The 72,089-nt window shown below is 38.4% G+C and overlaps 2 protein-coding genes across 6 annotated transcripts; both read right to left on the bottom strand.

The window, feature by feature from the left end:
* Positions 1-568: 568 nt before the first annotated feature.
* Positions 569-7,305, bottom strand: ISCA1 (iron-sulfur cluster assembly 1). The gene is made up of 4 exons (XM_081318412.1): positions 7,102-7,305; positions 4,734-4,787; positions 3,247-3,352; positions 569-2,521 (listed from the first exon to the last, which is right to left on the bottom strand). Exons 1-4 carry the CDS (start codon positions 7,180-7,182, stop codon positions 2,373-2,375), a joined length of 390 nt encoding a protein of 129 aa, XP_081174538.1. The 5' UTR covers positions 7,183-7,305; the 3' UTR covers positions 569-2,372.
* A 7,410-nt stretch (positions 7,306-14,715) lies between these two features.
* TUT7 (terminal uridylyl transferase 7) lies at positions 14,716-53,546 on the bottom strand. 5 transcript variants are annotated; one of them, XM_081317856.1, is made up of 29 exons: positions 53,205-53,517; positions 49,463-49,989; positions 47,985-48,160; positions 46,923-47,039; positions 45,269-45,446; positions 44,457-44,545; positions 43,521-43,572; positions 41,465-41,534; positions 37,648-37,774; positions 36,005-36,124; positions 34,119-34,250; positions 29,449-29,629; positions 27,201-28,291; positions 26,324-26,474; positions 25,854-25,940; positions 25,527-25,627; positions 24,472-24,529; positions 23,481-23,584; positions 22,919-23,008; positions 22,727-22,840; positions 22,547-22,624; positions 21,985-22,162; positions 20,424-20,471; positions 20,232-20,323; positions 19,378-19,493; positions 18,487-18,812; positions 17,247-17,320; positions 16,996-17,059; positions 14,716-15,861 (listed from the first exon to the last, which is right to left on the bottom strand). In XM_081317856.1, exons 1-29 carry the CDS (start codon positions 53,468-53,470, stop codon positions 15,794-15,796), a joined length of 4,875 nt encoding a protein of 1,624 aa, XP_081173982.1. In that variant the 5' UTR covers positions 53,471-53,517; the 3' UTR covers positions 14,716-15,793. The 5 variants fall into 5 exon arrangements, with proteins under 5 accessions (XP_081173982.1, XP_081173983.1, XP_081173984.1 ...); XM_081317859.1 differs by having other exon boundaries at positions 14,718-15,861; positions 49,463-49,969; positions 53,205-53,366; XM_081317857.1 differs by lacking the exon at positions 22,919-23,008 and having other exon boundaries at positions 53,205-53,516.
* Between the last annotated feature and the right edge of the window lie 18,543 nt (positions 53,547-72,089).

The following is a 72,089-nucleotide window of genomic DNA, read 5'->3' as shown; positions in this document are numbered from 1 at the left end:
ACCCGCGGCTCCGGAGCCGCATGCGGCTCTTTCAGCCGTCTCTTGCGGCTCCCAGTCCTCTACCATGTGCAGTTCAAAAAAAAAAAGTGGGACTAAAAAAGTTCAACCAATCAATTCAAATATGCAGGATAGGTGCATATCTCGCCTTGGCTCCACTCTTCAGTCAAACCCTGTTCTGTGCATGTGCGCATGTATGCGCATGTGCACACATTTTTTGCGGCTCCCAGTTTTTCCTTTTGTGAGGGAACCGGTTCTGAGTGGCTCTTTCACTGTTTCAGGTTGCTGACCCCTGATCTAGCTAAATTACAATGATCCAAATAGCAATGTTAGGGTAGGACTTCAATGGGAGACCACTAGGTAATCTCCGAACTGTAAGCTGGACTGGGAAATTGAAAAATATCCCACAAGGAAGCAACAAGGAAACTGCATGTACAGGGCAATTGGAAGACAAGCTTGACCTATGGAAAGCTTGTCTTTTTAATGTAATAATCAATTTTGCAGTTAGGAAGGTATAGTAGAATTTTCATTTATGGTTTGTTTAGGAATTGCTACAAATATATATACCACGTTCACCAAAAGATAATTTATTACATTTTTTAATTACATTATTGTACACATAACAGATGATCAATAAAAACACATTCATAAATTATTACTAGTATAAATGTACTTCATAATTGTGCGTTAGGTATTCAATGATAGTGTGTTGTATTTTCGTAACTGGGAGTTTCATTCACATAGCTTATGAATAAAAAAAATGCTTCTAAGAAAAAAAAATCTGTACGTTTCTTACATGGTGTTAGTTACATTCAAGTCCTTTTCATAACCATTAATCACATAGCATAGCTGTTTTCAGCATGGAATACTGAAATACACCATTTTTGCAAAGTGAAAACAATATTATGCATATTAATGATTATATTCTTAGAGATGTTATCAATAACTATAACCCAGGCAACCCATGTTTGTAGGAGCTGAAAATTCAGCATGCCAAACTCTGTCCAGACTAAGCTGATTTTTCTTCTTGTACTCAAACATATTATAAGAAGCAGCATGTCAAATTGCCATGCAAAGCATTTTACACCTTACCAAAACAGTTTGTTCCAGCTGTTGAACTGTTTTCAAATGGATTTGTTCCCCAGTGTTTCACTTAAGTGCAAGTATCTGAAAAACAGAGCTGTGGCAACTGATAACTTACTGGAGTAGTAATCTTGTGCTGTAACATGTAACATGTTCATATAACACGTTCCTCCTTCTCCCATCCTAAGGCTAGTGTGAATGTCTGACCATATAAGATAATTGCTATCTTACCATGAGAGTGTTTTGGAAACATTTACTTGATTGGGAAAAAAAACCCAGTAAGTAAAAAAAACACAAAAACACTAAACTGTAAAACCGAGTTCTTGAAACATAAAATCATGCAGATGAGTCTTAATTTCATCCAAGATTATTACATGATACACGATATATTTGTAAAATTACTAAGTTGTCAGCACAATTCAAGCTTTTTCTCAAGCAAAATGAGTTCTTACTCAGTTTTTAACAAAGTTAGTCGAATCATAAATTGCCATTAGTTAACAAAATTGTGGTGCTCAATAATTTAATTTTGCTGCATGATAATAGAATTATTTACTCCACTAGAGAAAATGTATTCTCTATGAATTAGTAAATGTAGAATTTACTTTCAATTGCTTTCATGATGATTTTTTTTTCCCCAAACAGAATTCTCCGTTACTACTGTTTGCTACATTCAAAGTACAAGATTGTTGAAAACACTGTTCGCTTTTCTGGTTAAAAAAAAAACTGCTTAAAGGGGACTAATCACTTCAAGTTATATAATCTCATGAGCCTATCAGAATTCAAATTAATTTTTCCAAGATTTATAAAACATTTAAACAGGGAACACTGAACATTTTTGCTCTGTGATTGCCTTTTGCTTTAAAGTATAATGAACAATATTTAGATCCTATAATACACAGAGAAGTATAATTTTTTTCTGTTCAAAATATAATAAGTGGAAATCTGAGTCTATGCAACTTTTTTCAGAAACATCTAATTTTGTGGAGAATTAACACGACTGCTAAGAGTGAATTCCTAAAAAACAGAATTTGGTATAAACCAAATTATGAATTTTTATGCAATACTGTAGACTTTTTGCAATCAAACCACTTTTCATTTTATCCCACTTTAAGTTTTAGTAAAGGGGGGGGAGGGAACTGAACACAGAGATTATATTTTCAAAATGCAGCAGTTTTATTTTGTGTCAAGCCCACTATCTTACAAAGTCTATATATTTGAAAAACACAAGAAAACTGGTTGGTTTTAGAAAGCAGTTTTACATTGCTAAAAGTCATGGAATTAGTCCTGGTCACTTAAATATTGAAGCTTTCTCCACAGCCACACGTTCCTTTGATGTTTGGGTTATTGAAAACAAATTCACTGGACAGTTTGTCTTCTATGTAGTCCATTTCAGTTCCTAAAAGTGTAAGTTGGGCTTTTTTTTCAATAAACACTCTGACACCTTTTTAAAAAGAAAAGAGATTTGAAAGATTTAGCATACAACAGGCTTTTTTTCAACTAAACAAAATATTGCTACAATATAGTTCATATATTTCACTACAGGCCAACAAATATTTGATAGGTTATAGATATTCCTTAAATATTACTTGTTTTGCACTTATTCAGTGATGTACTCTGCAAGCTACACTGATAATGTTTTGGTATTTTCCCAAATGTGTATGAGGCTAAACATTCAAAAGTAGGCAGTCATAAAAATAAATAAGTAAATTACTGGACCTTTGGTCAGTCATTGATTTCATGGTAAAAGCACCATGTTCACTTAAAGGAGAGAATCCACCTCTGTCAATATTCTACAGAAAGGCGGGATATAAATAAAAAATATTCTTATTGATAGGGCTATTCAGCATGTCGGATTTAAAAGCAAAAGGGATGTTCTTTGGTGAGAGCATGAGGTCACAAATCTAGCACTTGTTGGCAGCAACACCTAAAGCTAAATGTGTCTTTTCCCTGGACAGCTGCAGAAGGCACACCTGGCAACAAAGGCACGGCTGATTAAAGAGCTGCTTTGCCCATCCCTATGTGCTCTGAAGCACCTTTTGGCCTTTGAATCTGAAGTGCTACACACATTCAATTCAGTCAATTCTATTTTACACACTGCAAATAGATTTAGTTAGAAGTTAGAATTTGCAATGACTTTTGCAGTCTTACTGTCCCAAGTACACTTACCATCTTGTACTACTTCTTCGTCAGAATCTCCTTTTGATTTTGTATATTCTAGTGTATAGGACAGGCCATTACAACCTCTTGTGCGCACACCGACTTTAACTCCTACCTGAAATATAAACATTAAATTATTAGAAACATTTTTTGCATGAAGCCAGCAATTCTCAAGTGCCAGAATTACTCTTCCAATGCTTTTATCCTAATTTGAATAGTATAAAGTTTTAGGGCAAATCAGCCATACACACAGATTCTGAGTCCTTTCAATCTAAGTGTCATTTATTTTTGAGCAGTGTTGTGCAAAACTGTACTGTAAGTCTCATGGAAATCAATTGCCCAAATGGGGCATGACTAGAATCTGTTCACCTAAATAAAGTCAATTTTGGCCACATTTTAGGATATTAGGATCAGTGACTTCAATCAGGACTATTTTGATTTGTACACAGAATGAAATTGGGATTTTTTTATTCACATAAAAGAGGTTTGGGGAGCAAGAGAGGATGGAGCAAACCTGCTAGGAAGATGGAGCAGGCAGATTTGGTTGAATAAATACATGGGAGATGTGAGCAACTAGAAGAAACTGGGAAAGATATGGGAAGGTTGAGGTGGGCTGACTAGTTTCCTCCTGTCTGAGGTTTTGACTGTTGTGAGCATTTCTGTTGAGGATTGGCAGCAGGGGTGGGGGCTGTTTGGTTTTTATCCCCCCCACCCAATCTGCTGGGTGGTTGCAGCAGGTTTTGGTCACTTCACATGACCTTGGGACACTGTGACCGTCATAAATATGAATCAGTTGCCAAGCATCTGAATGTAAATCACAAGACCCTGGAGATGCTGCAACATTCCAGCTGATCGGCGCTTCTTCAGGGCTCAGCAGAAGCACCAGGAACAGTGCCAAGCTCCAACTGGAACCGGGCGCTGATCCTGGCGCTTCCACTGAGCCCTGGCAGCCCTGCAGCTCCAGCCATCTCTCGGTTAGCCTTGTGCGGGGCTGCCACCGGTTCAGCTCATTCCCCTCCCCTGCTACCACTTTTCTAGGATGATTGCATACCACCTGCCAGGTACCAATGTACCACAGGTGGTACCGGTACCACTGGTTGAAAAGCCCTGGACTAGTGGGACCAGCCAGCATTAGTGAATGAGAGAAGAGGGCTGGTAAGGTGGGTTGCAGCCCACATCAGGCTAGAAGTGCTGAGGAGAAAGGGGCGGGTCTCTTTCCATAGTTGCTTGCCCAGATGTTTTGTTCGAGAAATGCAAAATCAGTGTGTTCTGAGGATTGGTTTTGCAGAACCTTTGCAAGTTCAAAATGATCTGGCCCAACTTCCAGATTGCAATGGTTTGTTCTGGATTTGAAACAAAAAGTTTTCCTGTTTCAACCACATTCCCATCAACTACTATAATATACTGGTGACTGGCTACAGCAATACCCATTAGCAGATTGTGATGCACTCCTTAACATCAAATAATGCCTGGAATACCATCTAGCACTTACTTACGTGGTCAGGTTTGTCTTTTAGCAATTGTTTTATCTTATTCACTGCAGATGGAGTCTGAAAGATAGTAAGAAATCTGTGTTACATGACTCATCAATTGCACTTATTTAAAGTAAATTTATTAAGTGACCAAAAAGATAAAATACAAATAAAAAAAAAGAAAAAAAGATTAAAAGAACAAGAAAAAAAGGGGGGGAAATATATAAAAATAATGATTTCTAACTTTCTTCAGATGTAATAAAATAACCTCTTAATTAAAACAAAGATGTTATAGACTGTACAAATATTAGATTGTATGTTTTATTTTTGTCCTTTTTATTCATAGAAAACTACAAGTAATGAGACAATAATTACACATGAATGTTTAGGGGAGAATGGAATCAAGAGTATTTCTTTTAATTTTAATTGTTTTGGTGAACTAAAAATGATATTAACATTTCTCAGCTGCTATTATTCATCTTTATGCAGCACACTAATCTAATAATCTTTTGGCAGAATATGAATTCAGCCCTGTTTTTCAGCTTCTCATTATCTTTGGCAAGGGTTTTTTAGAGATACACCTATTATTCCAACCTGCGAGAGGAAATAATAATTATAGTATAATAATAATATATATATATAGTTGCATGTGCAGTTTGTCATTAATGTAATGTGGTGGAGGTGGAGAGACAGGTCTATGGGAAGAGTCCCATTTTGCAATCAAACTTTGATTTGACCACCTAATGAGAAGGAAGGACTCACTGGAGAAGAGCCTAATGCTGGGAAAGATTGAGGGCAAGAGAAGAAGGGGACGACAGAGAATGAGGTGGCTGGATGGAGTCACTGAAGCAGTAGGCGTGAGCCTAAATGGACTCCAGAAGATGGTAGAGGATAGGAAGGCCTGGAGGAACGTTGTCCATGGGGTTGCGATGGGTCGGACACAACTTCGCAACAACAACAATATTGATTTGACACATTGGAAAAACCTCTTACAAGGTTTATAACTCAGAAATAACTACAAGTCCATCTAACAGCTATTTGGGCATGCTAATATTATGGTTTTTTGTTCATTATAATTTTATACATGATTGGATGACTTTGGGCCACTCATACTTTCTTAGCGCAATCCACCTCACAGGGTTGTTGTGGGAAAAATAGGAGGAGGAAGGCTCAACACCTGGAGTTATCTTTAAAAATAGTAAAGACTCGTTAAAAAATAAAATAAAAAATTATATTCCTTTTAATAATTTAAAAACATAAAGGAAGTGCTCTTGGATGGTCAATATTTATAATATTTTCAGAAAATATTGCCTAAGATTATGCATGGCTATCATATTTACAGAAAACACAGTGGCATAAAAGGTATTTTCCAGCTCTATAATCTTTCAATATTGGGGAATCTCAGTTGAGATACAATAAACTGACAAGCCTTGGTTTACAGCCGAACAGCAGAAAAAAACTATCACTACAAAAGCTTCCAATGCTACACTTCTCCCTCTCATAACCTCTGGTAACAAAATAGTGGAAAGTTGTGAAGCTCATCTCCCACCAGCTGCACGATGACAACCACTCACTATAGAAGCAATACTGTACAGGTAATCCTCGACTTACAACAGTTTACTTAGTGACTGTTCAAAGTTACAACGGCACTGATAAAAGTGACCTGTGACCATTTTTCACACTTACGACTGTTGCTGCATCCCTGTGGTCACGTGATCCCCTTTCGTAACCACCTGACAAGCAAAGTCAATGGAGAAACCAGATTCACTTAACCACCATGGTACCAACTTAATAACTGCAGCAATTCACTTAACAAACGTGGCAAGAATAGTTGCAAAACTTTCTTAACAAATTTCTCACTCAGCAACATAAATTTGGGGCTCAACTGTGGTCGTAAGTTGAGGACTACCTGTACTGCGTCTGGAAACACTTTTTACCTAGCGAATGTTTTTTGCCTGTGGTGGAAAAGCAGACGAGGCACATATATATATATATAAAGCAGAGGTCTTCAAACTTGGCCCTTTTATGACTTGTGGACTTCAACTCCCAGAATTCCTCAGCCAGCGTGCCTGGCTGAGGAACTCTGGGAGTTGAAGTCCACAAGTCATAAAAGGGCCAAGTTTGAAGACCCCTGATATAAAGGAACAAAAAAAAGGCGGGGGGGGGGAGGGAAGGCAGATGGAACAAAAAGGGGGGGGGCTTCCGGAAAAGCGACTGCAGCAATCCCCGCCAGACCATCCCTGTGGACCCTCCGCCCGCTCCAACGGCACGCCTGCGCAGCACGCTTGTTTACCAACCGGTAGCCCTCCCCCCGCCCCCCCCCCCGAGCCTCAAGCCCGCTCTGCAGCGAGCGACAGAAAGGCTGCCCGGTGCGACTCCCCCGAACACTGACCAGCGTGAGGGCTGCTCGGGTGGCCTGAATCTTCCTCTTGCTCACAGCCCGGACGGTGGCTCGGACCATGGAGGAGGCCATGACCCCGGCCCGCCTCAGCTGCGCCCTCCAATGTGCTCCATGCAACCCAGCGGTCGAAGCAACGCAAAGCCAGGCGCCTTGGTGGCGTCAGCCAGGGCGAGGGGAGGCGGTTGTTGTTCGAGAGCTTTCGCCGCTATTGGGTGTATCGCGCGCCACTCGGTGTTCTGGGTGGGCGGCTCAGTTGCTGAAGGGGTTGGGTCTCTCCGCCCTTTTCTGCGGGCCAGCCAATCGCGAGAGTCGAGCCGACCGTGGGCGGAACCGTTCTCTTTTGTCGTGGGTGGGTTCGGGAAGAACGCTGGGAAACTGAGGGGGCTCCCGGTGGAAGGTCAGCTGGACGTAGAGCGAACCTTTTTATGTTAAGGCAGGGGTCTTCAAACTTGGCCCTTTTATGACTTCTGGACTTCAACTCCCAGAATTCTTCAGCCAGCATGCCTGGCTGTGGAATTCTGGGAGTTGAAGTCCACAAGTCATAAAAGGGCCAAGTTTGAAGACCCCCGTGTTAAGGGAATGTGATAGCTAAAAAAAACAAAACCCGAAAAGAGAACAACCTGTTTCTCGCGCCTGTTTAAATGAAGTTCTCCTATTTCTTTCGAAATGAACTTCGTCCGATATATGGATATAATCCAGCTCGCTTGGGACTGCCCTGGGAACACATTTCTTTGTAATCGGCAGACTAGGCTAGCTAGGCAACCCAACCCCCAGCGGAATGAGCTCCGGAAATGTCGAGATTAGGATTCCCACGCTCGCAGAAACAGCGAGGCTCCTGGTCATAATCTGGGAACCACATTCACGAAAAATTTGCTCGGCGGTTTTAAGAAAGGCGTCGCAACTGTAACTTGGAATTGAATTCATTCAGTTTAATCATTTAACTTTAAATCTTGTATCCTGTATTCTTATTTTTGTTGCCCTGTACACCGCCCTGAGTCCTTCGGGAGAAGGGCGGTATATAAATCAAATAAATAAATAAATAAATAAATAAATAAATAAATAAATAAATAAATAATCTTGTAATGGCCTCACTTTCCGGCTGTAAATAAAATCCAGGAGTGCCACCCGAAGGTGGGTTTTAAGAACCCTTTTTCCCCCACTGAGAAACATAATACGGAGAATTGACATGTAAGGCAGATAGCTCTTCCCCCCCCCCCCCCTGCTCTAGGATATGTTTTTCCTCTGCTGCTTTTTTGTTGGCATTCAAAACAATCCTATCCGGTGAAATAGGATCTGATTGCTTGCAGTCTCAAGCACTTCCCATGCTAGAGGACCACAGGTCAAGCATAACTCTTTATGTATTTTTCCTGGGCTTGAAGCAACCGCTTTGTATTTATCACAGCTTTCATTAACATACAACATTTATACATTTATATTTAATAAAGAACTCCTCAAAATTTCCTCTATTTTTGTTACATTGATCTTATTGTTGCTTCTTACAATCCTGAGAGGAATAATCCCTAGTTACCAAATCCTGTATAACCTTCTAAGAGGCCATGAAGGGGGTCTGTATTCCAAAGGGACAATTGAGTCACTGTTTACAACTGAACCATCAAGGTCCTACTGAGAGGCACAGATTGGAAGGCCAACTGTTTGTGCTGGAAGGGTCATTTCTAATTCCAGGAGAGGGGATGATCCAAGATTTCAGGAAACGTGCATTAAATAGGGAGTGACTGGCTGACTCCTGCCTGCAATCTTTACATTACTAGCTGGCTTGTAACCACAGTTAAATAGTAGGAAAGTCTCCCCTTTGTAACTTGGAAAGAGGTAGTAGGTTGGAAGCCAGAATGCAGATTTCGTATAAAAGCTCACAACTGCACCACTATAATGGAAACATTTTAATTCATGGTAAATTTCCAGCATATAATTGCATATTATCAGGCATATTGGTTTATTTCAAACACTGCTTCCTTGTCCCTGATCTTCTTCCAAAAGCTAGCTTTTTCTTGTTTCACAGCCTTTCTGAATGTTGTCTTTAACCAACTGGAGTATTATGTTGTCTTATTTGGGAAAGAGAACATGCACAGCCATCCAAATTTTATGTTAGAGCTTTATTTAGACTTCATAAATGTTTCTTTCTCTTCAGTTCACTCGATTGTAAACTGATCCAAACCCTGAACATTTGAGGTATTCTTTAATCTGCAGCGTTGCGTTTGGTGATGGAATAACTGATTGCAGTGCTAGTGGTTTTTAAGTTTCTTCCACCTGTAGACTTCATTATAGTGTCTGTTATGTATGCAGGCACCTGCATAGCAACAGCCACCAGGGGGCGTTGGCCTGAACAGTTTTGGCGGGAAACCTAGGGCCAACCCCATTGACTGTCAGCTTACCTGGCCAGGTATTTAAGGAGGCCAGGTAACCCTGATTCCCCAGTTCACTACCCCCTTCAATAAAGAGCTGAACTCACATACCGGCTGGCATCTCTTCCTTGCGTCGGACCCACTACACAATAGTGGCAACGAAGGTGGGATTGCTGCCGACCAAGAGCTGAAGTCACTGGGGGAAAACGCTCCGTGAGCTGAAGGGAAAGGCATTTCCCTTCCTTCTTCCCCACGACCGCCAGCCGACCGGACCTGCCGGCCGGACCGCGCCAGTCACCGCATCCGCAACCAAGACCGCACACCGCACCGTGACCGAGGCCGAACCGTCCGCCATGGCAAGAGCCGGACAACCCCGCGAGTTTGACACCCGCCACCCCGAGACCTGGACCCATTACCTGGCTCACGTTGAACTGTACATGTGGTTCAACGAGATATCGGAGGACAGGGCGAAGGCGGCAGCACTGCTTTGCCTCGGGGGGGCAGCGCTGTTGGAGATCGCTGCAAACCTGTTTCCCCAGGAGGCCATCAACACCGTCGCATACCGGGACCTCGTGGCCAGACTCAACGCCCATTTCAAGCCCTGGCGCTCCAAGGTGGACACGCGGTCACAATTCGAAAAAAGGGACCAGCGCCCCGACGAGACCGGTGCCGATTTCCTCGCTGCCCTTCGAGAAGCCGCCGTCGCCTGCAGGTTCTCGAACTTGGAGGAGCGGCTACGGGACCGGCTGATCTGCGGCCTACGAGACAGGCGGCTGCAAGATCTCCTGTTCGAGAGAGAGGATGTTTCGCTCCAGGAAGCTGAGGACGCCATCCTAGCCCACGAAGCGGCCTGCGGGGCCGTCCAAGCCTGCCAGGAAAATTGGCCCGGCGACCAGCGTCCACCGGCAAGGTGCCACAGAGGAGGACGACCAGAGCATCGACCTCCCCCAGCGGAAGTCGACCCCCGACCAGCGAGCCAGATGCCCAGACAAGCCCAGGCTTTCCAACAATGCCACCAACCCTCAGAGGTGTGCAGGGTGTGGTGGGAACCACGTGCGCAGCCTCTGAAAGTTCCGGGCCGCCACGTGTCGGGCCTGCAAGAAAACAGGCCACATAGCCGCAATCTGCCATAGCCGCCGCCCCCGCAAAGAGATCCACGAGCTGCAGCCGGAGGAACCGCCGTTCGAAGGTACAGGGGCCCCGACCAAAACGCGAATTGGATACGTTGAGAGCTGGCTGGCCATTAACCACATGGGTAGCCGCCGGCTGCTCAAACCCAAAATTAGATTAACAATCCGCTTGCAAGGCGTCCCTTGCAGCATGGAGCTTGACTCCGGATCAGCGGTCTCGATCATTTCAGACGAGACCCTTAACTACATAACTAGCCGGAGCAAGCAGCGGATTAAATTACGGCCTACAAAATTAACCCTGACCGATTTTCAGAATTCACCGGTCAAGGTAAAGGGGGAGGCTACCGTTTCGGTGGGGTTTAAGGGTCACGAAGGGCACCTGGACGTTGTAGTGGTAGAGGGCCGCAGAGCCAGTCTGGTCGGGCTAGACTGGTTTGAGGCCCTGGGGATCACAGTCTCTAGGATCCATTGGATCCAGGGGAACTCTGTCGAGGCCGTCTGCTGGGAGTTCACAGACGTTTTTGACGGGTCGTTGGGCAAGTACACAGGGCCCCCCATATCGTTCAAGCTTAACTCGAATGTTTCCCCCATTAGGGTCCGGCCGCGGCAAGTCCCTTTTGCGCTCAAACACAAAATCAAGCGCGAGCTGGATAAGCTGGTGGCCCAGGGAATCCTAGAGCCCGTCGATGGGGGGGAGTGGGAAACCGCTATCGTAACCCCCCTCAAATCCAACGGGGAAATAAGGATCTGCACCGACTATAAGTGCTCGGCAAACCGCGCCCTGAACCCGCACGCTTAGCCGGTCCCCACAGTCAGCCACGTTCTCACTTCCCCTCCAAGGTGGCGCCATCTTTGCAAGAGTCGATCTTGCGCAGGTGTACCAGCAACTCACGGTTACTAGGGCAACAGCTGACATTCAAACCATAGTAACACACAGGGGGGCGTTCCGGGTGAACAGGCTGCAGTTTGGAGTCAGTGTTGCTCCTGGCATCTTCCAGGAAGTAATGGAGAAGACCCTCAAGGGCATTCCAGGAGTCTGCCCTTATTTTGATGACATCCTGATTGCAGGAGCATCAGCAGAGGAACTGGCAGGTAGGCTCAGGGAGGTGCTGTCCAGACTGCGCACAGCTGGTCTCAAACTCAAAAGGGAGAAATGCAGCATAGGTGTTCCTTCCACAGAATTCCTGGGGTTTAGAGTAGATGCCAGGGGAATCCACCCCACAGAATCCAAGGTGAGGGCCATCAAACTAGCACCCACACCCAAGAACAAGGCAGAGCTTCAGGCATTCCTAGGTCTGTTGAATTTTTATCATACATTCCTCCCACACAAGGCAGCCATCGCAGAACCACTCCACAGGCTATTAGACAAGCAGGCAGCATGGGTCTGGACTCCCACCCACGACCAGAGTTTCAGGGCCTTGAAAGCATTACTGTCGGATAAATCCACAGTAACCCATTTCATCGAGTCCAAGCCCATTTGTATCGCATGTGATGCATCCCCTTACGGGGTGGGCGCAGTTCTCAGCCACCTTGAGCCCAACGGGGCACAAATCCCCATAGCCTACTATTCCAGGACGCTGTCTGGAGCAGAAAGAAACTACGCCCAAATTGACAAAGAAGCCCTGGCAATCGTGGCAGGAATCAAGAAATTCCACGATTACTTATATGGCAGGGAGTTCACTGTCTACACGGACCACAAGCCACTCCTGGGCCTGTTCACAACGGACAGGCAGACCCCGCAAATTCTGTCCCCCAGAATGCTCCGGTGGTCCATCTTCCTTGCAGCTGGTGCACAAGCCAGGGAAGGAGATGGGCCACGCAGACGGTCTAAGTAGGCTTCCCTTAGACACCCTGGATCCAGCCCCAGCCCCAGCCACACAGATCCTAGCCCTGCAGGAACTACCAGAGTGTCCCGTTCATGCCAAGGACATTGCCAGCCACATAGCCACAGACAATATCATGGGCAGGGTGCACTCATGGGTTTGCACGGGGTGGCAGGACAAATCCCCGGGGCCGGAGTTCCAGGCTTACTTCACCAGACGTGACGAGATCTCCACACACAAGGGTTGCCTCCTCTGGGGTAGGAGGGTAATCATCCCCACCGCACTACGGGACAGGGTATTGGACTCCTTACACGAGGGACACCCGGGGTGGTCAGGATGAAGGCTCTGGCCAGAAGCTACCTCTGGTGGCCAGGGTTGGACAAGGACATTGAGGATCGGGTCAAGGCCTGTTACACGTGCCAGAGATCCAGGCCAGAAATGCCACACGCCCCAGTGCATCGGTGGGAGGCCACACACACACCCTGGTCCCGCATCCACATTGACTATGCGGGGCCATTCCAGGGCCAACTGTTTTTGGTAGTGGTGGACAGTCACTCCAAGTGGTTAGAGGTAGTCCCTGTTCCCAACATGACCTCGGGGAGGACGATCCAGGTGCTCAGAGCTCTCTTTGCCACACATGGCCTCCCCGAGGCCTGATAACGGGCCTCAGTTTACCGCTAATGATTTCCAGGCATTCTTGAAGGCGAACTGGATTAGGCACGCCACCTCCACGCCCTTCCATCAACCAATGGGCAAGCCGAATGGATGGTAAGGACGACCAAAGACGCACTACGGCGCATCATCAGTGGGGACTGGCATCACAGGCTGGCGAAATTCCTACTCGCCCAACACACGACACCATGCGTGGCTACCGGGAAGAGCCCAGCAGAACTGCGATGGGGACAGCGCCTCATCACCAAGCTGGACCATTTACACCCAGACCAGGTAGCTGCCGAGACCGTAAGGCCACCACCACCACCACCATTGCCCTCATCACCGGCACTCAGGGTCCTCAACGTAGGTGACCTGGTCTGGGCAAGGAACTACGGGGCTGGACATCCATGGGTTCCGGGGACTGTGGTTGAGAAAACAGGACCTCTCTCTTACATCGTGGGGGTGGAGGGGGACAGACGTATAAGGCGACACATCGACCAGCTCAGAGGAAGGGTCCCTGAGCGCATCACACATGCCCAAGAGGAGAGCCACACCCCAGGAGAGGTCAACCCAGCCAGAGACTGCACAGAGCAGGAACCAGAGGAGGGCCTATTGATCCCAGCTCCTTGCAACCCTGCACAGAGGCCTCAAGAACCCACGGCCTGAGCCCAGGGCCAAACCACACCCAGACGGTCCACCCGGCCACACAGGACACCTGCCTATCTGTCGGACTATGTGTGCAAGTGATCCCCCCCCACAGGGCATCGTTGTGTTTGTTTTCTTTTATTAGGTCGACTCTCTGTATATAGTTGTAGTTAGTTACAAGTTGTTATTGTTATATGGTTCTTCTCTAAGGGGGGAGGGGTGTTATGTATGCAGGCACCTGCATAGCAACAGCCACCAGGGGGCGTTGGCCTGAACGGTTTCGGCGGGAAACCCAGTTTCGGCAGGAAACCTAGGGCCAACCCCATTGGCTGTCCGCTTACCTGGCCAGGTATTTAAGGAGGCCAGGTAACCCTGATACCCCAGTTCACTACCCCCTTCAATAAAGAGCTGAACTCACACACCGGCTGGCGTCTCTTCCTTGCGTCGGACCCACTACACAATAGTGTCCGTTCTTGGACCTGGGATAAGTTACTTTTAAGATGATATGCAAAGCAGCACGTATTTTCCAGCCTCTTGTTTTTGATCTTGCAATCATTATGATCAGGTCCCTGATGGTACTGTTTATTTGCTACAGTGTTTCAATAAATCATTGTAGATATCCTGGGGTGTCTTTATCTCCCCTGGTAAGCGAAATCCAATTTTGCCTTTGGCTTATCCAACGGTATTTTCTTTTAGTTAAAGTCCTTGAGAAAATGGCATTTTATTGAAATCATCATTACACCCAAGTGATCATTTGAAAATGAATAAAAATAATTGATGTTTTTATCCTCTTTGCTTTTATGTGCATTTTAATCTTCTACATGCACCTGAGACTTATTTCAAATTCTGATGTGTCAAATTAATTTATCTATGCAAAGTGTACTTACATGGATTTTTTTAAAAGAACAGAAGCTTTTCTTTTGAGAGTTCTTATTAGAACAGGATTTCAACAAAGCTGTATGCCAACTTTAATGTTATTTTATTCTGTATATTTAAAATTTGTATCATTTTTTTTTAAAAAAAACTCTTTGTTAGATAGCTTGAGTAAACTTCTGAATGAAAAATGGATGAAAAGTTTGTATGCACATATAAAATTCTGTACAGTAGTTAGATAACCCAATTGTGCAACACAAAAAATGTAGAAATTTAAAGTTTTTTTTTGACTGTTTTATTTCCAAGGTCATAAATAACAGTGTCTTATGTTTTTGCTGTATATTTTCTCCTGGAAAGGCTGTACTGCATCATCTGAAAAAAATTCTGACATAAAACTTTGATGGTGAGGATGATGATGGTGGTGATGATGATATAAAAGTAAATCCTTGCCCAGCACACAATGTTTAGTTTTCAATAAAGCAGAAATGTGTTCCTTTGTTTTAATTCCCTTTGTTTCCTCAGAGGAATTTTTTCAAGTTGTGGACAATGGGAAATAATCATAGCAGCAGCAAACATTTGCTTCTCACTCTCTGTACAGAAAGGACAGCAGCATAGCAATCATAATAAAATAGAAGGGAAAAATTCACTCATTAGCACTGCTTTCCACAAAGATTTTTACATAAAAATTTACTTAATGTCCATGTTTTAGTTGTCCGCAGTTTAAAATATTTGCAAATATGGCAGTAGCAGTCCAGAAATATTCCAAACACTTTTACACAAGGAATCAATGTTCAACATTAATAAATACCCTTTTTACTCTTCAAAAATAATATTTTGAAGGTGACATATTTGGCTTGCACATCATTTAAGTGCACTCAAACATTCACACTGAATGTAGAGTCTTAGAAGTGATTTGGGTGAAGGATTTCCCTGATCTACATGTTTTACCTAGTAAATACAAACATGATTTTCTATTAAAATGCTCAAACCTATTTAGAGCAAGGATTCATGGTATGAACAAACATTAAAATTCATTGCCTTTGTAACTTTAGCAATTTAATTAAAATAAAAGGTGTTTTCTCTAGATTTATGTCAAAGACAGTTTTTGCTGCTGTTTTGTGAACCCAACACCTATAAAAGAAACTCTTCTGAAGGGAATTGATGGTCTGTATTGCAACTGAAAGATTGCTTCAGTTTCTCAAGAATCTTGTTGGGGTCTCTTCTGTGAAGCTTTTCCCTGAGTCATGTATTTACTGGAAAGGCTGCCTATATATGGAGACAAAAAGATCAAAATGAAGACATCAAGAATAAAGTTATCAACTTTAAAAATTTTTTTCCCAAGGGTAAGCCAGTTCTTCATAACTCAGGACCAATGGAACATTGGTAAAACTTAAGTAAGCCTTACAAGAAGCAACCACAATTGCTGCATTCTGGATCAACTGATGGTCTACTCTAGATGATCTTTAAGGGCAGCTTAAAGTTCTGCTAAGGCTCCCCTGGCCACACCTACCACTTGCTCTTTGAGCAGGAGCTGTAAGTCCAAGAGAATTGTCAGGTTGCGTATCAAGTCTGAACGAGTTAATGCCACCTCATGTAGAACCAAAGGTGAAAATATTCCAGTTCTTGGATCTGGGGAATTTAAAAATCCTATAACCACTCAGTATTGACAGGGTTGAGCTACAACCTGTTCTTCCCATCCAGACTCTGGGGGGAAAGTTTCAATAGTTTCACTTGGACAGCCAAGGACAAAGATGTATAATTGGGAAGCAACTACATACTGAAATGTGGTGCAGGCGATGTGATTGAGATGGTGGGCTGCAATTCTTATCACTCGTCGCCCCTAGTTATACTGGCTGGAACTGATAAGGAATTTCAACCCCATACATACATATACAGAGTATCTCTGCATTAAAGTAAAATAAAATGTATTGCTTTTAATGCAGATCAGCAAATCTTGAAAAGCATCTTGAAAAGTATATTGAAAAGCACTGCCTCTTTTCATTGGTATAAGAAAATGTCAATGACAACATCTGTATATTGACCACATGATGCACAATTCTGCTCAGACTATTGGGTTGGATCCTAAAAGCCATTCATGTAGGGGAAAAGGCAGAAATAGATTCTCTTGTTCCTTCCTCATGCTGCAGCCCCCATATTGCTCATCAAAAATTCTGAGAGCTGGAACAACCCCTCAACCTGACCCAAAGAACTGGGCAGAGGGATGCTGTTGAAAACACCAATCCCAATTTTTTAGCCATTCACCAAGGCAAGGAGCTTACATAAATGAATCATTGTGAGGAAAAAAAATCTGCGATTACTTTTTCATCTATTTTAATAACTACATTCTGTATCATTTCTTGGACAGTAAGGTTTGCGTTAAAAAAAGCTTAATTTACAAACCTGACTGGGGACCCAAAAGTAGTTTCCCTTTCTGATTCTTTTTGTCTTCCTGTGGAGAAAGTCCCTTTAAAAATAGATAAGAAAAAGCATGAACAAACATTTGGAGGCAGCTAATATACAATATAACAGAAATATAACCCTGCAATATTTTAATAGGTATTCTTATATGAAACGATGTACTATGAATTTTGTCATGTACTAAGATAAAAGCTAATCTTATTTTTTTTTAAAAAACCCGATACATTATTTACCTGATTTAATCGACCAGCGTGTTTAACAGCACTGGATAAAGGGGTCCCACATGGATTTTCTAAAATCAGAACACCTTTGAAAGATAAAATTATAGTTTGTTAAAAAGAAAAAGTTTGCATGTCAAATACTTTTGACCTCAGTCAAAAATCAGCTCCCAAGACCTGATTCATTGTTAAACCATGGTTTGTTACCTACATAATTGTCTGAATTTACACTGCCTTGTCTTTAATGATAGCTTATAACTCATAATAATCGCATTCATGCAATATGCTAAGACAAAACTAAACAAATAAGGTGCAAAATTTTGGAAGGCTATCCTTTAAAAGAGGTCTACTGGTTTTTGTTTAGTTTACCTGAAGAAATTGCTAGTTACAATTTGAAACAAAGGGAAGAGGGCAGAGTTCTTAATCTTTAATCTTGGAGTTTTCCTACTGAAAATTTCCCTCTCTTTCACTACTCCCTCTTTCCTTAATCCAGAGGTTAAGCACTTTTTTTGGTGAAGGTAAAATTCTCAAGTAGCAAACTGAAAAATTTAAAGAGTTATCAGGGGAGGAAAAATCTTGATTTAATATGCTCCCTTTTACCAATCCTAGGACACAACAGTGAAAATTTGCACAGAGACAATACCCCTGAAATGAACTCTCTGCTATATCCAAACTAGTCTCCATAATTTACTTTCTTGCTTACTTCCAGCCCAAGCAAGCAAATGACACAATTTCTATCGTTTCTATTTTTATTATTTGCATTAACAATGTCATTATACTGATATAATTATGCAAATAATGTTATCTGGGTATAACAGCCATCCCCTCTATTTGAACAGTCCCTTAAACAAATGCAACACTTAAATTGTGTCTTTATAACATAAACATCATTTTTAAAACTATTTATTTCTTTTCTACTGGAAGTGTTTCAGTGTCAAGGGTTATATCCAGAACCTTTGTTTCATAAATGGAAATGAATTTCAATTACGGTACTTTCATTCCTTACATTAACTTATGTACAGCAAAGGGCAATTAATTTGCTGACTAGGCATTCCTTCCAGCTGATTTTCAGTGACTTCCCTTTTTGTCTGCAGCTCTCAATCCCAAACTCTCATGCTGAGTGTTAATCTCTGCACTGTTCTAAATCCAAATCATAGCTTTAGAAAGATAAGATCATTGAGGTAATCAGTTTAATCCTGATGAATATAGAGTGAAATATCCATTAGTAGCACTGGACTGGACCTAAATTTCATACCTGTAGCTCCTTTGTGCTGTGGGCATTCTTTTTTTATGTGTCCTTCCCTTCCACAAATAAAACAACGTTTTTCTCTTAAATCTCTATCTTCTTGCCGCTTCCATTTCTCTCCCATTGGCTTGGGAGATTTCTCTTTTCCAATTTCCATTGTTCCTTTTCCTAGTTTATTTTTGTTGGACGCACATATTTGCATCTTTCCATCTTTTAACAACACTTCTCTTTCTGTAGTTTTAACTGGGGTTTGTGTTTCATCTTTATTTCTTTTTTCTTTATTTTCTGTGTATCTTTGGTTTTTAGGATCTTCACTATCATGCCGTCTTCGGAGTCTATAACAATATTGATTGAAACAATTTTTCTTTTATGAAATTCAGACCCGAGAAGTGTACTATAGCAAAATTACTTTAAAATGTGCTGGATTCCTTTCTCCTACTGCATTTCTTGGATTTAACAGTAAAACACATTCACTAGTCTTTTTTGCAACTGCAGTTCCCGCCTTTAAATTTTTAATATATTATTTCTGCATTACTTGTATTTTCAAATGTCCAAACAAATTTACTTGGAAGATCCTCAATCGAAACTGAAGGCATTGATGAAAACAACTGTATACAATATGCAATACTCCATTAGGTCAATCTAATGCCATCTTTTCAGTAACAGTAGTATTTTCAAATTAGGAGGATTCATAGTTTCAGAATACTACATATGATTTAAACCAAGGGTTGCTGGCTGAGGAATTCTGGGAGTTGAAGTCCACAAATCATAAAATGCCCAAGTTTGAAGACGCCTGTTTTAAACCATCTGTCTTCCACATGCAGCATTAAAGTATGGAGTAAATATTTTTGAGTTTCTAATAATCAGATTATTTCTGCCCTTGAGGAAAAATGAACTTACTTTCTCCGGAATGGGCAGTCTTTCATGAAATGTCCAATTTTACCACAAATTCTGCAACATCTGTCATTTGGGGCCAATTCTCCTTCTGTAAGCACTTCTGGGTCAAAAAAATATTCCTAGCAAAGCATTAAACATAGTAAGCTTTTAAGATCTGAAGACACTATCATTGTCCGTAAAGCACAATAAGTGAAACCAACTTCTTAAACCTGACTGCTAATATTTATTTTAAATTGTTTATTTCAGTAAGGCCTCTATAAAACATCTAAAAACCTAGAAAATTACAACTTTAGTTCCAGTTCATATAGAGCTTTCCTTTTTTAAATGCAATCACACACACTGTTTATGCTTATCTGTATACATGATGAAGAAAAGATCTTATATTCAACTTATATCTTACACAACTAAATAAAAGTAGATCTCTGGTTTTCTGTTACTCTAATTAATTTCACCTTGAAATAGCTAACATCTGATTAAATGTTGCAGGGCAAATTGTATTAAATGAGATAAAACTGCAATATTTGGTTACAGATCCAGTATTTGTGACATGGAAATATTTAGACATATGATTCTGATAAGAGCTTTCAATATATTTGTAAAAATATGTTAAGTTTCTAAAGTACCTAAAAATATATTGTATATAGATTGCAGTTCTATTACCAAAAATGTTATCATAGATCTCTTCAATAATTTCATTTATAAACTATATCATAATGGTCACACTTTTAAGTAACCATCGATTAATTTAAAATATGTATTTATTTTCTTCCATCAATAAAAAGTATATAAACTGACTGAGAAAAAGCATCATTAACAAATACTTGAAAGACAAATGGATCATGAATTTCCTAACATACCATTTTTGAAGAATATTCTTTTGGAAATCCTCTTATTGGAGTGCCAAATACCCTCCTGCCATTTATAAAAGCCTTCATTATAAAATTGGTCACTAAAATAATTGAAAGAAAAATAATTAACTGTATAATAAAAATAATCAATATTTACTTAGATGCAAGTATACGTACGATAACTCTGACAAAGTGTCTTACTTTTTCTTGATAATCCAGCTCCAAGATTATGATTCAGATCGAAAGGATCTACAAAACAAGCATTAGATGTTAGCAAAATCCATAGAAAAACATTAAACCAGCCTTATCAACTGAATGGGTATTTCAGAACAACTCTGTATCTCTTTGACACCTCTACATAGAATTCACATATTGTATTAAATATTAATTTATTTAGCAAGCTATAATTATCTGATTCCCATGTTATAAACAATGGCTGATAGGCCATCGTATGGCACAGTGTGATTGATGCACTCAGTCCTAAAAATGGAGAGTGATATCTTAAGTTCTAGATGACATATATGTAAAAATTTAACATGAGTGAAGTGTTGACGATTATAATATTCAGTCATTTTTTATCATTCCAAACTTCGTTAGAACTAGAATTCAATATAGTCAGAGAATAAAGAGAAAATTCCAGTGCAAGGAGAAGGAGAAAGCAGTGAAATGTACTTTAGGATCTGCCCTCAGAAACCCAAAATAGATTAGGCTGGATGGAAAGAAGAGTGCTGTGCAAGATAAAGCTACAAAAAAGTATGACAGGATCAACATCAGATCACTGTGATTTAATCTGTAAAATTCAAAGAAACTAAATGATTTCAAGAGTTCTACACAAAGTTATGTACATTATGAGACACAGAAAGAATGAGAGAGACCATAAGGGAAGTTCAGGGTATCCTACAAAACCATTCTGTACTACAAAACAACTCTGGTATGTGCTGTAAAGGTAAAGGTTCCCCCGCACATACGTGCTAGTCGTTTCTGACTCTAGGGGCCGGTGCTCATCTCCGTTTCAAAGCCGAAGAGCCAGCACTTGTCCAAGGACGTTTCCGTGGTCATGTGGCCAGCATGACTAGACGCCAAAGGCACATGGAACGCTGTTACCTTCCCACCGTAGTGGTCCCTATTTTTCTACTTGCATTTTTACGTCCTTTCGAACTGCTAGGTTGGCAGAAGCTGGGATGAGTAACAGGCGCTCACTCTGCTACGCGGCACTTGGGATTCGACCCGCCAAACTGCCGACCTTCTGATCGACAAGCTCAGCGTCCTAACCCACTGAGCCACCGCGTCCCTGATATGTGCTGTATACCCATCTTAATTTTGTTAGAGACCATTTCTTCTCTGCGCCCTTTGTTTAATGTAACATGCAGAGCAATGACAATGGATCCAGCAGCTCTTTTGTAGACTGTCAGCAGTGACCTGAATAAAGGACATCAATGCCGCTTGGGGTGTGTGTGAAAGCCCTAACAAGCAGGCATATACATAGAATGAAGGCTACTGCTAAGCTTGTAAGCCGCCCTGAGTCTTCGGAGAAGGGCGGGATATAAATGTAATAAAAATAAATAAATAAATAAATAAATAAAGAAGAGTGCCTTGCAGAAAAATGCTAAGTGGATGTCCTTCTTCAATGCGGAATAGTGATATCATTCATTCCAGTGTCAGACACTGTTATGCATATAGAAGTTAGTCATCCAATAAAGCCCTTGCAATAAAAAAAACTGTATGTTAAAATGTCAATAAAATGTTCACGAAGTAGAGATACCTTCAATGACTATGTATTTCGAAGTCCACTGTTTCTTGAATGTTGTAAGCAAACTTTTCCTTCGGATGCAGATAACATGCTCTTTAAAATCAAATTCTTCAGTATAAAAACGTAGAAGTCCTAGCCATAATTCACCAATGGATTCTTTATTTTTACCAAAATCTGACCAAACCTCTGACTGAAAAGAGAGGGGGAAAAACACTTTTTTGCTCATTTTTTTAGGTGGTTAAATTTTAAAATGGAAATGTAATTTAATTATTATGCATAGACACGCATCTTAACCTGTGCACAAAAGAATCATTTTCTTCTATTTTTTGACTACTCTAGGATGAAAGGTGAAGCCCCATAAAAGCACAAGGAACATGGCTGATTTCATTGAATGTAAAATCTGCTAATCTGAAATAATCTGTTTATTAACTAATTTCATTTAGCTGTACAGAAGCTGATCCACTGGGTTTAATAATATAGGCTGCGACTGTTCTCTTTTTTATTCAGCAAATCTTAGGAATGTAAAATTTAAGAATACATACAATGTTTTCCCCTGAATCAGTCAGATTCTCACCAGTTCATTTATTCTGTCAAAGAAATAAACATTCCAGTCATCAACTAGAATTTCAGGTTTCTTTGGCTCTTTGTAGATCTAAACAAAGAAGTATTGAATATTAGGTTAGCATTAAACTGGTAGCCTTTGAATTCTTTTAATTTCAAATGGAAGTGTACAAACAATAATTATATACTGCACCTCTTGAAGAACTGGAATAACAGGTGGACTTCTCTGCTGAAGAAAATAGAGCACCATTAGAGTATATGCATAGGAAGATAAGCTGCCTCTGGATGCATCACCAATGCCACACATCTGGAGTGAGAGAGAAAAATTACCTTCAAGACTTGGTTGTTCTAGAACTTCCCCCCATAGATCTGGAGTTTGCTTTACCTTTGTAAATACTTTCATTGTGTAACAAAGATATTTTACTCTGGGATCAATTGTGGCATAACAAGACAAGAGCTTTGTGTTATGCAGAGCCTGCAAAAAACAAAGACTAAGCGTAAGCCCTTTTTCTTTTACAGAAGGATTTGAAAAGGTAAAATGAGAAATTCAGGCATGGAAAGTTGTTCGGAGGTTTATCACGTTTTAGACTGATATACGGTAGAAAAGTTTCATTTTTAAAATATGCCATTAAAATGAGTCATTTCAGGAAATCATACGCTTCTTTGGGACTGACGTATTTTTACATTAAGCTATTTTCACAGACTATTCTGAGGCAAAATATTGTAAAGACAAGGCTGATATATTTATCTTCCAACTTTTCAATTTTAGATAACCTGCCCATATCATTGCTTGCTATTTTGTTTTTTGTCCTTATGATGATGACACACTCAAATATAAATTGAAAAAAAATATTTTATCTAGGAGCCATGGACCATTCCTATTTATAAAAACTTCCTAATGGTTATTTGAAGAAATATTTACATTTCAAATTGGTAAATGCTCTTACCAATGTGTTATACAGACTGATGTCTACTTCAAGGCCACTTCGGACATGAAAAAACTTGACAATCGGCACCTTAGCAGTTGTTATGGGTAAGATATTTCTTAAACCTATGCAAGTACAAAAAATACTTACTTCAAGTGAACTTAGTGACAATACTAGTCTTACAATCCAGCATACTAAATAAAAAATGAAGCTTAAGCTACAAAGACATACACACTTATTTAAGGGCAAGTCTCAGTTGATTCAACAGTCCTTATTTTAGTCCAAAGCTTTTGGAAAATTATCAAAATGCTTCACTATAAAAATCACTAAAGAACAGTTGGGGCAGTTATTCCAGGCTTTTTCTGTATTTCATAATAACAGAAATGAATTTGGTGCACTCAGTTATAGGAAAAGACGGTGTCAGCATATGTAAACAGAATGAGACCCAGAAATCTGACAAAAGACAGAACTGCATAAAAGATGTTGATATGAAAAAGAATTATATAGGACAAGAAGTTTTAATGAATCATGTTTTACTAGAAAGATAATGAAAATTCTACAATGAAACATACATTTTCTAATACTATTAGCATATAATTAAACAAGCAATACATTAGCTATAACAACATTGGCAAAACTTTGTTTAAATTTTAGGAAATAATCTGAATAAAGCAGATATTTCTGAAAGACACAAATACTATAACCTCTCAATACTGGCTTTTGGAAGATAAGTACAATATGAAATCCATAAAGTTTTAACTTTTTTCCAAATGAGATTGTCAAAATATTACATAAATAACTGCATCAGAAACCAGTTGAATGCATTTTGATTTCTGAATAATGAAAAAGTGAGCAGCTTGGGACACAGCTGTTGGCTAGCATTTTTGCTATTTTAAAAATCATAAAGCCAAATGTTTATGTAAACAAAGTAACAATATATCAACTATGAGGATCTGATTCTACATTTCATGAGGCAACCCAGCTTTTTAATTTTGAAGAATTGGATGTTTACCTGAATGTTTCTTCAGCATTCTTGCAAGTTCTTCAATAATTCTTATACAATCAAGTCCCTATGATAGAAAAAAATGTTAGTATAATGACAGAATTTATATCCAAGAAAACAAACTTATCCACTTAATAGGTCTTTCTTTGCAGCACACACAGGTTTAACTTCAGTACTTGACACTATTTTGAAGCATGTCTTTGTAATGTTAGGTATTGGCTTCTATACTGTTTCTAATCCGTTTTTTATTTTTAAATTGCAAACATGTGTTAACTCACAGAAACGTTCATGTCAGAAAATGGAAGCATCTTGCAGTCCTGACCGAAATGTTGCAAATATTTAAATTGTCAAGGACTTGTTAAACTTAGTAAGGAGAGGAAAAAGCATGCATTTCTTTTCTTCTGTTGCAAGAGATGTAAAAGTCGAAATAGTGCCAATAGTGCCAATAGATGTATTGTCGAAATATTATTTGACGAGGGCTTCAGAACACCCTGCTGTATAAACAGTTGAATACAGATTTTTCTCTTCTCAAACAGCAGCCCCCCTTTTTTTCCAAAATCAGCTTAATTTATACATTTATTTCTGAGTGCAAATTCCTGCAATGAAGCTTATCTTCCCACTGATGTCTCACATCTGATTTAACTGCCAAAGACAATACAAGCCATCAAAACAATAGCAAAGAATCCATATGATTTGAATGATCGTATTTTCCTAACATTTCTTAAGCAGTGCACTGGTATCTTACAGCAGTGTTATGCCATATACAAATATCTACTCTGAATGAAAACCCAATTTTTTGAACTGGTATGAATGGAAAAAACTGGTTTATTAGCCTCAATTTTCATACAATACATCACTATAGGTTTCAAAAAACAGAGAATAAGAACCCTGCTGAGACTATTTTAGTAATTGTAGTTTGGTGCCCAGCCTATATTCAAAACTATAATGAAGGGTAACCAAACACATCTGTGCACACACATATGGGACATTAACAGCTTAGAAAACAAAAAAGACACATACAACATATATTTTTGTTCATCAAATTGTCCATATCGACAAGTTACCTCAGAGGTTTCCAGACCATCAATTGTCATACAAATATCAAGATCGCTTTGCTTGAAGCCAAATCCATTCTTTGAAGACCCAAACAAGTTTAATTTTGTGCCTGTAAAGGAGGATATACATCTATGACTAATTTACAAAAAAAATTAGCAGTGCTAGCAATACATGCTTTAACATCAGGTTATTTAAAAATATAAGAAAACTGAGTTCACCATACAATATTTTTCTGTCAAGTAAGACATTTTGTTTGAATTAGATTTAGATGAAAATAATAAAAATCACTTTAAATCTTTGAAATTTAAAATTAAGAAACTAACTACAGGAAGCACCTGGAAATTCTTGTCGGATGAAACTTTCAAGATTTTGCCTTATATATTCCCGGGCCTGATCTTCTATAATATTTGGAGCAAAATCTTCTGTTGAAAACAGAACATCATTTACATTAATTGAAAAAAGGAATTATGACAGCAAGTAAGAGGCACACAAAACAAGCTGTTTTTCTAATGTTTTGAAATAGTTTTACAAATAAAAAATGTTAAAAGTAAGTCAGTTATAGACATTATAGGAGTAGATATCTAGCAACACAGATCCAGGTACAACCTGTACAGCAGAGCAAAATGTGGTAGGAAAACTTAAATAAAAAAGGGAAAATCACGTAACTGGTAGCAAAGAATAGGTCAACATCTTTCTTTTCTGATCATAAATCCCTATATTCCAAGTAGAATATAACTGCAGGAAACTATTAATACTTTTTTCTGTAAAATTAACAAATAATTAAAATATAGTTCTTCCCACTTACTATAACACTGGATGCACACTTGATCCAGAATACTGGAAAACTTGGATGTTAATGGTGGCAAAGGATCCAGTTCAATTTTTTTAAAGTCTTCTGGACAGTCTCTCTTTAGATGACCTTCTCGCTTGCATAAACTGCATACAACTGTAGGAATCTAGCTCAAAAGAAAAGATTTATCTAAAAATGTCTCTTCTCTCAACTTTATAACACCAGCTAGCTCCCAAAATTAAAGAGCAACCATTGCTCAGTCTTGAATATATATTGATGATGGATGAAATCCAATGTATTTCCAGTGACTTTAGTAGACATGAGGACATTACTCTCCCATTATCCATCACCCACATGTTTTTCAATTTTCTAACCTTCCAGAGCAAATATTTAATATCTTCATATCTCAATTTGATCTGATACTATTATGAAACAGCCAAAATGGGCTGTAATATACTGCGATTGGGACAAGAATATTCTTAATTCCCATATGAGCAATGTTTCTTGGCTGCTTAGGAAACTAGTGACAGAGTATATTATGAATAGTGTATGCATCACACTGCACTACTGTAATCAAAGATGAAATATAAGTTTACATTGTAAACGTTTAAACTTGAAGTTTGCTATGATTTTCTACCTACTTTAACAGACAGAGGCTCACAGCTAATTTGTTTGTGAACACAAACTATCAGGAATTAATATTTCAGGATTGAGCTGGGTGCAGCCATGGATGGAAATGGCTTTAAAACACATTTGAATCCAGATTCTTGTATGTACAATTTATAGGTCAAATTTTACTAGTGTGGGTGTTAAGTCCTACTTCTACAGTTAAGTCTGTTCTGGAATGAAGCATTATACGATTAGTAATACTTTGATATATAGGTGCTATTACCTTGCCTTTTGTGAAAGTAGTTTTATTAAATTCATAGAAGAGTTCAGACCTGTTACTCTGGTCTACTGGTTTGTTACTTTCAGTAAGTATTTCTTTTTCAGGATCATCTTCTTTGTTCAAATCTACACTTGAACATTCATCTACTCTCTTCTTTAGCTCAATGTCCCCATGAGCAATAAGCAATTCTTCCTCTTCTGAAAGAGGTTCCTCAACACCAGATCCAGTGTATGTATTGTCCAGCTCATCTTCAGTATTGATTATGTTCTCAAGTTGCTCCTGGTTTTTAATACTATGCTCTTCATCTTCTTCCTCCTCTTCCTCCTCTTCTACTTCTGAGTTATCCATTTCAGATACTTGTTCCCGAGATGGTGGTTCCAGTTTGAACAGGGAATCATCCAGTTCATCAGTACCTTCTGTGCTCTCTTCATCAATGTCAAGTTTATCATTTGGAATACCACTCTCTTCTAAACTAAACTCATCAAGGGCAGCTACCACATTTTCCAAATCAGAAATGCTGTCTGTTTCAACATCATGCTTGCTAATTGGAATAGCAAGATCTCCACTTTCACTGTCTTGGTTACTATCCAAATGTTCCTGCTCATGTCCCTCTTCACCTTCCTCCTCTTCATTTCCACTCTCAGTCTCCTCACAGCTTGGTTTACATTCCTCATTGTCACCCGAAATGAATTCTTCAATAATGCAATCTGAGTCCTCATAAGACATTCCTATATGTTCACCATCTGCCAACTGTTCTTCCACAAAGTTTTCATCAATAAGTACCTGAGAAGGCTCACACATATGTTCTTGAGGAAAATATGAACTTTTTTTAGTAGAAGTAATATAGTTGTCTATTACAGTATTCTCCATTTCATTATGGACATTTTTTATACCAGTGATTGTTTGCTTACAGACATTCTTCTCAGGCTCTAGAAGTATTGAACCCTCTAGAGATTGTATTTGGTTCCTTTTTGCATTCTTTTTATGAGGCAAGGCAAAATACTTGTAAGTTGACCGTAAACAATGAAGTATATACTCATATACTAACTGACTATTAAGAGTTCTTGCTACATTCCTCTTTACGGAGTAAGGATCTGAGGAGGAGAAAAAAGGTAAAAAGTGTTACAAAGGGTAAAATGTTATGCTCATGTTTTCATTTTTTAACGAAAATTAACCGAACAAGAATAGGCACTAATTCACATCAAGACTTTTAATCAATTCATTAGGCTGAGAAATCTACAGAAATACAGGTAGTATTTGATTGGTTACTTAGTGACTGTTCAAAGTGACCTATCTGGGAGTACTTATGAGCTGGATTCAATGATCAGGAATCACAGGCCTCCTCCAGTCAAGTGACTACATTTCAGGCACTATGCAATCGGGCTGCATTTACAGCTATTTGTACTGTCTCACAGTCATATGACTTCGTTTTATGTCAGTTGCTGAAAACAGGCACTTACTTCCATGTTTCAAGAAAACCATGCCCCTGGCAAACCACTGGTTCACTTAACAACCATGGCGTTATGTAATGACTGTGGATTAGCTTAATGAATCATGATTATTTGCTTAATAACTGCTGCAAAAAAGATAATAAAATCAGGCAGGTCACACGATTGACCCATTTTACAACTGTCACAAGTTATGACTGTGATGGGGAGACTACCTTACAGTTATGACATGAGATTAACCTGTGTATCACCCAAACCACATGACTAAGAAATGCACATTTAAGGGTTGCAACATGCATACCCTGAACATGAGAACCAATTTAACCATTGTCCCATAGGGCTCAAGTCTGAATTTTCAAATTTTATTTTAGTGAGCCCCACTAAGTCAAAAAAGAAACCTGCTTTCAAAATCTTCTCCAGTTGAGATTCTGCACTGTATATTTTGAGAATTTTAGGGAACTGCATCCTCCTGTTTCATCAGTAAAAATATCTGCTGACCAGAGTTAGCATTCTAAAGGTTCTATCCTTTAATTCAGTGGCCCCCAATCTTTTGGGTACCAGGGACCAGTTCTGTGGAGAGTGTTTTTTCCACAGACTGGAGGGGGCAGGGTTTCATGTGTTGCCTACATCCCACGGATGGTGGTTTGCTTATTTGTGCGACCCGGTTTCTGATATGCTGTGGCCCGGTGTAGGTCCATGGACTGGGGTTAGGGACCCCTGCTTTAATTCTTAATATATAGTGATACAAGTTTCTGCTATAATGAACATAACTAAACACTGGCAAGCCAATTTATTTAATATACCTTCCACGGCAATTCGTTTTTTAGGCCAATCCTTGGATTCACGAGATACTTCTTCTCTGAGCCGTATGCTTATCACCAAGTCAGATAGATTAAACTCCAAGGCATAAAAACGAAGCAGTTCAACCCACAGCTGTCCCATTGGAACTGAACACTTTTGATCTGAATCAAATACTAAAGGAACCTGTCAATTAAAGCAAAAACTGAGTCACTGTGTTCATCTAGAAGCCATACTTGGAAGCTGAAAAGTATGACTATACTATTGTTAATAATCCTTTTAAAGAACAAGTTCAAGGTAATGACTAAAACATCTAATGAATCAATAAAAAGGGAAATAGATAATTATTAAATAAAAGTTCCAAGAATTATTGAGTGGTGCAATGAGATTTATTCTTAAATAACGTGATGATAATTTTTATTCTGCCATTATTTATATTCTCTCTCTCTCTGATCAGACTACATTTCTTTCAAATACTTGAGCTCTGATAAAAGCTCTGTTGTGAAACTAGATTGTTATGGTTAAAATATATGATTCTGTCAGAGCAGAAGTTTGCCCTTGGAAAAAATATATAGAATTTATTTTTAAACATTTCACTTGTACTTTTGATGGACATAGTATATATATACCCCAAGTGTACTAAAAAAATAGTACAATGGGGCAACAATTTATTCTACATCTATAAGCAGATGGAAAGAGAGAGGCAAATATGATTCCAAAGTCTTTTCTCCTCCTCCCGAGGATCCTTATCATCAACTGCTATAAGGAAAGAATTCTAGAACAGAAATAAGGCAGGCTGACAAATACTCTCCTAAAGCCTACTCCAGCTGACTGCCCCATCAGATATCATTACTGGTCATCATTTGCCCTATAGGAAATATACTAAAAATAGATATGATTCTATTCTGCTTTTCAAGATAACTATGATTTAGTTTACAATAAAAATTATTCAAGTATCTAATCAAAATTAAGGTAAAAATATGGTAGTCATATTATTAAGTTCAATGGTGTACTTCTATAACTATAACTTGGTAGATTCTAGCTTCTGTATTTTTTATGTACTCAGCTCTGATAGCAGAAAACTATTATACAACATACTAACTATATCAATTACTTTATTTTTTAAATAAATATTGTTGTTGTTGTTAGTTGCGAAGTCGTGTCCGACCCATCGTGACCCTATGGACAATGTTCCTCCAGGCCTTCCTGTCCTCTACCATCTTCTGGAGTCCATCTAGGCTCACGCCTACTGCTTCAGTGACTCCATCCAGCCACCTCATTCTCTGTCGTCCCCTTCTTCTATTGCCCTCAATCTTTCCCAGCATTAGGCTCTTCTCCAGTGAGTCCTTCCTTCTCATTAGGTGGCCAAAGTATTTGAGTTTTAGCTTCAGGATCTGGCCTTCTAAAGAGCAGTCAGGGTTGATCTCCTCTAGGACTGACCGGTTTGATCGCCTTGCAGTCCAAGGAACTCGCAGGAGTCTTCTCCAGCACCATAGTTCAAAGGCTTCAATTCTTTGGCGCTCAGCCTTTCTTATGGTCCAGCTTTCACTGCCATACATTGCAACTGGGAAGACCATAGCCTTGACTATACGCACTTTTGTTGACAGGGTGGTGTCTCTGCTTTTTAGTGTGCTGTCTAGGTTTGCCATGGCTTTCCTCCCAAGGAGCAAGCGTCTTTTAATTTCTTGGCTACAGTCCCCATCTGCAGTGATCTTGGAGCCCAGGAAAATAAAATCTGTCACTACCTCCATTTCTTCCCCATCTATTTGCCAGGAATTGAGAGGGCCGGATGCCATGATCTTGGTTTTCTTAATGTTTAGTTTCAACCCAAGTTTTGCACTCTCCTTCTTCACCCGCAACAAGAGGCTCTTTAGTTCTTCTTCACTTTCTGCCATTAGAGTGGTATCATCTGCATATCTTAGGTTGTTGATGTTTCTTCCGGCAATCTTAATTCCAACTTTTGATTCATCTAGCCCTGCCTTTCTCATGATGTGCTCTGCATATAAGTTAAATAGGCAAGGCGACAGTATACAGCCTTGCCGGACTCCTTTCCCAATTTTGAACCAATCAGTGGTTCCGTGTCCAGTTCTCACTGTTGCTTCTTGGCCCGCATATAGATTTCTCAAGAGACAAATAAGATGGTCTGGTATGCCCATCTCTTTAAGGACTTGCCAGAGTTTGTTATGATCCACACAATCAAAGGCTTTAGCATAGTCAATGAAGCAGAAGTAGATGTTTTTCTGGAACTCTCTAGCTTTCTCCATGATCCAGCGTATGTTAGCAATTTGATCTCTAGTTCCTCTGCCTCTTCGAAATCCTGCCTGCACTTCTGGTAGTTCTCGATCCACATACTGCTGGAGTCTAGCTTGTAGAATTTTAAGCATAACTTTACTAGCATGAGAAATGAGTGCAATGGTGCGATAGTTTGAACATTCTTTGGTACTGCCTTTCTTTGGAATTGGAATGTAAACTGATCTTTTCCAATCCTGTGGCCACTGTTGAGTTTTCCAAATTTGCTGGCAAATTGAGTGTAGCACTTTTACTGCATTGTCTTTTAAGATTTTGAATAGCTCAGCTGGAATACTGTCACCTCCACTAGCTTTGTTGTTGCTCAGCTTTTCTAAGGCCCACTTCACTTCACATTCTAGGATGTCTGGCTCGAGGTCAGTGACCACCTCATTGTGATTATCAGGGACGTTAAGCTCATTCTTGTATAGTTCTTCTGTGTAATTTTGCCACCTCTTCTTAATCTCTTCTGCCTCTGTTAGGTCCCTGCCATTTTGGTCCTTTATCATGCCCATTTTTGCATTAAACGTTCCTTTCATCTCTCCAATTTTCTTGAAAAGATCTCTGGTCCTCCCTAGTCTATTGTTTTCTTCTATTTCTTTGCATTGTTCATTTAAGAAGGCATTCTTATCTCTTCTAGCTATTCTTTGGAATTCTGCATTTAATTGGGCATATCTTTCTTTTTCTCCCTTGCCTTTTGCTTCCCTCCTTTCCTCAGCTATTTGCAAAGCTTCCTCAGACAGCCATTTTGCTTTCTTGCATTTCTTTTTCTTTGGGATGGTTTTGGTTGCTACCTGTTGTACAATGTTGCGAACCTCTGTCCATAGTTCTTCAGGCACTCTGTCTATCAGATCTAATTCCTTAAATCTATTTGTCACCTCTACTGTATATTCAACAGGGATATGATTTAATTCATACCTGACTGGCCTAGCGCTTTTCCCTACTTTCTTTAATTTAAGCCTAAACTTTGCAACAAGAAGCTCATGGTCTGAGCCACAGTCAGCTCCTGGTCTTGTTTTTACTGACTGTATAGAGCTTCTCCATCTTTGGCTGCAGAGCATATAGTCAATCTGATTTCTGTGTTGACCGTCTGGTGATGTCCATGTGTAAAGCCGTCTCTTGGGTTGTTGGAAAAGAGTGTTTGCTATGACCATCGTATTCTCTTGACAAAATTCTATCAGCCTGTGCCCTGCTTCATTTTGTACTCCAAGGCCAAACTTGCCTGTTATTCCAGTTATCTTTTGGCTTCCTACTTTAGCATTCCAATCCCCCATGATGATAAGGACATCATTTCTGGGTGTTAGTTCTATAAGGTGCTGTAGGGCTTCATAGAACCGGTCAATTTCATCCTCTTCAGCACCGGTGGTTGGGGCATAGACTTGGACTACTGTGATATTGAATGGTTTGCCTTGGATTCGAACTGAGATCATTCTGTCATTTTGAGGATTGTATCCCAGTATTGCTTTTCCTATTTTTTTATTGACTATGAAGGCTACTCCATTTCTTCTGAGGGATTCTTGCCCGCAGTAGTATACCTGATGGTCATCTGAATTAAATTCACCCATTCCTGTCCATTTTAGTTCGCTGATACCTAAGATGTCAATGTTTAGTCTTGTCATCTCTTGTTTGACTACGTCCAGCTTTCCTTGATTCATGGATCTTACATTCCAGGTTCCTATGGAGAAAAAATCTTTACAGCATCGGACTTTCCTTTCACCACCAGACACATCCACAGCTGAGCGTCCTTTCGGCTTTGGCCCAGTCGCTTCATTCTTTCTGGCGCTACTAGTACTAGCCCTCTGCTCTTCCCCAGTAGCATATTGGACGCCTTCCGACCTGAGGGGCTCATCTTCCAGCGTCATATCGTTTTGCCTTTTGGTACTGTCCATAGGGTTTTCATGGCAAAGATACTGGAGTGGTTTGCCATTTCCTTCTCCAGTGGATCACGTTTTGTCAGAACTCTCTGCTATGACCTGTCCGTCTTGGGTGGCCCTGCACGGCATAGCTCATAGCTTCATTGAATTACGCAAGCCCCTTCGCCACGACAAGGCAGTAATCCATGAAGGGGAATAAATAAATATTACACTTGTTAAATACAATATTTGTTTCTCATGTTAATTTATAGATCCCATGATTTTTCAATTCTCTGGTCCTGAATACAGAAATTTCATAGTGTACTCGTCATTAAGATTTGTTTAATTAACTGGAATGTTCTACAATAAGGCTTCCTTTTTAAATAATACCCACATTTATTTGATGGCAGTGTTTTAATAATGAGAACTGCAATCTGTTTATTGAAGCCTACTTCATTAAAAATTAGCAATGCAAGCTTTTTTTAAAAAATGTAGATTTAAAACATTATAACCCTATAATTATTTTGTTAACATACCTTTCCCCTTTTAGGAAAAGATTCCTTTGAAGAAGTGGGATCAGTACCAGGGCTGTATTCCCAGACCACAGTATTATTTTCAACTTCTTTAAGAATAAAATTCACTAATTTGTTTAATGAAAATCCTCCAATCTAATGTAGGAAAAAAATGATCATTAGAAATAATTACTTCAGAAAAATATCAACATTAAGGACAGAAACTTAGAAAAGATTTCACTCCTGCTCTAAGATACTACTTTGGCAAATTCTGTTTTTTTCCTAGTCTTTTTTTAAACAATCTCAATGTGATGTTTTGGATGAGGTAATACCAGAGGGTTATATAACGTAAGGATAGTATTGTTTCTAATTCGTTTTTTTATACCCAGCTGTATATTTTAACATACACTGTACATATTTTCCAGTTTTGCAGTATTCCTTCTATAATCATAGCCTATCTAGGCTATCAATATCTATGAGAAGCCATGATTTTGTCTTCTACTGCACATCATTTTTCATTAACAATGAGTCTCATTGGCCATTCTTTATGGTATTAAAGATATTCTTTCTTCATTATGAATTTGGAAAAAGGGCTATTTTTTTCTCAAAACAGCATTCAAATCAACAAATATTATAAACTATTTAAATACATAAAAGCAACAGCTAAAGAAGATTGAATTAAATAGTCTTTTCTTGGCATCTTAAACATGGTGTCAATGCTAAAAACCCTGATCTGAAAAGAAATTCCACAAGTAGCAGAGTATCCTCCTAAGAATATTTTTTGTAGATTGTGTGTATTGTAATATCTAAAACTGAGACATACAAAAGTGGATCTTATTTTAAGATCTTAATTGATTAGCACAATCAGGTGGAAGATGGCAATATTTGAGCTAAACCTGGTCCTCATAAAATAAAATGCTATAGTCCAACTCTGTTAATTTTGGATACAACACAGTACTTTAAAAATGAACAAAATGTCATCATTACAATAGGTCTCAGCTATTATCTAGATTAATTTTCTGAACCTATTGTAAGTGAACTTATTTATCACCACTGCTTGTTATCTCCTACTCAGTCCCAACTTTAGGACATTTAATAACTGTTTATAAAAAAAAATCTTTGCTATTCATAGGCTTATCGGTCAAGGTAGAATCTACTCTTAATACATGCACTCAATGAAGTCATGCTATGGGTCTCATTTCACCCAGAATGCTAGTCCAGATGAATTCCTCGCTCAAGAAATGACTCTTTACTCTATTATCATTTAAAAAAGCAATTAAGACTGTGCCATTTCAAAGAGCTTTTGAAGGGGAGGGCATTATATAGACTGCCAGTACTTTATTTATTTATTTATTTTTATTTTAATTCCATTTATATCCCGCCCTTCTCCAAAGACTCAGGGCGGCTTACAAGCTTAGCAGTAGCCTTCATTCTATGTATATGCCTGCTTATTAGGGCTTTCACACACACACCCCAAGCGGCATTATTACAAAGTCAGCTTAATTGCCCCCAACAATCTGGGTCCTCATTTTACCTACCTCGGAAGGATGGAAGGCTGAGTCAACCTTGAGCCTGGTAGGATGCGAACCTGCACTAATTGCAGGCAGCTGGTGTTACTTAAGGAGGCATTAGCCCACTGCTCCACCAAGGCTCTTAAATGTGGAGCCCATGAGCAGCCAATCAGCCAATCAGTCAGACCAATGAACTGTTGCAGTGTGGTTAACTGATTTTATTTATGCTTCATTGATTTAGAACTGTGTCAATGTAATAGGTGCTGTACAAGCAATGGTAAATAAGTAAGTTTCTCTCTCCTTTTGGAAAAAATAGGAATTCATAATCTCAAACTTTTACAAAGAAAACACAAACTGAAAACATTTTCTTTGTAATTAAGAATTTTTATAGAAACATACCCATGAACCTAAATAGACAGGTAGAAAGGGTTCTTTCCTTTGTTGCAGAAAGAAAATAACCATTAGAGCAAATACATAAGGTGGTAAACCACCTTCTTCAGGATGATCTATACAACATAGCTAAAACAGAAAGAAAAATATTTATTAAAGTAGCATTATCAAACATTTCAACTTGACAGGTCACGAATTTGAAGAAACTAATCCAACTTTTACGATAACAACTATTTAAATATACTCCTAGCAAACTGAAAAGACAATTCTATACTTCTGCTTTTGAGTCATATACTGTATCACATGCGGCTGGAGCAATTTTATAGATTGAGCCATGACACAGTAGCTACTTGTCATCGTATCACTATATCTACTAGAGTTGGCTGTGTAACCATGGCAGATATGGCCACTGCTCTTCACCAGGCTAGATGACTAGTCTCATAAGCTTAATACAAGGAACAGCTGAAGGATGTATATTATGTATTGGGCAACTGTCAGAACAAAACATTCATTTACAGTGGAAATTCTGCACTGTTTATTTAAACAGTGTTTATTTAAAGCTATTTTACTTCTCTAAAGTGCAAAATACTATAGAGATTGAAATAAATCACTGTACAGTCAGATAAAATAAAAATTAAGAGATCCAATGACAACGACTGGGAAATGAATGAAAGCTTATTTATATATGCCACACGCTAGCAAGGCTGCATAATCCAGAAATTTAAAATCTTAAATCCGATAATTTCAACGTTGATTTCATTAACTTTACTTATTCCGTCAATATCCTTCCATTCTATTATGATTAAGATCCATAGCAGTTTAAAAGCAAGCCTATCATCAGAGTAATCTATTTTAATAAAAACATCTCTGCTGATCAACGGATTTGGGAAGAAAATTCAAAATCTGGAATAGCTGGAATACTATCCTCTTCTAAACTACTTTAGGATCGCAGATATATTTTTCTTATCGATATATATTTAACGTTCCATATAGTAATATTTAGTAATACAGAAAACTGCTAAATATTTAGCTGCTGTCTTTAAAACAGGCAAATCATCCTTATATGAGATACATTATTTCCAGTTAGAAGCTTTGAGAAAAAGAGAGCGACTCCTAATCTTTTCATTTCATTTACAGAACTATAGCAAATTATCCCTTAAAAGACACATCTAAATGGATTTCTAGGATTGGAAACTTTTTTTTTTTGAGCCAGTCTCAGTATTTGAAATACGTGCCAATGAGCAACACTAATGGAACAATTTAAGCCTCCTCTATTTAGTCCTACACCAGGAGTAGGCAACCTCGGCTCTTTTATGACTCATGGACTTCAACTCCCAGAATTCCTGAGTCAGCTGACTCAGGAATTCTGGGAGTTGAAGTCCATGAGTCATAAAAGAGCCGAGGTTGCCTACCCCTGTCCTACACAAAGCCAGCAAAATTGGTTCAAGGGTTTTTGAAGCAGGAGGTGGTGGGTGGGAGGAGAAAGGAGGAAGACAGGCAAAAGGAAGGGTATATCTTTCTGCAGGACTAGAAATATCGCCCAATACTTACAGGATGCATCTTCTTACTTTTTCCAAAACAGATTGAGTACACTTTGAATGAATATTTGATTATATATTAATAAACATGCTTTGCTACTAAACCAAACCTACCTTGGCCCAGTGTCTGAAAGCAATAACCAAGGACACAAGATGAGGCTCTAATTTTCCAAGCATAGCCAAGTGATTTGTCGTCAGACAAGCATTATCATTTCCTGCACTTACTCTGCAAACAAGGCCACTAAAATAATAAAGACAGAAATGTAAATGTTTTTCTCACTCTAGGATATGCAAAATGAGACAGAACTATATACAACTGGAAATAAGTGGCTGTTGTGGAAAAGAACAATGATACATTCTCTCCATCTTTTTTCTGCAATAATTTTTGGTAGAAATCAGGGTGATGCAGTATCATGAGCAGAACTCGCTATTCAATGGCAAAGAGTAGTGATTTTCCCAGGACATTAAAAAGAACTGCTGCTACTATTGTTGTTACCAGTGATGTTACTGCTATAAATTCCATCTTCCTGCCCACACCAGACTCAAGTCAGCTAACAAGAAGTAGCATAGTAGTATATCAAATTTAATAGGGCTATTTTGAATCATTTAACTACATCAGATTTTTAAAAAATAATTATTTGAAATTATCATTCTGCCTTTACCTCGCTTCTGGACAAGACTCTTGAATGAAAAATATTTATTTTTATTTATTTCAAATTAAATGGGACCGCTAGATTAATATATACTGAAGGTATATCCAGAGATCCATCCATAGTTTTTAAAAATTATTTGATAGCAATAACAATAGCACTTAAGACTTCTATACTGCTTCACCGTGCTTTACAGCCCTCTCTAAGCAGTTTACAGAGTCAGCATGTTTCTCCAACAATTTGGAGGAATTTCCTCCTCATTTTACCGACCTCGGAAGGATATAAAGCTGAATCAACCTTGAGCCTGTGAGACTCAAACTGCTGGCAGCCGGCAGTCAGCAGAAATAGCCTGCAGCACTGCATTCTAACCACTGCGCCACCATGGTTCTTAATACTTCTGTGGTTTGATTACAGTACATAAGCTTACATATACCCTATTTTTCGGACCATAAGACGCACTTTTTTCCCCAAAAGTGGGGGGGAAAACGAGGGTGCGTCTTATGGTCCGAAGGTGATCCGTATGGCCAGCCCCAACCTCTGCAAGTGGAAAGCAAGGGAGATTGCCAGGAGCACGAATTGGCACATGCTGAGAAACGCCGATCTCGCGCTCCTGCAATCTCCCTCGCTTGGTTTCAGCTTCCCTTGCTACAAGAGTAAGCAGGCTGAAACGGAGCGAGGGAGATTGCCAGAAATGGGAATCGGCCGATCTCGCGCTGCTGCAATCTCCCTCGCTCGCTTTCAGCCTGCTTTCTCTTGTAGCAAGGGAAGGTGAAACCGAGCGAGGGTGATTGCAGGAGCGCGAGATCGGCCAATTCGCGTTCCTGGCAATCTCCCTCGCTCCGTTTCAGCTTGCTTTCTGCAAGAGAAAGCTGGGCCGCAGGGCCGCCTCCGCGGGTACTGCTTTAATGCAGAGAGGGAAGGACAAAGAGGGAGGGAAGGAAGGAAGGAAGGGACAATGGGAGAGGGAGGGAGAGAGAAAGAGGAGAAAGAAATAGGGAGGGAGAGAAAGAGAGAGAGAGGAGGAGAAAGAAAGGGAGAGAAATAGAGGGAGAGGGAAAGAGAGAGGGAAAGAAAGGGAGAGAAAGAGAAAGGGAGAGAGAGGAGAAAGAAAGAGGGAGGGAAATAGAGGGAGAGAGAGAAAGGGAGAAATAGAGGGAAAGAGAAAAATAGAGAGGGAGAAAAAGAGAAGGAGAGAGAGAAATTAAATTAGTAACATGATTGTTAAGTGAATCTGGTGTCCCCACTAACTTTGCTTCTCAGAAGGTTGCAAAAGGCGATCACATGACCCTGGAACAATGTGACCATCATAAATATGAATTGATTGCCAAGCATCCGAATGTAAATCACATGACCCTGGGGATGCTGCAACAGTCATAAGTGTGAAAAATGGTCAAAAGTCACTTTTTTCAGTGCCGTCGTAACTTTGAACAGTCATTAAGTGAACCACTGTAAGTCAAGGACTACCTGTACTTTATCATTTTTTTTCCTTTTTTTTGGGGGGGGGGTCAGGTTTTTGACACCTTGCTGGGCGACTGGTGGTACTTGGACACTGCCTTGTCCTAAAAGTGGTACAATGGATGAAAAGGTTGAAAAGCCCTGTTTTAGTATACCGGTACTATTTGGTTCAGAATATTTTTTTTCTTGTTTTCTTGCTCTAAAAACTGGGTGCGTCTTATGGTCAGGTGTGTCTTATGGTCCGAAAAATACGGTAAATGATTAGTTACAATTTTTATCAGAACAAGCCAGTGAAATGGCATTCAATTAAAGACGAATAAAAGAATTTAGGAATGGTTAGTATTTGTATTAACTAAATTTTATATCTATTTTCCATTAGTAGTGAAGACCATCGATCTGAAACACTGATAATATGGTGATTACCCATTACAATAGTTTTACATATATTTAGTTGCATATAAATTGCAACTAAAAAGAGTAAGGCTAGGACAAATCAATTACTATAATGATGACAAATGAAATTTTAGGCAAGTAAAATTTATAAAGATAATGAAATAGTTGTATTTCACTATTTACTTCAGAATACTAAATTCTTTTCCAGACTGGATTTCCAGTGTTGGAAAATCTAAAAGACTAGGCAAAGGACAGGTTAACATAGAAAAAAAATCTATCTATGTGGTTATTAGGTGTCTAAAATGATACACATAACCTAACTGAATACTAAAACTATGAATCTAGTTTTGCTCATTTTTATAGTACAATTCATTCATTGAGGCTTATTCCAGCATATGTAAATTAGAATTGCTGATGTCTATGGAGATTCTCAATCATATAGGTTAGGGGTGTCAAACTGCTGGCCCACAGGCCCGATGCGTCATGCCGAAACTGACCCCACCCAACATTGCCAGCAATGGGAAAAAAGTCGTGATACGTCACGTGACGTTGTGAGTTTGACACCCCTGATATAGGTCATGGTTGTTCAAAAATGTTTTTTTTTCCAAAAGGCAACTTGAATTTTTTTTTCCCTTGAAAACATTTCACTTCTCTTTCAAAAAGTGTCTTCAGTTCTAATTCAAGTTCTAATTCTAATCTAATCTAGTCCAGTTGCCTTTTGAAAAAAGCACCTTTGGGATTAGGATTGCAGCCATTATATTGCCATAACAGTAGCCAACCTAACATTTTTGGATATAAATCCTACTTAATGTAAAACATGCTAATTGGAAGAAAGTACATCTAATGGGATGAAGAATGGAGACCCCACCAGGCTGTTCTAGGGTTGAAGTATGAAATAAAAAACACATCAATGAAGAATGCAGTAATAAAACACACAACACTGCTTATTTGAGAGTGGAATGTATTGTTAAATAGTGAGATGTTTATAATAAATGAAAGAAATGTTTCATTGAATGGGAATCTGCTATCATAAAATATATGAAGGCTGTCAACTAAGCTTTAAGGGGGATTAGATAATGAAGGATGTTAAGAGTATTCATGTCTAGTAACTGGGATTCTAAGACACGAAAAAAAATCATGACTGCTATATTCCACCAGTAATATCTCTTTCTGAGAACACCACAGCAAAGTGCTATAGCACCTGCTTGCAGCTTCCCAAAAACATTCAGATGAGCACTAACAGGATCAAGATGCTAGACTAAATAGGCTTTTAATTTGATCCAAAGGGTTTTTATGATGTGGAATTCACTTTTATTGTTGCTCTGTAAGTACAGCTCTTTGAATTTATGTAATAAAAATTGTAATTTAGGTGTGGCCAGATATAATTTACATTATGATACATTATAGGAACACACAAATTTGCTAAGTGAGACCTTTGTTTCTCTTTGCACACCACCACAGGCACTTTAGCATGGAAATCTGCATCAACATCAATAAAAGATTCTAGGGGGAAAAAGAAAGCCACATTATTCATGGTACCAAAAGAAACAAGTCTACCAATATGTCTCTCCTGAAGGAAAAATGAAACATAAAGGCTATATTTCCTTTCTTGTAGTTTATTGGTGAACTCACATAGATGTAATTTGCATGAAACAAGTGAAATCACAGTATAGAATTGCTATTTGAAGCTATCAGGTGCTGGTACTCCACAAGGTAACTTTTGATACATATAGTTTATTGCACTTGTTAAATAAATATTAACTGATCAATAGCAACACAAATCTATGTTTAGATTGTAAAAAATGAAGCAGAATATATTTTCAAATGTTTAACTTTTTAAAAAGAAATACTCTGTCCAGTTATGTAAAATACACGTTTGGTTTTACGTTTGTGGTACATCCCTTCAAACTTTAGCTATGACTAGGCGACCCATGACCCATTGGGTCAGTATCTCAGAGCTGTTCCCTTACCAGATTTTCAATGCCTTCAACAGTGACACAGCTCCTAAAGTAATGCCTTCACTGGAAAAGTTCTTAAAAAATTAGGGAGATATTCAAAGTTGTATGTGCTTTGAAAATAGTCCATGTTGAACTTTATAGCATGGTCAAACATCAGAAGTTTAGCACAGAAAATGTTATAGGAGAATTTGTATTATGTTATAAATGCAGATTTTCTTGATATTGACTCTGTATTGCATATTATACTGAATATCTGAAGATTTATATCCTTTCTTTCAGCAACAAGCTTTCATTACAGTAATTGCCGAGGCCTCAGTAAGCTGGCCAAGTTGTATCTTAATTAAGACATGAAACTAGCTACAGGGATATATCATATAGCAACATGTGTAATTTGAGCTTGACAAGCAAAGGCTTGACTATGAATTCTATATTTCATTCATATGAAAGTACGCTTGGATTGAATGGCAAACTGGTTATAATTAATATAATTCACCTATTATACAGGTGGATGAACAATTATAGAATGAGATATGTCAACTAGGATGCTGAATATTATCTAACTATTGCAGACTCTCGAGATAGACACAAATGCTTTTACTGGAAACTTTTTTTTGGTTCTAATTTATAGCATTATTTAGTGAAACTCTGTTCTGAAAGAAATGGTTTTAGTAGCATTTTGTTTCCAGTTTTAATATGTGTTTAGGTATATATTTTATTCTTGCTACACCAGCAAACTGGAAGAACTGGTATTCATTAGTCTTAATGAAGTCATAAATTGGAATTCCCTATGGCAATCTAGTCCTGTAAAGGCATTTCCCTTTGTGCTGCTAAAAGATCCCTATTAGTACAAATCCCTAATCAGATTTAATAACATTTTGGCATTATGTCTTTCCATCACCACAATTCCCAAAGAATCTATGAACAGCGATTCATTCATACTTCATTTTAAAACATTCAAGGGTACAAACTACAACTCAACAATCATATTACAGGACTGACCCCAGGTATTCCCCATTCCAACCCAACATTTCAATCTGGCGTCCCTTATATTGCTGCACTAATGTCCCTTCTTTTTAATTGCTGTATATAGAAATGGACAATTACATCTATCACTGAGAGAAACAGAGATGGACCTAATAATTGTATGAACTCTATGCACTGGATGTTCCCAATGGTAGAAAAGGATTGGAGGAAAGAAACCAACAGCCTTAATCTCTGATGCTTTTACTCATCCTGAATATCTTCTTCTGAAAGATTGGGAACCCTTTAAAATAATGTATCAGAGCAGGCTAGGGGTTACAGGAAAAGGAAAAAAGAGCAAAAATTACCATTCTGCTCCTTTCCTCCAAGCAATGATCTTCCTTAATTATTTATTAGAACAGAGGAAGTTTTTCATTGATGGAGAGAAATTCTCATCCAACCTAATTCTTCTAGTCTACCATCTATCCACAACTAATTTTTATGAGTGAAAAGGAATGCTATTTTTTCATGTCAGAGGAAGAAAAAACCTAATTACACACTGAACACTTACCACTGCTTTTTAGGCTTTCTTGTACCAGTAAGAGAACATCTGGTTGGGACATCTATGAAGAAGAGCAGAACAAAAGTTACATAAATATAACATTTTTGTAAGTATTTTTTAGTATTATTTCAAAATATTAGTCCAGCAGAACAATTGGTTTTCTAATCTCTTTCCATTTATCCTATCCAATTAGTGGGCTCTTTTCTGACAATATTAAGAAGAATATGAAATTACTTTCTTCTAACGTTATAGCTGCTCTAATACAACTGTACATTGTTATTCATTAAAGCAGCTTGTCCTGTCAAAGATCCACATGAACTCCAGAAAAGTTGTGACTCCTTTAAAAATTGCATTTTTAGGCTCGTGCAGATTCTTAAAAAGAGGTGTTTGCTTTAATGAATACCTGTCAATACTACATGTGACCTAAAAAACTTTATTCTCAAAATGTTCACAGTGCTGATTAATAGATTAAAAAAGGGGAAAGTTATCCTGTAGTAAGATGGGCGACCAATAACATTTATAAATAAGCAATAAATTTTCAACTTGAGTTTATACCAATAGGGCTGGATTTAAGTTACTGTAAACAGTCTCCCACTCACATAGCCTCTTATCCTTTTCCTTGTAGATCAAATGGGTTCAGCCATATGCACTAGATTCTAGATCATGTGAAGAACTCTTTTGTCAGAAGAAACAAGTAGTTAAAAAGATAATACATTTTTGATAGAATAACACTAATATATGTAGAACTAAAAATTCTTCATAAATACTTCTGCTAAACAAATAGGAACATGTTATTTCTCAGAAATTAAATGTCTCAGACAAACACATTCTCCAAAGTTGTTATTTTAATCTATCAGTTTACAACATCAATGTGGCACAAATATAGATTTAAGAGCCAGACTGCTACAGCTCAGTTTATCCAATATTTGCTAATCAGATGCTTACACTGGGTGGAAACTGGATGTCCAGATTTATATCAGAATTTTTAAAGCCAAATCTGCTCCAGGAAGAACCATACAACCTTAGAGAACAATCTATAAGGAAAGAAAACGAGAATGTTAAAATTAAACTGAAAAACCAAGAGAGGTCAAGTGTTCCCCAAACTGTCTAATCCAGAACTTTAAAAGGAGTTATTAAGAGGCTCAACTCAAAACCATCTGAAGTTAGTTCATCAGTAATTAAGAGACAAAATGTAGACTTTCTTATACTTTGCCTATATAAATTCATTTTGTGGCTTTTTTTCACTAATATTTAAATTGACTGTTTTAAGCTCATATTTTGCATCGTGGGGCTAATATTCAGGAAAAATATTCATAGGTCATGACATATTAAAATTATTAAAATAAAAATCTATGTATAATAATCATAATAAAGGTAAAGGTAAAGGTTCCCCTGCACATGTGTGCTAGTTGTTTCCAACTCTAGGGGCCGGTGCTCATCTCCGTTTCAAAGCCGAAGAGCCAGCGCTTGTCCAAGAACGTCTCTGTGGTCATGTGGCCGGCATGACTAGACACCAAAGGCGCATGGAACGCTGTTACCTTCCCACCGTAGTGGTCCCTATTTTTCTACTTGCATTTTTACGTGCTTTCGAACTGCTAGGTTGGCAGAAGCTGGGACGAGTAACAGGCGCTCACTCTGTTACGCGGCACTCGGGATTCGACCCGCCAAACTGCCGACCTTCTGATCGACAAGCTCAGCGTCCTAACCCACTGAGCCACCGCGTCCCTAATAATAATAATAATAATAATAATAACAACCTGGCAATTTTGGTTGAAATATATTTTCCATAGTAGTTTTGATTCCAAGCCTTTGTTCCACATCTTCATTATTTAATCCAAACTCCTCTACTACTTTTTGAAGAGCTATACCAATAGCTTCAATTTGCAAGAGTGTTGGTGGAGGAAGTGAATTCAGCAGTTGTTGTTCTTCCTTTTCCTTTAAAGGTAAAATGTAAAGCAATCTAAATACATCAAATAAATATTGTAACAATTTAAGAATATCAGTGCTGGCACACAAATCATTTAAACAATAAGACTACCTGATTTTCCTTCATATCTTGGTAGGAAAAAAAAACCCCAATAAATTCAAATGTACCTCCAAAGGGCATTACAATGTATGTCTTCAATAGATTTTTTTTTATCAGAATATAGAAATCCCAATTCAATCACAAAAACATTCCTTTTGCAAGCAAGTCATAATTATAGTAAGATAAATCAATATATATCAGTTCAGAACTAATTTTCAACTCTATTGATTCCAGTAACACTAAAACTAGTGAAATCCTACATTTCAACTCAGAATTATTGTAAATTTGTTGAATTCAGTGGTTTAATTCTAAATTTCATTAAATTTAGATCCAATTTAGATCATGTGCCCACATGAACGACAGCTGGAAGAGTAACAAAAGAGTAACAAAAATATAGGCATCTATCTCAAGAAGCTCACAATATAAAACTCCACCCAGAATAAAAACATAGCAAGCAAAAACAAAGCTGCCAAGGCACAAAACCAATTATGACAAAATAATAATCTTCATGAGATGGTGAAATACAAGTAGTCCTCAACTTTGAAACCACAATTGGGACCAGAATTTCCAGTGCTAAGCAATGTGGTTGTTAAATGAGTTGCACCCTATTTTATGACCCCTTTTCTAGCGTTGATAAGTAAATAACTGCAATTAAGTGACTCTTACGGTTGTTAAGTGAATCCAGCTTCCCATATATTTTGCTTGGGAAGGTCACAAATGGTGATCCCCTGACCCAGAATGTGCAATTGTCATAAATACATGCAGGTTGTCAAGTACCTGAATTCTGATCGTGTGACCATGGGGATGCTGCAAAGGTTATAGGTGCAAGGACCAGTTGTACAGTAAGTCACTCTTTTTAGTACTGTTGTAACTTTGAATGGTTGCTAAATGAATGGCTGTAAGTCAAGGACTACCTGTAGGCGAAGAATTTGAGAAACTGTTTCCCATCCAATGCAAATAAATCTCCTCATTAATGTATTCCTGCTTGCCTGCTTCAATCTGCAGTCTGAAAGTATCCTTTTCATTTAAACAACCAGCTTTTCTACACTGAGTTTTCTAGTAGGCCCTAAGCTTGCTGAATGGATGCTGCCTAGCCCTATGGTTTCTGTTCTTAATTGCTGCTCTAATATCTCATCTGTTTAACATGGTACACAATTTCTTTTATCTTAATGGTTACATGAGGCTTTGTGTAGCATATTCTACAGTTACATAACCACAGAATCCAAAGCAGAGTTGATCAGAAGAACTAGGGAGAAATCAATCTAGTTTAGTTCACAAAGACACAAACACAAATAAGAAAGACCACATCTGTATTATTTTTCTTCTCCCTTTTTATAACATTATGAAACCGAACATTGCTATTGTTTTTACTGTTATTAACTCACCTTTATGTTTTTCTTGTGTCTTTTTTCCTTTATATGCTTATGAGCAAACATCACTGACTCAATCAACACATCACATAACCTGCAAGTATATTTAGCTGTTGGGTAGCTTCGAGGTCGCTGGAGAAAAATCAATTATGATCTTTTTAATTATATTTGTCAATAAAAATGATATGGTCATAAAACGTATTGGGAACTATCTTGCCCAATTAAAGCTCGGCAGATTCCAGTTGATTTCATGACTTCACCTTTCCCATGTGATCTTCACCCTCCGTTAAGGAATCTTAACTGCAAATATTGACAAAGTCAAATATACTGGTAGTAAGACCAGGAACTTCAGAATGCTACCAGAGATTAACCAATCTTGTTATATATTGAAGCATACTATATCCCAACTGCATTTACTTGCTTCCTGCAGCTATGTCTGGTTTGCTCTACAATGCTTTGTCAGAACTGGAGTCCTTATATTTCTGCACCGCTAAAAACTCACTGGAGAAGAGCCTAATGCTGGGAAAGATCGAGGGCAAGAGAAGAAGGGGACGACAGAGAATGAGGTGGCTGGATGGAGTCACTGAAGCAGTAGGCGTGAGCTTAAATGGACTCCAGAAGATGGTAGAGGACAGGAAGGCCTGGAGGAACGTTGTCCATAGGGTCGCGATGGGTCGGACACGACTTCGCAACTAACAACAACAACAAAAACTCTGAATCATTTATTCATTTTTTTTAAAAAAAAATGGCCTGTCATTCTACCACTGAATATTGGGTACAGATGGAATTCTATGCTTGGTGGGTACTGTTTGTAATAGCCTTCTCCAGTCTGGAGCTTTCCAGTTGTATTGGAAAGCAACTCTCACTTCTCATGAGGTGGAAAATTTGGAGATCTTAAGGAATGGAGTTTGGGAAGGCTGCTTTTGAGTGTGAATATAAGCATATAATATTCATATTTATAGGCAATTCTTAAGCTTCTGCAAACTTGTTGATTTTCTGCTTTTCTAATATACTGACACTTGTTGCCTAACCCTAATTCACATGTTTAAATAGGCATGTATGTGGCAGAAATGTTACCTTCTTCAGTCTATAAATGTAGTCTCTCTTAAGTCGTTCTTCAGCCTGCTGCAACCCCAGTAATTCTTTTGCTGTCAGTAAAGCCTCCTCTATAACAGGTCCATCCATTTCATCATCCATATCATAGTCTTCTTTTTTTATTCTTCTTGGTTTCCTATGTTTCTTCATTTCTTTTTCTGTAGTTATCAGAAAAAGAATTATGATGTTGCATAAATTAACTGTTAGCAGCACAGCACGTGTTGATAGTATGACAAAACTTTGCTGAGGAACCTTGAGCAATAAAGCTCTCTAACAGGTGAGAAACTTTAAATTTAGAGCACATCAGTTTGAAAATAATGTGTACTTTTAAACCCATGTCTTAACATCAGGTTAAGCTGAATAATACTGCATATAACATGAAAAAGGAAAAGCACGGTAATACTGAAATTTTTTACTTAAAAACAAATGTCAGTTCTTAAAAAGAACCACTGCAATATTTGGAAGTAGCCATGTCCTATAAAAAGCTCTCAGATGTCTATTTACACATAAAGCAGAGTTCAGCCAAATTTATGTCCACTGAAAGTAATGGATCCTGCACAAAAGCAATACAGTACTATGCAACTTTCACACATTTTCACTTCAGTAGGACTGTTATAGCTTATTCCCCATGGTGCTGCTACAGCTTTGATGCAGTAACAGGAACCTTTGAAAATGATGTTATTCCTAAAATATTTAAAGTAATGCTTATAATGGTCTTAACTGATACATTCAATATTCAATGCCTCCTTAAGTAACACCAGCTGCCTGCAATTAGTGCAGGTTCGCATCCCACCAGGCTCAAGGTTGACTCAGCTTTCCATCCTTCCGAGGTAGGTAAAATGAGGACCCAGATTGTTGGGGGCAATTAAGCTGACTTTGTAATAATGCCGCTTGGGGTGTGTGTGAAAGCCCTAATAAGCAGGCATATACATAGAATGAAGGCTACTGCTAAGCTTGTAAGCCGCCCTGAGTCTTCGGAGAAGGGCGGGATATAAATGGAATTAAAATAAAATAAAAAATAAAATAAATTATGGAAGGTTAGTGGTAGTCACCCACTTAACCTCACAGAACACACTGTTAAAACTCTCTGCAAAGAAACTTCTAGATTTGCCAAAGGAAAAGCTGAAGTTAAAATTCAGGTGTAACAGACCACCTAAAACAGTGTTGACGTTAATATTACATATCATTCAACCCTCTCATAACATTAACTGCTTGAATTGTTGTAAAAAGTCTATTTTAATATTTTCAAGGATTAGAAGATACCTAAGAAGCTATCAATTCTAAATAATGTAGCCAATTTCCAATAGTTTGAAGTGAACTATTCAATAGTTTCATACAGCTATTCAATATTCAATACTTTTGGAAGGGATGGGACCTTGAAGATCTTCTAGAGTTAGTAATGACTGCAGAAAAATATGTAATAGTGTTAATCTACAGAAGATCATCAAAAGATGTATTACCAGAATTTCCTTTTCTATCAGATAAATCTTCACTTGTTAGGTCTCTAAGGAGCTGTCTTCTTCCACTTCTGCCTCCTAAACTCTCACATTCATGAGGAAACTCTTTCCGTGGCCTGATAATCACAGGTATCCGGGCTGTAGATTTGAATTCTCTCCAATTGCTGGAATTAGCTTGATGGTTGTCAGACACCCACTTCTTAATTTGGTCTTTTGAAGAATCATTTATTCTTGCCCCTTGATTGTAAACCATGCTTTTTGAAGAATTTGGACTACTCAAAGCAGCATGCACTCCCTTTCTAGGACTTGTTCCATAGTCACTTGAGGTTCCCTTTCTTTTTTCAAATCTGGTGTCCGCATTGCTACTGTGTCCATTTCCACAATCATCCATTGCTTGACGTGAAGCACATTTCTGGAAATCCTCCTCATTTATAAGTCCCCAGTCTTTACTACGTCTTGTACAGCAAGATTTTGCAGCATCGCCCATTGTAATCACTGTTTTCTCTTTCCCTGTGGATGATGGAAAAAAACTAAAATAAAACAAAAATAAAATAAAACTAAAATAAGATCAGTAGGATGCTTGGAAAGAGTATGAGATAGTTATGGGAACATATGGGATAATCCAAATTGTTGATCCCATATATCAAGACACAAGGCAACTGAAGCAAACTACAACCAAGCCACTTATGGAGGACATTTTCAGTCTGAGGACTGTAATAATTCTTTCAAGTTGAGCAATAAGGATAATACACAACAAAATACATTATGTTACAAAACTGAGGTAAAAAGTTATCATCCAAACACAATAAATGTATTAATAAATATTCTAATATTGATGGATGCTATTTTATCTATACAAATTACAGTAGAATGAATTAAATCAAAGTTCTCCAGTTTGATACTTTCACATGTGTTGGGGATACATATGTTGGCTGGGGATTCAGGGAATGATAAATACAGCAACTGGATAACATACCAAGTTGAGGAGGCTGAGTAAATGCTCCAGGAAACCTATGTACTTTAAGAACTTATTTGAATATCTGTGTATATTCATATATATCTAGCATTCTACAATGCCCATTATTCCAAAAATGATAATAAAAGCATATGGTGTACCTAAAAAAATACTAAGCTCCAAAGACTGTATAATAAATAAGTTTGTAAGTGGCAATATGCAATGGTGGTATTTTAAAGTAACATTTTGAATTTATTCCCAAGAGACAGAAATGAGAGAGAAGTGGTACCAGTCTTAAAATCTTACAAACTGACTATAAGTTGATGTGCTCTCAGTGCTCATTTCGTCAGTCTCAAATTTCAGAAGCAAGTTAAAAAATAATATAAATGCAATGTGTAGCTCAGTTGCCTCCAAAAGCAAACCATCCCAGCCCAGTCACTTCAGTGACTTATATCATAAATTATTAAATGACATTACTCTCCTCGTGCAACTGCTAGCCAGCAATATGATTTAAAAAGTGACGTCCTCAGCACCAGGAAGGGAATCGCCCATTTTCAGACTTAAATTAACCTGCTGTCTTCCCATCTGACAACCTTACAGAAAGGAGCACATATGTCTCCATACTGAAATGCTCTGAGACTGCTGAATCAATGGCAATGAGAAATGCAAGTAGATGTGACCAGCTAAAAACACGAATCAACAATTACAGGCAAATTGTAAGAGAGACATAATTCAACTCTACTCTGTTCATCAACTCTTGAACCAAAATAATTTTCTTGAAAAAAGATAATTCATTAAATAATATACCAGGCATGCAACATAACATATACTTAATGCATTTTGATCTGATAAAATAAAAACTGAAGCTGTTATGTCATAATTTTTGTATGTATGTATATATGTATATGTGTATGTATATGTGTATGTATATATATATGTATGTATGTGTGTGCGTGTACATATATATATATATATATATATATATATATATATATATATATATATATATATCTCAGAACACTGGGATAAGGTAGAAAGCTAAAACAGTTTTATTAAAAATCAAGCTTTCGTTGGCTAACTACCAACGTCGTCAGGATGAAATCATTGGAGTGGGGAGGCTGCATTTATATCATCAAATGCAGTCTCCCCACTCCAATGATTTCATCCTGACGATGTTGGTAGTTAGCCAACAAAAGCTTGATTTTTAATAAAACTGTGTTAGTTTTCTACCTTATCCCAGTGTTCGGATTTCTTGTTCTGATTCAAATATGCCTGGGATTCGTATTTTTAGTTTGATCAAGGAATATGAATATATATATATATGTATATGTATACACATATACATATATACATATATAATAAATGTCCCATGAGGGGTAGCAATACAGTATATTTCTAGAAAGAAGGAAACTGTCCATAGTCTTAACATTACAATGCAAGATGAAAACAAATCAGATTTTATGATGTGTTAGTATGATGTGTTTATAGTTTAGGAAGTTTATTATTGTACCTGCAGAAATGCTTCTAAATCTACAAGCACAGGATGCTAAAATGAAATTTGATTTTTTTTCCATTTCACATTGCAATAAGACAGGTAAACAATAAAGACTATCATTTAATAAAATGTGTATATGTGTTCCCTGATGCTGGCAAAGCATACATTTCCAAAAACCGATATAAACCTCTGTCTTCTCAAGTGAATGCACACTTGAAAACAGAAATCTCTTCTTGCCACATCCGAACATTAATTCTGAGCCAAACGTGGATCCAATAATCGAATCTGGTCTTCCTCAATACAATTCCCTCCAGCTACGCTTCAAGCCCTTCTACTTTAGGAAGAAAGGAGCTTGCCATCCAAAACAGATCGCAGAAGGCTAGATATACTATATAATACGATAAGGGAGTACATAATAGGAGCCTTGGTGGAGCAGTGGGCTAATGCCTCCTTAAGTAACACCAGCTGCCTGCAATTAGTGCAGGTTCGCATCCCACCAGGCTGAAGGTTGACTCAGCCTTCCATCCTTCCGAGGTAGGTAAAATGAGGACCCAGATTGTTGGGGGCAATTAAGCTGACTTTGTAATAATGCCGCTGGGGGGGGGAGGCCGAAAGCCCTAATAAGCAGGCATATACATAGAATGAAGGCTATTGCTAAGCACATTGCTTTGTGCTTAAATTGTAAGCCGCCCTGAGTCTTCGGAGAAGGGCGGGATATAAATAGAATTAAAATAAAAACATAAAAAAATAATAGATTCGAGAAAACATCTATGACAGCAGGGGCAACCTGGAAATCCTCCTTCTCCTTTCGGGAGGGGGGGGCAGTTGCAACATCACCCACAGCTGGAGGAAGGGGAGGAGCTCCAACCAAGCTGATGTCTTAGGCCAGGGGGTAGGCAACCTCGGCTCTTTTATGACTCATGGACTTCAACTCCCAGAAATCCTGAGCCAGCGTAGCTGGCTCAGGATTTCTGGGAGTTGAAGTCCATGAGTCATAAAAGAGCCGAGGTTGCCTACCCCTGTCTTAGGCCCGAGGAGGAGGGGCTCCTCCGCTTTCCTTGCTATCGGCTCCGAGCTCTTTAACGTCCGCTTTCACCATCCTACAGTACTTTTTAAACTGGCGTCGGGGAATACCCCTCCCCGGCCCTCACCCAAAGGGAATTCCACCGACCGGGGCGGTGGGTAGCTAGGGAGGGAGGTGGGTGGGGCCGAGGGCGTCAGGCTGGGTCTCCCTATACCCCGCCCAAGGGGGGGCGGAAGAGACGGGTCGACAGGGGACAGAAGGCTGAACTTACTACGCCAGACAAGAATACAGCCGCGCTCTTCGGGCTACAGGCTCTCGCTGGCCGTGCCTTCTCGCCCCTTGCCCCGTCGCCACGGCCGCTGCCGGCTTCCTTCCCCCTTCGGTTACTGCTCTCCGTCCATTGTGCCAAGGCGGAAGCCCGCAGCAGCCCCGGTCGCACAACAAAACCGTCTCGGCGCTTTCCTCCGCCCACTCTCGGTCGCGCCGGCCTCTCTCCATCCGGCACATTCTGTTTACCTCACGGGGTGCCGGCGCCATGACACTCGAGGAAGAAGAGCCGCGCCTTTTTTCTTTTTCTTCTTCCCCTCACGCGTCACCGGCTCCTACATCGGCCGTGGCGACAGCGGCGGAGTCCGTCTCCTGTTTGTAAAGGAGCGGAAATAACTCCTAGGGCGAAAAAATTAGAGGGAAAAAAATGTGAAGACGCTTTCGAGAGGAAAAAGAGCTTCCCCTCTCAAACCTCCTCTTCTTGCAAAGCGTAGTTGCGAAATCATGTTTCGAAACAGATTCCGAACCTTAGAAAGTTTAGGAGGGTCTAAGAAGGCAATTTTTCACGCTAAATTTATCCCGCCTTGACCTGCAAAACAAAACAACAACACCCTAAGAGGCAGCTGATATGCCCGTAGAGCCTGCTGCCGCTTTATTCTTTTATTCACTCTGTGAGGGAGATTAAGCAGAGGAAGAAGCAACGACCCCGCAGCAGACATCTTACACGAAGGGCGTAGGATTTAAGCTCTCCCTTTCCAATCCTGTTTGCCATGGTGATTCCCCAGAATGCAGCTGAAGCAAAGTTAACTCGAATATGTACCTTTTTCTGACCACAGGTTTATAGTTAGAACAGAATGGGATGTGTTCTTTAGATTTTATTTAAGAAGGCCTGATCTCCGTTAATTCTGAAATTAGAAAATAATTGGGTTTCCTTCAGTGCAGGCCAGTTGGAAGTATGTTGCCGGGATAGAATTTACACTGCTTTAAAAGCCTGCTCTTCAATGCTTCATATACAATCCTATATTTGCAAGATGGCATAAATTTTATTAATAGGACTTTTGAGCTTGTCTGTGAAGTTTTGCTCTTTAAGGATAAAATTAAACACAGTTGCGTGGCTATAAATCACACTGAACATTCAGTGGAGTGCAATACATATGGGAGGGGACTTATTTTCAAAACATTTTGTGGTTATTGTGCTTTTTAACTTCATAGTAACAAGTTCTGATGAATACCTCCATATGTACTAAAATATGTAGGTGTAACTGTCCCTATTAAGCTTAGTTTTGCCTCTGAAAAGTTCACAGCCTTGTCATCAGGTAGTGTGTCTCAGTGCTAAGGTCTCACCACTCTAACCTAAACTTGGTCCTTGGTTGACTACTCATTCAGTGACCATTCAAAGTTATCACACTGCTGAATAAGACTTAACAACTTGTTCTTGTAATTGCAGCCATCTCTAGTGTTTCTGTAGTGAGGTGATTCCAATTTAGGCCTACAAATATGGCGATCACAGCATTCCACATTCATGTGATTACTATTTAGGATTTTCACTTCCCATTTCCAACAAGGAAAAACAATGGGAATTTGGCACAAGGTTTCGTTTAATGACCACATGGGATTTGCTTAGTAACTGTGTTTGGAACGTGGCTCAAGATCCAAAACAAAACAAACTCACTTGGAATTCCAGCAACAAAGTTTTATTTCAAAAGAAGCATTTGCAAAGGCTTGGTGGACCGAAACACACAGGAGTTCAGCCACACCTTACAGAACTGTTTGACACATTTTTATATCCTATCCCCGACGCAGATTCCACCTCCCCTATCGCACTCTACGCCCCTTCCCTAATCATCCGATAAACTTTCCGGACTGCATTAATTTTCTATTACCACAGTCCGTCTCCTATAGTTGTTTCGATATTTCCTCTTAACAATTTGTAACTTCTGCTTTTCACATTTGTACCTGTCAATACTTAGATAAAATATTTCTGATCTTCAGTTGGCTTCTGCTTCAACCTTTAGACTCAATAGAAATTTCTGAATAATACTTTTATTCCTTTCAACTGTAACCAAACCTGCTGCGAACAGCCCTTGTACATTGACATGGTCAAGTGATGTCATACTTTACAACAGCAAATAATGGTAATTAGGACAGCTTAGCAACAGGGTTGTTGGTCCCAATTACCATACTGAAGTGAGGACTACCTGTATACGAAGTGCTGGGGGAAGTCATTTGTCAGTGTTGGGTATACTGATGATACTCAGTTGCACATCTCCAACCCTAGCTGGTCAGGTGATCCTGTTGAGGTACTGACATAGTGCCTGGAGACCATTAAGGTTTGAATGGGAAGAATTGATTCAGACTCTAGTAAGAAGGAATGGCTTTGGATTTTCAGCCCTCCAGGGTCTGGTAAAATGTCTTTGATTCTAGGTGGGATTGTATTTCCTAGGCAGAAATGATGTGCACTTTATAGGTTCTCCTGAACTTGTGGCTCTTGCTTAAAAAGCAGGTGTTGTGGCCAGAGGGGCCATTACACAGATTCATTTTGTGTGCCGACTTGCATTCATCCCAAGACAAAGAAACTGCTGATAGTCATTCATGACTTGGTCACTTCTCAGATGGACTATTGCAAAATGCTCCAATTGTGACTACTCACAAGTGGATAAGTTGGCATGATCCAGGTTTCTTCCCTTAAACAATGCTTTAAGGTGCTAGGGTGGAGCTTGGGGGTGGTTTGTTGAGGACATCTCAGAAGGATGACTGAAGTACCAGATTTGGTCTTTGTTTTTATGGTATTTTAAAATTGCTTTTGTGATTTTTGTTTTTGTGAGCCACCCAAAGTTGCACTCCAAGATGGGTGTCTAAGTGCATCTTTTAATCAAATATTGAAATATAAATAGTATAATAATCCTCCATAATATAGCCCTTTTTGATATAACACCACTGTAACATAAGCTAACATAAACAATAACAGGAATTTTACTATTATTCCTCATATTATAGACAGATTAAATCAATATGTAATACCCTTTCATATAGCAACAGCTTCTTTGATATAAAATTTCCAAAACATCACTGTTCAAATGCAAGCATATTTTATTTCTTTCCCTCTCTCTCTACTGTCATGGCATGTGTGATGAGATAGGAATGTTTTGATTAATATGATGCAAACTGGAACAAAGAATTTTATTCAAACAAGACTTCACAGTTGTTCTTGGTTAATTCATGTAATTAATGGTATGGCAATTTGCACAGCAAAAGCCTCTTTACATTCTTTTCTGCAACAGTCAGCTATTATCAATAAGACTGGGGCAGAATATTTAGAACACCTATAAACCCAGTATGTGGAAGAGATATGGGTATTACAATCTGTGCTGCCTTTCAGGCAATTTAAAAATAAACATACAAAAAGTTAAATAATTTCAGTAATACAGTCTCATGGCCATATAAGGTAAAGGTGTTAAGCTAGATCATTTAGCTGTTCTTTCCCCCTGAAAATAGACCAATCTCATCACAAATAAATGAATATTTATTTAAAAAGAACATAACATGAGATATTTCTGATAAAAGATAGAAGCCCTTATTAATTTGATGCATCACAAGGCAAATATTCAAAGACAAGGATAAATCCCAGAGTTCTCCAGATCACAGTAAAACAGCTGTTTAAAAGAAACATACCAAAGAAAGTACAGTAGTATTGTGAATGGCTGGCAAGCAGGTACATTCATAACACATGCAATAACAGTTTAAATTTTACAAGTTTATTAAACTGCTCAGTTAAGCTTATACTTGACTAAAGATTGGAATATCAATGTTTAAAAGTACTTCATGGCTTGAGGCCTGATTATTTGTGGGATTGCTCAGTCCAAACAGAGGTATGTTTACAGCAAATGTCTATTAAGAGTTTCCACTCCATATGAAGTACAACAGGAGGGTATTTGGACGTAATCATTTTCTACAGGAGCTATTGGACCTGCAGAAACTGCAGGACATCCTACTATCAGATACTTATCACATTTCTACACCCATCTCACCTAAGTGACTCCGGACAGTTTACAATAAAAAACATACTCTAGTATAAAAAGCTTAAATAAAAACAGAATTAAGAACAAAATTAAAAATTGAGCTCTTAAAAAGTTAAAGAGGCGGAGGGAGAACCCTTATGTTACCCCAGGGTTTCATATCCCTTTTGGATCCACATGCCAATTGTGGAGCCAGGTCTTAACACTTTTTCAGAAGTCTAGAAGAGTGCCCCCCCCAGCTCTGGGGTAAGGTGTTCAAAAGGGCAGGAGCAACAGCAGAGAAGGCACTCTTCCTAGATCATGCCAGTCAAAATGTTTTTCACTGACACAACATATCCTCTTTCTGACTAGGTGGAATAGCTTGGGGCTATCCTTAAAGAGCATTTGGAAATTATGACTGGTGCAGAGTGTGACAGCATGGGCAAATTTGAGGGCCTCTAGAGTGGCCCATATTGCACTCTTCTTCTGCAAACCGCTTTGGTTTGCTTCTGGGTGCAATTCAAGGTGTTGGTTATCAAAGCTCTATATGATATGGGTCCAGGCTACTTGAGGAACTGTCTCATCCCAATGGGAATGGCCCGTTCCTCCCATGCCAGCAGAGGAAGCATGCTGTGGATACTGTCAATTCCAGCTGAAGGGGTCCAGGAGAAGCACCTTCTCTGCCTTGGCCCAGAACTTTGGAGCATCTTGACCCCTGAGATGAGATTGGCTCTCACCCTCTTGACCTTCCACAAGAGCCTGAAGACCTAGCTCTGCTAGTTGGCCTGGAGCCCCAATGGGGACGTGCCACACTGGAGGTGGTTGATGGACCACCTAATAGCAGATCCCCCTGTACGTTGGGCTCTCTTCCTTCCATCTTTTAGTTATAATCTGCATTTTCATTATGAATTTATTGTGATTGAAATTTAATAAATAAATAGCTTGATGTAATTAGAATGAGATAGTTTCTCAGTAACCTAATCCCATGCCAAGAATGGCTTTAAAAGTGATAACCAACAACTTGAATTGGGTCCAGAAGCAAACTGCCATCCAATGCAGCTCATGTAATAGAGATGTTATGTGTATAACTCTAGGGGCAACTGTCATAAGTACAAGTACTGGTCATAAATACTACTGCTAAGCTTGTAAGCTGCCCTGAGTCTTCGGAGAAGGGCAGGATATAAATGTAATAAAAATAAAAAAATAAAAATAAAATAAATAAAATAATTGCTAGTCATTCAGCACTGTTGTGAGTTTGAACTGTTGGTGAACAAGTGGTCATTAAGCAAGGACTAGTATTCAGATATGGCTACTTACTGATGTTTTTATATATTATTTATGTGTTATGCTAATGTTATTGATGTGTTCATTGTAAACCAGTTAGATTCATACCAATTGAAATATCATAGCCCAAGAAACAAATATATCAGCTAGTAGGAGCTTGACAGATGTGAGCCATTGACTTTATCAATGCCAAGATTCTGATTGAAGCACTGTAGATTGTCTGTACATCAAGACATATGTCAGGAGAAAATGGTAAACATTATTTTAAAACTGGGAGAGCTAAGAATGAATTTAGGCTGCCTCCATAGTGTACTTGGGATGAAACAAAGGCTGTATCATAAGGACATCTCTAAAATGGTTCATAGGTGTCTTTGTGTGTAATTAATGGACATGGTGATAAGCCCAACTCTAAAAACTATGGATATCAGGCTAAATTCTCATACCAGAGAAGATTTCTATAATGAATGTCACACTCACCAAAAGCTTTTGCTTTCTGAATAAGCATAGTGTTGACCTACAAGTGATGTTATTGATAAATGTAATTGGTTTCACATCGGAATAAAACTTGCTTTTTAAATTAACTAACCTTTCTCACTAGATGGCAGTTGATACAAAATAATGCATTAGAAGAATTGACTTTGCAAGCCAAGTTTGTATTTCTGTTCTAAATACATTTCTATTTTCACACATACAAAATAATAGAAAAGAAATTGGCTATTTGATGATATATATGATTTATAATATCTCATTCTATTTTTCACCCAAAGCAGTTGCAAAAAAGTTTTGCTTTTTTCTCTGCTCTGCTGTAGTTCCTCAAATCTTTCCATGGATACCCAGAACTGATTAGCAGAGCTAAATCTTGGGGCGCTGTACTGAATTAGTCTGCCCCATTCATGCAACAGACTCTTTTTGGTCATGTAAACCTCTTTAATTTCAGCCCATATCCTAGACTAAAAAATCAATAAAACAAAATACAGAATGCTCACTATGTCATGAGTGATGGATTGATATGCATTTATATTTTTTTATACAGCACAGGGGACCTTACTTAAGGAGAGAATGGCACTCTTGGGATATTAGTGATCAACTAAAATTCATACAATTTATTGTGATGTAGTTAGCCTGGATTGTATTTTGTAAACACCATAGCAGTATACAGGTAATCCTTGACTTACTACCACAATTCAGCCCCAAATTTCTGTTGCTAAGTGTAACATTTGCTAGTGAGTTTTGTCCCATTTTACAACCTTTCTTGCCACAGTTGTTAAGTGAATCAATGCAGTTGTTATGTTAATAACACGGTCCTTAAGTGAATCTGGCTTCTCCATTGACTTTGTTTGTCAGAAGGTTGCAAAAGGTGATCACATGATTCTGGGACACTGCAACTATCATAAATATGTGTCAGTTGCCAAGCATCTGAATTTGGATCACGTGACCATGGGGATGCTGTAATGGCCATAACTGTGAAAAACAGACATAAGTCACTTTTTTCAATGCTGTTGTCACTTCAAATGGTCACTAAATGAAATGTTGTAAGTTGAGGACTACCTGTATATGTCAAAGTTCCAAGTGCTGAACAAAAAAGTAATGATTTCTGACTAATACAGAGGCTACAGGTTTTTTTAACCATGCCAATGATACCTAACATAAATGTCAAGATATGTTTTCATTCTGTTAAAAGCTAGCTTGTTTGTCTTGTAGCAGCCATCATATTTAACAGACTCTGCATCTGTTATGGAAGACTTAAAGTAATAATTCCATCCACCCATCTGATTTAAGCCCACATGTTTAAGTTGGATGTCATAATTTATTACTATTTTATTTTCTTAGAATTATTTACAGCCCTTAAGTTTTCTGCTAGTTGCTAGGTTATCCAGTTTTCCCCCAAACTATGACAGTTAAACATAAGACTTTTGAAAAGCATAGTGGAAGATTTCTAATACGTTGGAACTATAATTCCCAAAACTTGCAATCAGTATGGTTCGGGTTTGGTAAGGGAAGGTTGTTATAGATATTACTTGGACATATGCTCCACTAAGATCAAAGTTAGTTTTATAAAGTATATTGAGTCTGGAATTTATGCAGATATTTTTGAGAGAAACCTTTACTGGTTTTTGATAGATTTACTTCTGAGCAAGTATGGAAAAGATAGTATTTTGTAGCACATGTATTTTTTGCTTTAGTTTGGATCTAATTTTTTTCTAAACTGGAAATATTTTTTTCAACAACAATAGATAGAAATTAATACATTAATAGTATTTGTACCATTATGCAGACTGAGATTCAGCCAGACTATATTTCTACCATACAGACCAGACTATATTTCCTTGTTAGCTGCTAAATGATATCAGGAAATTAGAGCATGCATTGCCAGATAGGCAGCTTTGTCTAGAAGCTCTTCTCAAATGTTTCCTCCCCAAAAGGCTTTGTAAATGACAAATCGTTGCATAGTGTTTTCTACAAGAATTTTATCAGAAACAGTCACATGGAGGAAAATGTTTCCATGAAAGAATCCATAATGTTGCATTGTTCTTCAAAACAAGAAGCAGATTGGAAGCGCCTTCACATTAAGGTTTGTTTCAGTGTCCCTTCCATAACTAGTAGGATCCTCAATTTTTGCAATGGTGGGTATCTCTGAAACCATCGTGGGCCCTTTCCAAGAAATGGCTATTGTGGAAAATCACAAAACATTTATTGGAAGGCAAGTGTCTGAGGTTATTCCTTAGACTTCCTCTAGAAGAGGAAACTCTCTAAAGGATAAGAATTAAAATTTTATTGCATCGTGCGGAGGCCATGCCCATCCCAGCTCTGGCAATGCGAAAAAAGTTGCAATCCGTCGTAACGTCACGTGACGTGGCGAGTTTGACACTCGTGCTCCTGTATATGAAAGTGCTACACTAGCTTGTAGTATTCCTGTTTCATGTTTTCTATAATCTTTATATTTGAGGGATGTTATTAAAACTATTAATTTGTCATTAAAAATATAAAAATGGAGTTCATCTATTTAAATTATAAAGATTACCCTTAAATGTTTGTGTTTAACTTAATAGATGTATATTTTATTAAAATCTTTATTCTCTTTTTTGGTAATAGATAAGCAAGTACTCTAGAAACTGTTTGTCATGTATGTATGTTTGTCATCCTTCTATTTTCCATTAACTATCATAAATATTAAGTTTCCATTTGAGAGGTTTTTTTTACATTCCAATCCCATACTCTGACAAGTAAATGAAGAAATGGGCTGAATGGATTTCTGTAAGTGGAAAAAGAAAAAAAATGGATTAGACATCTGGAGAAAAAGTGAGTGTACAATTTAGACCTCTTTGGGAGTGTGTATTGCAGATACATTTTAGCCCACGTGCTTTCTGGTTTGGTGTACAACACAAGGAAAATGAGTTTGGTTGCATAGACTAAGTATGTGAAACTGGAACCCAATAAAATTTTAATTCTTATCCTTTAGAGAGCTCAGAAAATCAAACTGAACACAAAGAGCAGAGCATTTTATGCCACATGCTAATGTAATTAATCTCCATGATGGAAATGGAAATTCTGGTAAATTAAACCTAATGAGGCTTTTTATTTTTAAGACATGCCATTTTTGAAATAGCAGCTTGTTTACCTAGTGTTTCCCCAGGGCATTGACTTAAGCACTTCAATAATTGATCTGGAATAATTATTGTTGCTATTTTGTATTTGTAATACTTAGTGTAAATATAATATTACTACTACTAGCAGCAGTACCAGAATAGTGCATTCTTGTAATGTTTGCAAATTATATCTCCTCAGATCACTAAAGGCAATTTGCAGATCCCATTGGGGGGCAAAGTGGTTTTATAGGTTTGTGCAGACTTTAGTAAGTACTGAGAAAGTGGCGCTGGTATTCAGTAAATACTGTTGGGAATTAGAGCCTGCTCAAAATTCTTCTCCCTTCTGTATTCTGGACATAAGTGCTGGGTTTTAGAAGAACGGTAGCCACAAACTATTCTCAGCTTTACTTTTTTACCACTACATTTTAGCTTGCTTTACCTTCTTTTCAACACACACTCTCTCTCTCTCTGTGTGTGCATGTGTGTGTATCTCACAAAGACAAATATTCCTTTTTGACTACTTCAAATTCTGTATGCAAGAGAATACCTGAATGTCACTTGGAAAACCGACCATTAAACTTTTTCTTCCATATATCACTCCCATGTTTAGCTTATTGCCGCTCACTCTTGTACAAGCAATCTGTTGAAGCATTTGGATTCCACAGTCCCCCTTGCTCTCTACCTGAGTTTTCTAGATGGATACAGCTACTGTATACAGCAGTTGTCACTTTAGGTGATAAATAACTTTTTGGGGGTCTGTTGTTACTTTGAATGGACATTAAGTTACTATTAAGTTACCTGCAAATAAAAAAGGACTACATCTATACATTTTATCCCACACATATTCACACACAGAGATGCTCATGCCCACTTACCCACATTCTTCTTAACCAGGCTGCCAGGCATCAGCTAAAGGGGTGGAAGCCACCTTTCCAGATGCAGGACAATCAAAAGAATGGATAGGCTTCGTTCCTCCAGAGCCCATGCTTCGTTGATTCATGAGTCTGGTAGTACTTGATGGGATTGGAGGGGAAGGGGAGTTCCATGTGCTCAGTGCCTGGCCTTCTTTGCCTCGCTAAGCAGAAGCTTAGATTTCTCCTTTGATCCTCAACAATTGTTCTTATCTAGAGCACCTCCCAAAAGGATCTATTTGACAAGATTTCTGACTTTGGTCTTCTTTGCAAACATGCCTGCCCCATTTTTAGGTTACAGCAACTTCAGCCTTACATTGCATACCCATTCTCACACGTGTTCAAATTCAGGATGTCATAAAGTCTTCTGTGTTAGAACTTCTAATCATGAAGTACTGATGTGTTTTTTTACTAGAAAGATGCAGAGCAAATCTAACATCAAGATATTCCGGTTTCGTATTTCCTGTTGAGTATACTAAGTGCAGTTCTTAAGGAGAGCAAGAGGGATTAGTGATGAAATGTGCATATAATGCAAGTACTGTGACTTAATTTGTGTACACTGCTCAAATATGAAAGGGTAGAGATTGTATTATGTTGCCACAGAGCTTGAATTATCCTTCTTTGATAAATTCTTATTTACATTATTTATAGTTTGCCTCAAACAACAAAGATTCTGGGTAGGGTATAATCATATCATACAAAAGAGTACAATGTACAATTGTTTAAAAAATAATTAAGAAAAAAAATCTCATCAGTGCTCTCATAATTTAAAGTATGTAAGGACTGACACCTACCACTGCTTTGACTAGCTTATACAGTAAAACATAAATAGGTTAGTGATCATCCTTAATCTTGGTTTGATGTAGACTTTCATAGTAGAGTTATTTCTTGGCTAACAAGTTTGCAGATCTTTCACAGACATCTTATTTCCCTATATGCAAGACAGCAACTATGCACACTTTACATAGTTGATTGTATTTTGGGGTTGACACAAAGATTGTTCCAATATTTTTGGATCTGGGGCAAGAAGATGACGTATCTTCCTTTACTTTTACACAGAGCTGTGTTGAAGGGTGAAATCCTAGGCAGAGGGGTTAATAGGGGTATTCCTCAACTTACAACCACAATTAAGCCCAAATTTTCTGTTGCTGAGCAAAAGAATTGTTAGTGAGTTTAGTTCCATTTTACAAACTTCTTTGCCACAGTTGTTAAATGAACCATTGCAATTGTTAAATTAGTAACCCCACTGATTTTGCTTGTCAGAAGATTGCAAAAGGTGATCACATGACCCAGGGATACTGCAACCGTCATAAATACATGCCTGTTGCCAAGTGGCCAAATTTTGATCATGTGACCATGGAGATGCTGCAACAGTTTTAAGTGTGAAAACTGATCATAAGTCAATTCTTTTATTGCCATTGTAACTTGGAACAGTCACTAAATGAATGGCTGTAAATCAAGGACTACCTGTATTCACCTATTAGGAAATACTGCAAGCAAAAAGCTCGCTCCATCTGTAACATATATGTCGTTATATTTTGTAAGAGAGGCAAGATTTATAACAGGTTTGTAGAAAGATTAAAGCTTGAAAAATGTTATGAGGGATATTAGGAGTAAGTTTAAACAAACCAGAACTAGTTCATGGCTTCAGATGCAACCCTCACATAATTTGTGGTTTGGCAGATTTTAAAATGAAGGAATTCCCTATGAGCTTCATATTTTGAGTATATGAACCTTTTTCAGCAAGTCTTTCTAATTCAATAATTGTAAAGAAAAGAATATTTAGAAAAGTATTCTCATTATTTCACACAAACACTATTATATTGTCTTTTTTAATAATATTTTATTAGTTTTTCAATATTTACAATAATATCTTTAGAAAGCAACGTGGTATCCAAGTTGCAATAGTTCCATTTTCAGACAAATACTTATTATTACAAATCTCCACATAATTATAGCCAATACTTCCTCTCTCTTTTTTCTTCGATATATATTATCTCCTAAGTTAACATATTTCTTATTGCTATCCATCAATCACTTAATAGTTTATTTTATTTTATATTTTGAATGTATATCCATCGATCTTTTAATATATTTCATATTTTAACATTCCATCTTAAAAACATCAAACACCTTATCTATTTTTTCTAGCTTTAATTTTGTATTAATATTAAAATTAAAACATTTAAGATTTTGATTTCATATTACTAAATAATATGAAATAATATTAAATAATACTTAATACCGTAATCCAGTTCTCATTTATCTCATTTCCATATCTATATCAATTTTACTATATTTAAAATAGTAATCATTAATATGCAAATCTCAAGGAGAAAAAAAAAGAAGAGAAAAAAAAGAAAGAAAGAAGAAAGAAGGAGGAAAAAGAAAAGAGAGGGACAATAAAATATTCTTGTTTCTCATTTATAGTTTCCACATATTAAACCTTAACCAAAATTTGTTCCATTTTAACATTCAATACATCCTTCATATCTCTGCATCCAAATATACTAGCTACATTCTATCATTCTTAACATATATACATCTTAACCCATATCATTTTAAAAAACTCAATATTTCATATGTTAATATTCATTCATTTGTATTTTGTTTTTTATCTATTATTATTTTTGTTAAGTGATCAATATTTTTATCTACTCATCAAATCATTCTCGTAATCCCAGTACTATCCTATTTTAATATCTATTTCAGGCCTCTTAAAAATGTTCATATTTCTTCAATCTTATTCTTACTTTCTTCCTTTGCCTTGTCATTTTACGCTTCTTTGCCTCCATGTCATCAAAGCATTCTTGTATTACTGTATCATGTTGAGGTGGACCTCCAATCTTCACCTTTGAAGAGTTAAAGAATCTGCCAATAGCACCAAATCTTATTATTTTCACCTCTTGGTACAAGTGTCCTGGTCCAAGTAAACATCCTTCCATATTTTCTTCATCACCATCTTCAGAAACCTGTATTTGTTGACTATTTAATTCTGCCAATATATTTAATTGTTCAACTTCTTCTATTGAATCCTGTCCCAATAAAATATTAGAATATTTAGAAAAGTATTCTCATTATTTCACACAAACACTATTATATTGTCATTTTAGACATCATAGAAATCGAAGGAATATTCTTCACTTGCTGTTATTTTCAAGGTTTGTAAGAGCAATGACTAGTTTAGGCAGCCTGTAGCTAATTTTGTTCCTCATCCTACTTTGCATTCCATTTCTGCATTTATTAATGGTACAATTAAAAATTAACAATGACTCATTACTATCTAAAAGGTAGAAATAGTTGGTAAAAAATCCATCACTGTTAATCAATCAGTGATTGAGAATCAGTGTATTGTAGCTGTCAGATTGTTGGTCTTTAGCCCAGAAAAGGTAAATATCTTTGCTGAGCCATGAACTTCACTGACTAGCCTTGGGCAAGTCACCACTGTTTTTTTTCTGTAGTGAAATTTACACAATCAGTTCTTGTGAGCATTACCAGGACTATATTAAGCAGACTTGACACAATGGTTTTTGTTTGCAAAACCACTCTTTAGGAAGCAAGCTTTAAAGGTGATGGACTCCAAATATATGTCCCCTCTCATTTTCTTCAAAGCCTCCTATCATACACCCAAATTAAATAATGGCTAATTTAATTTAATTTATTTTTAAAGGACCAGCAAATTCTCCATAATTTGTAATTAATCCTCAGTTTTCTGCTATATAATTATTAGCACTGAAAAAACAGCCAGTTATAAGTTTAAACTTTTAAGTAACTTGCTGATTTCAACCAAATCAAAAATAAAAACAAAGATAAATTCTCCAATTTTAGCTGCAACACCCCAGTTTTCTCTCTACTCAATGGTCGTCTCTAATTTCGCTGCTACCAATGTTATTGTTGATAGTCTTTTGAGTTGAAACAGCTCCAGTCTCCTAGTGGCTCTTTGTCAGATATAGGAATTGATCTTGAGAGTTTTGGGAAAGATTTCCTGTGAGAGCCATTCCCCTAGACCAGGGGTAGGCAACCTTGGCTCTTTTAAGTCCACGAGTCATAAAAGAGCCAAGGTTACCTACTCCTGCCCTAGACCTCTCTTATCCATAAAGATAATAAAAATCAAGACTTTTCCCTTGGCCACTTCAAGATTATGAAGTTGTAATTACTCACTTCATTCTCACTCTGGCTTTAAAGGGAATATCTCTTAGATAGGCATTTTTTGCTGTCCTGCTTTTTAAGTGTAAGTCAATGGTGTGTTGGGCACCCAAACTTTCATTATCTTGATAGAGGAATTCATCACTGTTTAGAATAGCCCAATATTTAATGATGGAAATCATAACGCATTCTGCCCTTACAGACATTCATCTTGAATTCTGCCACTTAGTTGTGTCTTGAATTATGCACACGCCTTTTCAAGCATCATTGTCATGTCCTCAAGAACTTTCTCTCGGACATTCTTTTGAAGCAGACTCATACTTGAGTTCTAGCCTAATATGTCCACCTTCCCAAAGTATAATTTTCACCCATGCCAGTTAAACCACTTGGCTTCAAATTGACATTAAGTCATAGGATCTATTCCCTTCAAATTCTAACAGAACTTGTGCTGTTATCTTCACACCAGAGAGTTACACCTTTCATGTCTCATTGGTCTATTTGATTTAGCCTCCAACATCTACACCTAGTGCTCAGGCTGAAGATCAAGTGCCCAATCCTCTTTTAGAAGATTTTACTCCTCTGGAAAATGCATTGCGTCACTGCAATCTCTTGAATTTTAGGTTGACTTCTCAAAAAGATGACTGGAATACCTCTTAGTCCAGACATGTCAAACACAAGGCCCGGGGGCCGGATCCGGCCCGTGAAGTGGTTTCATGTGGCCCGTGAAGCCATCCTGGAAACAGTGAGGGAACAGCCCCACTGCCTTGGCCCTGGCCCAGAGACCCTCCTTCTGCCAGAGACCCTCAGATCTGTCCCACTCCTGCCCAGGCCCCCATAGGCAGCCTTGATGCGAATGATGTAGAGCTGGCCACGCCCACCCAATAGGCCGTACACACTTTAGCCACACCCACCCAGTAGGCCACACCCACCCTGGCCATACCCACCTGGCCCCCTGAGGGCAACTGCAATGCTGATGCGGCCCTCAATCAAATTGAGTTTGATACTCCTGTCTTAGTCCAAGATTCTTTTATGTATTTATATCCCTCCTTTATTATTTTTACAAATAGCTCAAGGCAACAAACATATCCAACACACCTTCCTCCTATTTTTCTCACGACAAACCATCCTATGAGGTAGGTTGGCCTGAGAGAGAGTGACTGACCCAATGTCAGTCAGCTGGTTTTTATGACTAAGGCAGAACTTGAACTCAGTTCAAGATGTTGTCACTTCATTCCAATGATTTCAGTCTTGTTGAAGAAAGTAAGAGACTCCTGGGCCAAACCAACTTCTGTGCTATCAGGTTTTCAATGGATTAAACATCTTGAGTAAAGGAAGAGGAATGATGTTTCATATTCCAACATCTAGTACAGCACCCAATTCTGTAACAAAGTTCACAGCTGACTCCTAACAATCAACATTCTGCACCCATGAATATGGAAGGCAAGGAAATTGGGCAGCTATACTATGTGTGGCAAAGTGCTGTCATTCTGCATGAGAAAATATTCCAATTTTTTGTCTCATTTCTGGAGGACAATAAGAAAATTGTCAATGTTTTTCAGCCAAGCAGATGATCTGCTAAACAAGAATTAAATATATTGCACTATGCAGCTGATTCAATAGCATGATCAGCTAAAACTGGTCTGAATTTTGTGCCTTTTGAAAATAGCCTGTGTTTAACATGGCATGGAGTATGCATCGGAGCTTAACCCTGGATAGCTTAAGGAAAAAAAATACTGCATTGACTTTGGCAGCCACTTCACATTTTTCTGGCACCAAATTCTAATGCCAAGGCCAACAACTTATGTTTGTGTATGTAGCCACAAGCAAATATATTTTCACAGCAATCTTAAGTACAATTTGCAATTAGACTAAGGATTTTTGTGTGGTTTTTTTTCCTGTTTATGGTATTGATGTGCTTGGAATACAGGCTGAATTCCTGGTCAAAGTAAATAGCCATTTCCTCTCCATGCTTGTGTCTTGATTAAAAGCTTATTTCTGAAAGGCCTAGTTTTCGTTTGTTGATTGTCAAGAGAATTCCAAGTCAGATGACATGTGGCAGATAGTAATATTTTCTAAGGACAGCTAACTTTGCAAGAAACCTAACACTCAAGCAATCAACTAGACAGAAATGACCTAAAATGAGAGGAATTATTGTCCTAGGTAAAGAGCAGGAAGGCAAAATTAAATGTCTATAACTGTACTGTAGCTGATTTTACTAGCAATATTTTCCAGTCCAGGGTGTGTTCAGGATGAAACTAGATGCTACAAAAAGGCACATAGTTGCTATCAAACCAGCAACTGTATGAAGAGCATATCTTATACTGTACCACTAGCATGTAGTAGGCTGGGATGTTAAATGATGGCACCTTCTTTTAAAGGTAAAGGTAAAGGTTCCCCCGCACATGCGTGCTAGTCGTTTCCGACTCTAGGGGCCGGTGCTCATCTCCGTTTCAAAGCCGAAGAGCCAGCGCTTGTCCGAGGACGTCTCCGTGGTCATGTGGCCGGCATGACTAGACGCCAAAGGCGCACGGAACGCTGTTACCTTCCCACCGTAGTGGTCCCTATTTTTCTACTTGCATTTTTTACATGCTTTCGAACTGCTAGGTTGGCAGAAGCTGGGACGAGTAACAGGCGCTCACTCTGCTACGCGGCACTTGGGATTCGACCCGCCAAACTGCCGACCTTCTGATCGACAAGCTCAGCATTCTAACCCACTGAGCCACCTGAGAATCACTTTGGTAGTCTGTAATCTATAGTAGCCTATCCCATCCTATTATCTTCCAGATCTATGAGACTACAGCTTCCTGAATTATCAGTGACTGCAAATGTCTTAGAAAGAACAAATCCCTCAAATTGCTGATTTGTACTATAGAGGAAGGATCCCAAAGGTGCTTTTTCAAAAGGCAACTGGACTTTGTTTTTCCTTGAAGACGTTCTGCTTTGGTTATAAAACTCCACATGTACAATATAATCAGGATGGCATCATCTGGCAGTAGCCTGGAATAAAGGCAAGGCAGGGATGAACCATCAGGATGGGACATTTTGTTGTAATACATACTCTTAAAAGTAACTGGTATCAGATTTCTCCTTTCCTCTGTATGTCTGTGGAGATTCTCAGTCATCCAGGTCGTGGTTGTCCCAAAGGTGCTTTTTCAGAAGGCAACTGGACTTTGTTTTTCCTTGAAGACGTTTTGCTTCTCATCCAAGAAGCTTCTTCAGTTCTTACTGAATGGTGAAGGATGGAAGGATTTATATTATATTTATATTCTGTGCAGTCATCCGGTCGTTAGCACTCTTAGTGTTAAGAGTGCTAACGACCAGATGACTGCAGGAAATGTAAATCCTTCCATCCTCCACCATTCAGTCAGAACTGCCTTGCCTTTATTCCAGGCTACTGCCAGATGATGCCATCCTGATTATATTGTACATGTGGAGTTTTATAACCAAAGCAGTTGATCGTGCTAACCTTCCGCTTCTGCCCATCACCAGCTGGTGGAAAATCATCCCAGATCACTGTACTGCAGCAGGAACGGATTGAGTCTAGCTGCAGGAAAACGCCAGTCATCTCTAGGCGCCTTCTTCAGCCTCTTTCTCATAATGTTCTGTCATAGCCAGAGTTAAAGTTAAAACAGATTAAGGTTGAGTCACAGAAGCTTTTTTATTTAGGATTTTCTCTCTCCTTTCGTTTGTTTATACAAGCAACAAAAGACAACTTCCACATTTCTCTGATTTCTGCTTGGGAGGCAAGAGGGTGGGGGGTTAGTAATGTCACATCATTGCTTTGTCTCCTCAGGCTGTTGCAGTATACAATTTCACTGTTATGCTGTTTTACTCCTCAGCAAATAGTTTTCCTCACTTTTCACATCATGTTGTGTCTAGCTGTTTAGACAGCAGTAGAATAGGGATAAACAATCCTTAACTGGAGACCAGAAAAAAGAGGGAGGGGGAGATGTCTTCATCAGCTTGAAACAGCCAAAAAGCAGTTCACCCAGCACTGGTCACCTGACTTTGCATCTACCATAATGAGGCATAACAGATTTTACACACCTTGTGACTGTCGTTGCATGGAATCAATTTTAAAAGTCGTAAACATTTTTTTTTACCTGTAACATTTGGAGGCTAGCCAGCTTCCAGCAATTCTGGATATCTTACAGCTAAAAGAAGTAGGAAAGTTTTTAAAAAGACAGGGGGAAAAATGAGCAGCTGAAGAACAAACATCAAAACAATAATTGAAGCAACCTTTAAAGCAACCCTGTGAGGGGGCAAAAAGGGGAAAAAATGCATCAGGCACAGGATACTGTACCAGAGAACTTTATCTGAATGAGGTCGCAGTCACCAGTGATCGTTGTAGCCTCTCTCTATGTGTCATGTGTTCAGTTAGTGACCATTTTACTTAATGGCCAAGGCACAGCAATAGAATGCAGTCACTAAACAACAACAGTGTACAGCAGAAAAAAAAGTCTGCTAAGTTACGTTTGTACCATGGTCAGATGGAACTAGAGAAAGATTCTCTGTTTATGACCAAATCTATCCTGAAGCTCTTTGAATAATTCAGCAGATAAGTAGATAGTGGCTGCATTCATTCAGTCTGTGTGAAATGATATAAATTTGGTTTGAGCATAAATCTAAATCAGAATGGATGAATTTGTCTTTATGCTAAGCCAAAAACAAATCAAACTTGGTATAGTACAGTATGCAAATGTTTGCAAAAGTTGCTAGTTTGTTTTCTTTTTTCTATGTATGGCAAAAATAAGGCTGGGAAGAGAGGGAGAAAAGTTGAATGTCTTGATTGTTTTTTTAAAATTAAATTACATCAAATATTTTACCAAGGGTTTTGGTTTTGAGGTGGAGGAATTCTATCTAATGTTTTCTTCAATTTTCTCTGTACATTTTGTTCTGTGTGCTTTTTGTAGTTTTTATACTTTCCTGATTACTTTTTATCCTAATTAATCCCTATTTCCCCAAT

The sequence above is a fragment of the Vipera berus genome, assembly GCF_964194415.1.
Source record: "Vipera berus genome assembly, chromosome: 2".
NCBI classification, from domain to species: Eukaryota; Metazoa; Chordata; class Lepidosauria; order Squamata; family Viperidae; genus Vipera; species Vipera berus.
Note: the sequence above shows the minus strand (reverse complement) of the source record. Positions and strands in the feature narration are given on the sequence as shown.

What these genes read in the sequence shown, in the direction of transcription:
- ISCA1 (XM_081318412.1), bottom strand. Translation starts at nt 7,182, where the DNA reads ATGGCCTCCTCCATGGTCCGAGCCACCGTCCGGGCTGTGAGCAAGAGG. An exon ending in CCCGAGCAGCCCTCACGCTG is followed by an intron (nt 4,788 to 7,101) that starts GTCAGTGTTCGG and finishes ACTATCTTTCAG; the next exon opens with ACTCCATCTGCAGTGAATAA. An exon ending in CGAAGAAGTAGTACAAGATG is followed by an intron (nt 2,522 to 3,246) that starts GTAAGTGTACTT and finishes CTTTTTAAAAAG; the next exon opens with GTGTCAGAGTGTTTATTGAA.
- TUT7 (XM_081317856.1), bottom strand. Translation starts at nt 53,470, where the DNA reads ATGGCGCCGGCACCCCGTGAGGTAAACAGAATGTGCCGGATGGAGAGA. An exon ending in CATCCGACAAGAATTTCCAG is followed by an intron (nt 25,628 to 25,853) that starts GTGCTTCCTGTA and finishes CCTCCTTTACAG; the next exon opens with GCACAAAATTAAACTTGTTT. An exon ending in TTGACAGAATAAATGAACTG is followed by an intron (nt 22,163 to 22,546) that starts GTGAGAATCTGA and finishes CTCTCTTTTCAG; the next exon opens with TCAGAGGTTTGGTCAGATTT.